The sequence below is a fragment of the Girardinichthys multiradiatus genome, chromosome 14 (assembly GCF_021462225.1).
Source record: "Girardinichthys multiradiatus isolate DD_20200921_A chromosome 14, DD_fGirMul_XY1, whole genome shotgun sequence".
In the NCBI taxonomy this organism is placed as follows: domain Eukaryota; kingdom Metazoa; phylum Chordata; class Actinopteri; order Cyprinodontiformes; family Goodeidae; genus Girardinichthys; species Girardinichthys multiradiatus.
Window position 1 is genome coordinate 4,758,369 of NC_061807.1, and position 72,089 is coordinate 4,830,457.

The following is a 72,089-nucleotide window of genomic DNA, read 5'->3' on the forward strand; positions in this document are numbered from 1 at the left end:
TCAGATTTAATGCATGGAGCCTCTGTATCCTCCTGCATCCTGAAGGCCATATGTTGGATTACAAACCAGTTGACCTTCTGTCTTCAAGACGTGTCTGGTCACAGGATACAGATGTCTAAGAGCAGTGAGGCCTTCAAGCTAAGAAGCTTTTTAATTAGATGTGAAACTATCCCATGATGCACAGAAGAAAACAAGGAGCAGAAATGAGGCTGCAGTGACTGACAGATACATAATGGGCTTTAATGGTTCAAATGATAAATGTTTAAATAAGGGGCTGTACGGTGGCGCAGTTGGTAGCACTGTTGCCTTGCAGCAAGAAGGTCCTGGGTTCGATTCCCAACCTGGGGTCTTTCTGCATGGAGTTTGCATGTTCTCCCCGTGCATGCGTGGGTTCTCACCGGGTACTCCGGCTTCTTCCCACAGTCCAAAGACATGCCTGTTAGGTTAATTGGTAACTCTAAATTGCCCTTAGGTGTGTGAATGAGTGTGTGCATGGTTGTTTGTGTGTTGCCCTGCGATGGACTGGCGACCTGTCCAGGGTGTACCCTGCCTCTCGCCCATAGACTGCTGGAGATAGGCACCAGCTCCCCCGCGACCCACTATGGAATAGGCGGTAGAAAATGACTGACTGACATGACTGTTTAAATAAGTTGAATAATCAGGGCTAGAAATTTGTTTTAATCTGTATTTCAAACAATAATAAGTAGATTTTTCAGGGATTTGTAGCTTTTACAAGAAATCATCAGTAATCTAAACATAAATAAATTACATGAAGCGGATGTTTTCAGCATCTTTGAAGATCAAATGTGGATCAAAGTTCAGCAGGTTAATAACAAGCTTATAAAACTGAGACGATGATGAAAAAGCCTAGATGCAGCCGGTTTGAGAGAAACTTCAGTTTTGGAGGAAGAACCACCACAGGAGGGCAGTAGAGCAGGCTGATGGTGAAAAGGTCATATTTACCAGCAGAAAGTCTGCAGACATCCATATTTTCTTGATGCTCTTTAAAGCACAAAAATCACATGTGGCGTTCCCCAAGGGTCCATCTTAGGGCCCCTCCTATTCAATATCTACATGCTCCCCCTAACTCAGATTTTAATAAACAACAACGTAAGTTATCATAACTATGCACACAGCTATATGTTACAATGTCACCAGGTGACCATGAACCCATTCAAGCGCTGGGTTAATTCTTAGAAGAAATCAATGCATGGATGGGCCTAAATTTTCTTCAGCTGAATCAAAACAAAACAGAAGTAATAATCTTCAGACCAAAGGAAGAGCATTTAAAAGTTAGCACACAGCTTCAGTTAATACAGCTAGAAACCACCAGTCAGGCTCGAAACCTGGGTGTAGTGATGGACTCAGACCTGAACCTTCAGAGGCACATAAAGGTAGTAACTAGGTTGGCCTTCTATCACCTAAAGAACATCTCCAGGATTAAAGGACTAATGTCTCAGCAGGACCTTGAAAATCTAATTCATGCGTTCGTCTTTAGTAGAATTGATTACTGCAACGCCGTCTTCACAGGCCCGCCTAAACAGTCGATCAGCTGCAGTTGATCCAGAACGCTGCTGCCCGCGTCCTCACTAGAACTAAGAAAATGGAGCACATCACCCCGGTTCTAAAGTCCCTACACTGGCTCCCTGTAGCTCAGAAAATAGAGTTTAAAATACTTTTGTTAGTCTATAAATCACTGAACGGCTTAGCACCAAAATACATTACAGACTTGTTGTCAGTGTATCAACCACCCAGACCTCTCAGGTCATCTCACTCAAATCTACTCTGCGTACCCAAAACCAGAACCAAACATGGAGAAGCAGCTTTTAGTTCTTATGCTCCACTAATCTGGAATAAACTGCCTGAAAACTGTAAAAGCGCCGAAACCCTAAGTTGCTTTAAATCAAAAGTAAAAACTTATTTGTTCAGAGTGGCCTTTTACTGTGCCATCTAGGCATGATTAGTTGCGTTTTCAGTTCAATTTTCCTTTCATTTTCTTGTCCATCATTCTATTCTCTTTATTTTATTTTACTTTTTTAAATTACCTCTGTTGTTTAATTTTATTATTTGATTTGTTTTTCTGTGTCTGTATCTGTGTTTATTTGCTTTGTGATTGTATTGTAATTGTATCAAAAATCCTCATTTATAGTTAGTTAGTTAGTTATTAATCAGTGGTTGACATAATTACTGTTAACTGTCAGTATATTGAGTTTCAAACTCACAAAGTTTGAATAAAGATTTTTAAGATATAATAGTGGAGCACTTCCCTCTACATTGGTATTAGACACAACTTTTAAGATTCTGTATTATTTTGCTGGTGTTTTTTTTTTATTTTCTTAAGCTAAGACAGTAGAAAAGTCATTTGGATGAGGGTAGATAAATGTTCATTTTGCTCTTCTCTTTCAGGCCTTCTGTAGTTTTCATTCAGTCTTTGAATGAAATATTTGTGTTTTTTCATGTTGGACATTTGCATAACTGGTGAGGGGGATTTAAAAGATAAGCTCTTATGATCAGCTCTTTTAATTTCTAATCAGTATAATATTAAAGTTATTAATGGTGATTTGGAAGCAAATCAAGTTTTTATTTAATATATTATTGACAATGGATACTCTAGTAAGCTTCTCTGTAGGGATGAAGATTATTAAAATTGTAATTCATGTTTTAATTAGCGGGAGCACTGGGTCGCCTGGGGGCCCAGATCCTGGGCGTGGCCTGTGCAGCAGGAGATAGCGGTGTTGCTGGGTTTTAGGGGTTTGGTGCCCTACATCTCATCCTGTGCCTCTTTGCCCTGGGTGCTGCTGCTCCTGTGCTTCGCTGATGACCTACGTCTGTGCAGCATATGGCTGTTTTGAGGCGGTGCCTTGTGCGGCCTTCTGGAGCTGAGTCCACCTGTCCATTGCTGCTCTTGGAGACTCTGTGTTGCAGGCTTTCTGCCATTCTCACCACTGTAACAACTGCCACCTCCAGGTGACAAACTCACTAACATACTCCCACTTAAACCAAAAACACTTATTTCTGCATGCACACACACACACACACACACACACATATACTTGGTGCAGATGTGTTCATTTGCTGCCACCTGCTGGCTACATCCTGTAACTGCTCCACACACCAGAAATGTCAGTTCTGTGTAATTTGGTATAATTTGATAATAAAGTAAAACAAAAATGTAACTTCAGTAAGCTCATTTTTGTAATCTTCTGTACTCTAACTACTCTACCTGTACTGTAATCTACTTTCAGAATTGGGAGATGAACTGAGGACCCCGGTCCAAGACCATGTCAGAGGGTAATCCATAGAGACGCAAGACCTCCTGGACCAGAACTTCTTCCAGTTCCTTAGCGGAAGGTCCCCCTCAAGAAGCCGAAGCTTCTTGATTGACCATCTTGGAGAATCTATCAAAGATGGTCAGGATGACTGAGTAACCATTCGACAAGGGCAACGTCAGTGATGAAATCCATGGAGAGGTGGGACCAAAGATGTGAATGGGACAGGAAGTGGCCAAAACAACTCTGAGGGAGGACACCAGGAGGGCTTAGGCTGGTTGCTCTGGAGGCACAAGGCAACAAACTCCTTGACATCTGGGGTCAGAGTAGGCCACCAGAACTGAGGCTGAATAACCTCCATTGTCTTCTTGAGACCTGGATGATAGAAAAGGCAAGACTTATGACAGATCGTGAGTACCTTGGGAACCAAGCGGTCCAGGATGAATAGACATGAAGACACGAGGTTGGTGATTTGTAATTCTGGTGGGTGGCCTTGATCTCCCACTCCAGTTCCAACATAGTAACAAATGCCCACCTGGCCTGTCTGGGGTTGAGCCTCCTAGCCAGACTGAGGTATTCCAGGTTCTTGTGGTCGGTCCAGACTTAAAAAGATTTCCTTGTCTCCCTTCAGCCAATGTCTCCACTTCTCTAGGCCCATCTTGACAGCCACCAGTCAATCTCCCATATCAAAGTTGCGTTCGGAGAGAGAAAGAGTCCTGGAGAAAATGGCACACGGGTGAATCTTGTCATCAGACACTCAGTGTCATCAGTTGTCTGACTGACAACTTGTCCTTAATCTGGACAAGTTGGTAAAAATCTGGATGAGATCAAGTAGAGTCCATTAAAGGTAACTATTCTCAATGGCGATCTGGTTGAGCCCCCAATGATCCATACATGGGGGATTAAACCATCCTTCTCCACCACTAAGTCGAATCCAGCAATCACTGGAGAAGAGGGCGGCCTGATGATTCTTGCATAAAAGAATCATAAACACACTCTAATATTACTTAGGCAGTGAGCTTAAACCCCATCTGACATGGCTTCTCACAGTTTTGGCTTAATCTGCTGCTTTTAGATCTATCAATCATTTCTAACAGCAAATATTTAAGACCACATAAAATCTAAACAGTAGCAGTAATTTGCATTTATTGTAAGGTGATCATCAACGGATAAGAGGAAGGATAGAGGTTACAGAACATGTTATCTTACATCTTACATGCCTTGATAAACATAAATCAAGCAGTAATTTACACCCCTTGTGGCATTTAGATTGTTTGAAACTTCCTGACATCACAAACGAAATGAATGTCCAACAAGTTTCTGGCAGATGTATTGATCACTGGGAGAATAAGATTTACACGACTAGTAATCCGTTCAAATTATGCAAACGACCACTCTCTTTATGAAGGTTCAGAGATTTCTCGCTGTTCTGCTAAATATGCAGTGAATAAACATTCATCACACAATGATTCACTTTCTGTCTCTGAAGGAGCTATTGAAACCCTTTTGGGTTGATTTTATTTGCACTCAATGGTTGACTTTCACCTGCAGACTCCCGGGACAAGCTCTGTCCAAATTCAGGGGCTGCATCCTTCGAAGGACAGGTCTACGTGGGCCAGGTCTTTTGATGGCCGCAAAGGCCCATAGTGATCGGCTGCGAATTTGGATGGTGTAGCCTACAGCAGCAGTTCCCGTCCTTACCTCAGCGTAACTTCTGTTGCCTAGCAACCATGACAGCGTGAAGCATGGAGCTGTGAAGCCATAAAGATGGAGCCTGTCTTAATCCTGCTGTTTCCACTGTAAATTACGGCAGATGGTTTTTATTTTTTTTCCCCTTTACATATTCCTGATGGCCTATATTCCTTTCTTTAAATTTTTCTTGTTTTATTATCTTCATTCATTCATTTTCTACATCCCTTATTCCATAGTAGGTCACGGGGGAGCTGGTGTCTATCTCCAGCAGTCTATGGGCGAGAGGCAGGGTACATCCTGGACAGGTTGCCAGTCCATCGCCGGGCAACACAGAGACAAACGACCATGCACACACTTATTCACACCTAAGGGGAATTTAGAGAGACCACTTAACCTAACAATTAACCTGTTTTTGGACTGTGGGAGGAAGCTGGAGAACCCAAGCATAAATAGGGAGAACATGCAAACTCCATGCAGAAAGACGCCCGGCCGGGAGTCGAACCCAGGATCCTTCTTGCTTTAAGGCAACAGCAATCATAGATATAAAAATATAACATTGTACATAAAATACATTGACGACAAATACCATTTGTTTGATTTATTTTTTAACAACCACTAACATGAATTTTCTGACCAAAGTTTAAATAACTTTTTTGTAGCGAATAATAATAATGAATAAGACTTATTGTAAAAGTTAGTTTTTATATTCCAGAAAGCCTATTATATACAAATGTATTACAGATGTATTACAGCTTCAATCACAATGAATCATATCATCGGCCTACAAATGCAGCCTGTAAAGGATGCAGCCTGCAGCCCTTGAGTCTCCTTTGTCATCAACATGGCAGTGTGTGTATTTCCGGTTGGCGCATACCTACTGAGTCTGGAGGAAGAGCGCCCCCTGGTGTACGGCCATACAAATTACCTTCACGTCACAGATTGTTTTGCGCCACCGTCAGCGGTACGATTGGTGAAAGCGCACCAAAAAATAAGTGTAACTTTTAAAGCAGCATTTGTGACTCACAGCAGCAGATTCATGCAGTTGTATTCACTGATTTATATTTGTGTTAAAGGAAAAAAAAAGATTAAAAAACTGTCTGTGTTAATACAGGTGTGAGAATTTATTTTGCACCATTTGTTTTGGATCAATTGGTGCAACACGCTGAAAGAGGTTTTAGATACAATTACAAAACTTCTATAGCATTTGTCACAGTGCCTTCAAACTCACAGTTACAATACACAAATAGTTTTGCCCCAAAATGACCTTCATAGGTATTTGTGGTATTTACTCTGAAAGCCCTACAAAAAAATGTTTTTATGATAGATTTAGGTCCATGAGGAATTATGGGGTTACCCTGAAAATAATCTAACCTATAAAAGATCTAGACTCCTATTCTGAATAATATTCATGTACTTTACTTTAAAAGCCAAACATAAACACTCTGTTATTTGTGCTTCAAGCCTTTTAACTTTAACTTCAAGCCTGTTACCCATCTAACCTATGAACATTTCAGACTTTTGTTTTGAGTAGTCTCTGTTAGGATTTATTTGGAAAGTCCAATTTATGTCCTTGTTTTATGATGATTTAGGCCCATAAGGTAAATGAGTCATTCTCTTGTAAAGATGTAACAAATATTAGTGAATTTATATACGAGAGTTAAATGAATGTATAGTATAATTGTAGATTCAAATCCGGTTTTCCCAAATATCTTCAGATTTTCTTTGTCATTGGTATGCTCATATTCATTTATTGTTAATAATCTTAAATCTTTGTTTGTTTTGTTATCACCTAAAAACACTTAACTAAATTTTACAGTCAGTTCTTTTACTTTTTTGTCTTTTTCTATAATCCTGAAGAAGAAATCCTCTTATAATGTTCTATTCAGAATAAAACCTTATTTAGAAAGAAATTGTTGAATTAAAATTAAAATAAATTAAAATGTACTTTTGGTTTTACGACACACAAGATGTCACGTTCATAAAACAACCAATTCAAAGTAAAAAATTTTATTTGTATAGTTAAAACTTCTTGATTTTGCTCTTAAACTGAATAGAAACCAAGAGAGGACATGTTACAAAACCTGTCTTATGGCATTTTCTGATAGTAGGTTGTCATTATCCGCACTGAACAATGGTTGCTTTTGAGTGAAAAATGGTTGAATTGTGTCACTATCCTGAAATTACAGAACCTTGTTCTTAAAATAATGGGCATCTCACCGGAAACTTTATTATGTACACATTTCAAGAAACTGCTAATATTCCATTTTTCTTTCAGAACTGCCTTAATTCTTCTTGGCATGAATCAACCAATGTGTTAGAAATATTCCTCTGAGATTTAGATGGATAGAATCTGCTAATTTGTTGAATCAACCACATGCTCTACAATACCACTTGAATCAATATGTCAAATAAAGAAGCTGGTGTGTATGTTTCAATTATATGAGTCTGATAAATTTGTGAAATGAACATTAAGTGTTAATTATTGTGCTGGGCAACAAGCATCAAAACATAATAAGGAAACTAGCAGTAACAAAATAAAGTACTTTTATATTAATTTGTCTTCTTTTAATAGGAGAAAATCCTACATGTTTGTTTTTGCAATGACATTCTGTCATGTGTTGGGACCCCTGTCATTGGTCACACCATTAAAGGCCAGTAAGAACTTTTCTGGAACTTTAAAAAAAAATCGCATTAACCTACTTCCAGCACAGCTAGGAACAGGAACAAGAAGGGAGTAACAACGGACTTCCCGTGACGTCACTGTCTGAATAAAAACCCCGGACTCCAACAAACGACCTCTTCCCACGCAGGTACCCAGCGAAACTGGAAGGAGAGACACACGCCGCATGCTAATGTCTCCTAGCTGGCAAGCAAAAAAAGTGCTAGAAACGGGTGAACGCTGGTGCAACTAGCTGCCGCTGCTTGCTGCTCGTTGCTCACCGATAAATCAAATATATTTTTGACCCCGGTAACCTTCGATTAAACTCAACTTTTTGAAGCTTTAAAGCATTCTTAGACTATGGTCTAAGCAATTGCTTTCATCTGGACAAAGAAATACTTAATCTGTACTGTCAAAACTGGCATGTTAGCCTCATGGATTTCACAGCGTCAACCTCTGCTTACCTGTCCAAACTGCCCTGTGGTTTTTTTTCTACAATGCTCTCCGGAAAGATACATATCTGGTCGGTGTTTCTATGGGCTTCTCTGGCATTCATTCAACAACCTGTGACGGGTCTGCTCCAGTACTCTGCTGCTGAACTCGTTCGGTTGCGTTTCCACCTGTCTCCACCTCCGCCGGCTTCACTACTACATCAATCGGATATAACATTTCTGCTACGCCGGAGATATATTCACCGTGGGTCTCGTCGGAATGTCCAGAAAGACTCCTCGAAGGCAATAAAATCCATCTAGTCCACTTCTCGCCGCCCACAACGTAAGACTGGCCAGATTGCTGACCACAGTGTGCTAGCTGGCTTAACTAGGTCGGCTAACACCTGCGACAACTCCATCGTCAACTTCGGTCTGCTCAACCTCCCTTTCACTCACAAACAAGGGACAAGGATCTCATCACAGACCGTAAGTTTGACTTTTTCTGCTTAACTGAAACCTGGCAACAACCCAATGACTTTTCTCAACTCAATGATTCTACCCCTCCTGGGTTTGTTCTGCCAACCACGGGTTACCAGCCGGGGAGGAGGTCTCGCCATAATTCATAACGAGAAGTGGAAAGTCTCATCGTTGACTGTTCCTACCTTCTCCTCTTTTGAATCGACCGTGTGCAAACTGTCTGGATCTACTACCACCGTCATTACAGTTATCTATCGCCCTCCAAAACCAAACAAAGAATTTCTAAATGATTTTGCTACTCTGCTCACTCACCTGCCCACTCTTTCTTCAAATTACATTGTGCTGGGTGATTTTAATATTCATATGGACAATATTAATAACCCTCTCACCAGAGACCTCGTGTTGTCTTGAAGGCTTTGGACTCCAGCAGTACACTGACATTCCCACTCACTCTAAGGGTCACATTTTGGATTTAATCTGCTGCTCTGGTGTCTCTCCTTTTGATCGTACTGCTAATGAACTACCTACAACAGAACATTTTCTCCTCTCATTTAATGTCAGACTTTCTCTGTCCATCACCAAACTTCCCCGTATCATTTCCTTCTGCAAAATTAAGGACATCAACTTGGATTCCCTCTCCGCTAATATTAACTCCAAAATGGACATTCATAATGTAACCACCCTTGACCAACTGTTATCACACTACAATATTGGTCTTCGTTCTGTACTCGATTCCCTGTCTCCACTAAAAACTAAATCTGTCTCATTCTCCCATTCTGCCCCCTGGTTTATGTCTGAACTTCGACTCATGAAGGCCAAAGGACGGCAACTTGAGCGGCTTCAAAAACAAACTGGACTTTCTGTTCATAAAGACGTACAAAAAACATATGCTGCACTACAAGGACTGTATTACTCAAACAAAATCCAATTACTACACCGATATAATCTGTACTAATGAAGGAAATTCAAAGTCTGTCATTTCCGGTGTGCCCCAAGGCTATATCCTGGGGCCCCTTCTTTTCATAATCTACCTCCTCCCCTTGGCCATATCTTTCGGAAATACTATTTTAGTTTCCACTGCTACGTGGATGATACCCAGCTCTATTTTTCCTGCAAACCCATTCTCGACATTCCGTCTACCTCCCTTACTGACTGTATGGCTGAAATAAAATCATGGTTTTCCACCAATCTACTCAAATTAAACAGTGAAAAAACTGAGGTTCTCCTAATTGGCACAAAAACCACACTATCCAAAACAAACAGTTTTTCCATTGATATTGACAACTGCTCTGTTTCCCCTTTGCCTCAGGTAAAGAGTTTGGGTGTCATCCTCGACAGTACTCTCTCTTTCCAATCTCACATCAATAACATGACCTGGTCCGCCTATTTTCATCTGCGAAATATTAGTCGTCTTCGCCCCTCCCTGACTTCACATAATACTGCCATCCTCGTTCATAGCCTCGTCACTTCCCGTCTTGATTACTGCAATTCCCTCCTTTTCGGTCTTCCACACAAATCACTTTACAAGCTTCAACTAGTTCAAAACTCAGCTGCCCGTATCATCTCTAGATCCCTTCCTTCCTTCCATCACATAACTCCTGTTCTGCCAGAGCTCCACTCGCTCCCCATTAAGTTCCGTATAGACTTTAAAATCATTCTTCTCACTTTCAAGGTTGTCCATAATCTCGTTCCACCTTATCTATCCCATCTTCTCAACGTTGTTACTCCCTCTCGCACTCTCAGATCGTCCTCCTCTATTCACCTGATTGTTCCCTCTACCCGTCTCACCACCATGGGGGGTAGAGCTTTCAGCCACTCTGCTCCTCGGCTCTGGAACTCTCTACCGCCTGATTTAAGGAACATGAATTCACTTTCACAATTCAAATCTTCACTAAAGACTTACTTGTTTAGGACTGCCTTCTGCACTTGATTATTTCGCACTGTTACATTTTAACTGCTTGATCGCTGTGTTTTTATTTTAGTTTTTATTTGTTCTTGTTTTTAATATTTATTTGTATTCATTGTAAGGTGACCTTGAGTGCCAGAAAGGCGCCTATTAAATAAAATGTATTTTTATTATTATTAAGCAGACATAACTCTTCAAATGGGATCCAGAGTGACTACGATCACGTGCAACAAAGTTAAGTTATCCAATTTGAATAAATAACTGAATCTGACTGTCCTGTTCAATGATTAGGATTAATTGGAATGTATGTACCTGACTTTTGTGAAGTGCCTGGAGACAACATTCAAATTTAATTCAATTCAAAGATACTTTATTGATCCCAGAGGGGAAATTAGAATATGAATTTCCCCTCATTAGAATGACGTGTTGTGAATTGGCGCTATATAAATAAACGGAATTGAATTGAAGTAATGATTTGCTGTTTGAGTATCCAGCATTCATTCATACAAAGGGTGTAAAGAGACAAGCTTGACTTGACTTTTCTTCAGAGGCCTCCAGAAGCAGACCTAATTGACGCGGATTTCCCCCACAGCCTTGAAAAGGAGGCTGGGACCGCACCGCACGCCTTCCTGCGTGTATGCCCAGGTAGTGAAAGCTACCCTGCCGCATCGCAGCCAATCAAGGAGCTGAACGTGCCTTTGTCACAGTTCAGCCAGCCCAGCTAAAGCCCTTTCCCACAGCTACAGGAGCTTAGCTGCAAATTAACCCTTTGTTTACCCACATGTGGATGTATTTTCCCCAACGCCCAGGACAACTCTTCTTCAGCACAGTTCATGTAAGAGATAGTGTTTGGGCAGAGAAAATTAGTTTAGAATTAAATAATCAAAATGTTCGTTTTATGACGTTTGTTTTTGTTTGTGTTGAGAAACTCAGCTACAATAAGGGCTAGCCAATTAGCACTCAGCTAAGGATGTGTCCTGTGTAGTGTTTTTTCTTCAAGTTAAGACAAACTTTATTTAAAGGGTGGTTTTTAAACACAGACCAGCCATAACGCGGCGTCCATGCTTATGCATTTCAACCCTTTTATTAGTGGTTTTTTTAAAGGAATGTGTTTGATTCTTGTAACCAGCTATAAACGTCTTTTGTTAGCTCCAACTGCTAATGGCTAAGGACACGTGCCCTTTGAGTCTGCTAAGGATCACTTAAATAATATTTTAATAAATAAAGGCAGCTAATTAAACACCATTAAGACCCATTTATCAAAAAGGCTTGGTTCTTATTCAAAATTATATTCCCTTAAATATTATTTTACTAAATAAAGGCAGCTAATTAAACACCTTTGTGAATTGGTCGTCCAGAAGGTTGATTTTATTCAACAAATCATTCTTTAAAATGTTTTATTAAAATGTTTTATCTGATCTTGCATTGTGAATGGTTGTTTGAAAGTATACCAATTATTGCCCAAGTTAGTTCCAAAACTAACTTAACTTCATTTCCAGATTCTTCAAGATAATCCTTGGTTTTCAAACATAAACATTGCATGGTAATGTTGCATCACTCTTTTGGTCATGGTTTTCAACAATCTTTGATTCACTTGTTCATATTGTACTTAGCCCATTAGTCTTCCTTATTCTTTCATTCTGCTTGGTAGTTTAGTTGGGTTGTTTTAGCATAGTAAAGAGTTTGTTGATTGAAATATGTTTGACTTTGAGTTGACTTATTTTTGTTAGTAAGTCCTTATGTTTTAAAAAATTGTGGGAATTCATTCTGTGTGTGTACAGAGTTTTGCTGTTCAATAATGACAGAGCTTGGCTCATCCCTTTCAATTTTGTCCTAATACCATTGCCTTATTGGGCTGGTATTCACAGGACAAACCTTAATAGACTGAAATATTATTTAATAAAAAATTAAAGTATTCATATTAAATAATATATTCATATTAATAATCACAACATTTTGACATCACTGGGTGGGCATTATTATGAACAGCTTGCACTTTACATATATGAGAATGAATAAACCACAACTGCACATTATTGATGCACCGAGTGATGATCTTAAAATCAGCTGTCACTGGTCACAATAGGACTCAAAACATCTGAGTTCTAACATCAGATGTCACTTATTACATTTAAGAGAGCTTAACTCGTGACATTCCTGGAGTTCACAATTTTAGACATTTGGCGATTGAGTTAATAACTCCAATCATATCTCTGCGCTAGTAACAATCAACTCCGCTACATAGGCAAAATTTTATGTTTTGACTCAGTCTGGTTTCTTCTGTGTAAGCAATAGCTTGAAACTTGGTTTAACTTCAGTTAACCTCACTGTAATAATATATTCATATTAGTAAACACAACACATGATCGGTTTATAGTAGGACCCAAGTGCAGGGCACACAGAGGCAGACGGGTGAAGTGAAACAACCATTTAATAAATAACCAAAAGAACTTACAAATAGAACAAGGAGACCGACAGAACAGTGTAGAACGTGGACCAAGTGGTACAGGAATAGAGCATTGGCATGGAGCAGTGTAACAGAAGAATCCAACGAGGAACAGAGAAAACCAGATGGCTTAAGAACAGAGAAGTGAGAAGACATGACAAGCAGGTGAAGGTAATCAGGAGAGAATGTATAAACAGCGAGGATCAATGAAGGGAGACAGAGCTGGGAGAGGAGAGAAAATGAGCAGAAGAACAGAGAGAGACACATGGAATAATTTAAACAGAATTGATACGAGATTTACATTAACACTAAAACAAACCTGGGGCTCCATTTTAGAAACCAGGGTTAACAAGCTCGGACTAGAAAGCACATACCCTGAGTAGACCTACTCAACTTTATCATACCTTGAGATTTTGGTTTCAGAACAGGTGGTAACACCTAGGTTACTTAACTCTGAGTCAAGTTAACCCGGAGTTAAGCACGAGCACGATTAAATGAGAAGCCCTCATCAGTGGAAAGCATATAACATGATTCGCCATAGCAACAGGAGGAAATAAGAAGCCTCAAAGTGCATATTTCTTGCCAATGGAATTATAAATATTAACGATGGCATATGGACAATATCAGCACATATTTAGGAAGAAAAGCGATATTGTTGCTGCAAAATAGCAAGTTAGTGTGGCAGAGACCAAGTCAATATGTGAGTGTGATTTGATGGAGAATTAAAGATGAATCCTTGATACTACACTTATTCAACGTCCCAAAAAAAATAAAGTGTGTGTGTCAGGAGCAGTCTTTCTGCATCATACACTGGTGGAGGACAAACACGGTGTGTGTACAAACGTATACACATGCACGCCGGCAAACAAAAATTTCAACACTTCATCCAGAGTTTCTTTTTCCTTTTTTATTCTAATTCAGTGCTGAACTCAACTATTTCAAACTGTGACAAAGTGGTTGAGTCTGTATTTATGCACCAGTTGTCCCTTAAGTCATTCATAGTTCATGGCATCTTGTTTTATAGTTATTCAGAATCCTTTAGTTTAACATTACTGTTGCAGCTTTGCAGCACACATTATCCTGGGTTTGTTTGTGGTAGCATTATGTTACAGTTTACACCTAAGCATATATTCATGGTAACCACTATTGAACCATTAGTTGTTTTTTAGTTTCCCTCTGTTAAATGCACATTTGTGGTAAATGATTTCTGTTATTTGTTTCTTTGTATGAACTCACCAATATTTATCCCTTTATTATTCATTTTTTATTCTCTTTAATTATTTAATTACCTTTATGGCACTGCAATGTACTTTTCACTTCCCTGCGCCTGCTTCTGCCTTACAGCAAATATCTTTTAATATAAGTTTCTGGAGAGTTCACATCCAGCCCCGGGCATGTACTCGTGACATACCATACGTTTACAGATGACACGTCTTCCAATCAGGTGACTTCACAATCTACTCCTCTCCTCTCTCCATTGAGGATACACCCAGTGAATTGATCAAATTTTCTCGAGGAGAAGACAGGGTGAAGGAGAGCCCAACTTGTCCGGACTGGACGTTTTTCTCTGGATACACAATGGACTCCTGGCAGAAGTGGAGGATTGTGTGTCTGTCGATAATGTCAGTCGAGGATGTGGAAGATATGTATATAATTGGATGTTTGATATCAGGATTTCTGCTTTTTGGAGTCAGCGGTTACCTGGCATATCGAGAAATTCGGAGAATGTCAGCAGCTGTTCTGGCCATTGTAAGGCTGCCTGGCATGTGTGATGGGATCTTCAGAGCGATCAACACTCAGACTGAGATGTTACGTGAGCTGAATCGCAGACTGGATGTGATCCTTACACAGGATCGCAGGCAGGTTGCGGTTCCTGGACTCAGGAGTGAAATGGGATAAATCTTGGAGAAAGTTGTTCGCTCGGATCTGGCAGAAGGACCAGGAATTTGGCTGTTTGGATTCGCCTTTGAGAAGCACCAGCGAGACTCTCAAGGCTGACGGAAAATTAAGAGTCAGCCTAACCCAAATAATTATTGTTTTTCTGAATCTGGCTCCCCTGCACGGCCTTGATGGCTGGCTATCTTCAACTTCTCCTGGAAGTTATGTAAACATGACGCTCTGCTCCCTCTGCCCCCCTCCCTTCCCTGAGGACATCTGTGGACCTGCTCAGAACTTTGTGGCCGGTTGATGAACATTCCAACGAACCATCAAGGACAATGGCCTCTGTGACAGTGCTTCATGGACTTACTTGCACACACTCACTTGCACACACACACATGCTCAAGATAAACATATGCACCCCCTCACACCACCTTCACCGTTCCCGGCATGATGTTGTTTTGTCAACTGTTGCTTCTTTGTGCTGAGGTTTTTTGCCATCTCAAACTGTATCCTGCAAAGGATAAAGTGTGAAATATTTTTGTTTCCCTCTACTTTCCTAATGTGGCCTCTTTTCTCATCTAGCAAGGGCAGCGCCTGTGAGTGGGCAGCAAAGCCTCGGTGACCCGTCTCCCCTTGTCTTGTGTCATGATGTATGTTTGGATGGGTTGTACTGGAATTCTAATTTCCCCTCGGGGATCAATAAAGTATCTTTGAATTGAATTGAATTGAATTGAAGCCGAGGTTCGACTATCGGCCAGACTCTCCTCTCCAATACCCTCCAATAGGCCTTACCAGGGAGGCTGAGGAGTGTGATCCCCCTGTAGTTGGAACACACCCTCCGGTCACCCTTCTTATGTAGGGGGACCACCACCCCAGTGTGCCAATCCAGAGAAACTGTCCCCGTCCGCCACGCAATGTTGAAGAGGCGTTTCAACCATGACAGCCCCACAACATCCAAAGACTTGAGGTACTCAGGGCGGATCTCATCCACCCCCGAAGCCCTGCCACCGTGGAGCTTTTTAACCACCTCGGTGACTTCAGCCTGGGTGATGAAAGAGTCCAATCCCGAGTCCCCAGCCTCTGTTTCCACCAGGGAATGCGTGATGGCAGGATTGAGGAGATCCTCGAAGTACTCCTTCCACCGCCCGATAATGTCCCCAGTCGAGGTCAGCAGCTCCCCACCCCTGCTGTAAACAGTGTTGGCGAGGCACTGCTTCCCCCTCCTGAGGCGCCGGACGGTTTGCTAGAATCGCTTCGGGGCCAACCGGTAGACCTTCTCCATGGCCTCACCGAACTTCTCCAAGGTCCAAGTTTTTGCCTCTGCCACAGCCCGGGCCGCGGCCCGCTTGGCCCCACAGTACCCGTCAGCCACCTCAGGAGATCAAATACTGTTCTGCATATATTTATAAAAGTCAGTCAGTCAAATCAGTCATTTTCTACCGCTACCAGTTTACATAAAATTCTGAAACACCAACTTCATGACTGAAGAACCTATTATCTTCATGCTTTCCGTCCCACCTTGCAACTGCCTAAAGTAAGAAAAAAGAGGGAAACTGAATGAGAGGCCAACTGAACAAACCTGTGCTGACTGCCCTTCACCTTTAGAGTCATGAGAGAGCCTCCTGGACAGTAGCCTTCATCTTCCTCATCCTCTTGCAGAGGGTGAGACAATTATGGTGCTTGACATGGTTCAAATTAAAGGGAAGCAGATGGCAAAGACTGGAATTCCAAACCCTTGGAAAATGGAAAGGCACAAACATTTTATTTAGAAAATGGATTACTAATGATAAAGTGGGTTTCATGCCCTGCTCTCAGAAACACTCAAAGGAACACTGGAGTGTTGTAAATCAGGTTGTTGTTCCAAAGGGATACCCTGAAGGAGCGTTGGAGATAGCGCACGAACACATATCACAGGCATTTTTATGAACTGTGGGAGCAAACTGAAATACTCCGCAAGCATGCGGTGAGAACAATGCAAACTCCATGCAGAAAGGGCTTCATTTTTGTAAGTATATTTTAAATTAATCTTTTTTTGTAAAAAAAAACTTTTCTGTTCAACATTTGAATACAAAAAATAGGAGAATCTCTCAAATAAGGGACAAAGTTAAACAGAATATGAAAACCCAGAACCATTGTGACACTCAGGTCACAGACATTAAACTGCACTGTAGATTAAACAAGAAACATCTTTCTGACCAACAAAAACAGCTTCCAGTCAGGAAGTTTGAATCAAAACAAACAAGCATGCATTAAAAAGGAATTTCTTTGTAAATTCAGATATAATAAACGTAACATTTGCATTTATCAACTTTTAAAACATACCTCTAAACAGTTTAGTGCATTTATTATTTACTATATCTTGAATGTTTATGATATACAACTTGCTGACCAATACTGACCGATCCCTCCAGCAGCCACTTTGCGAAACTGACTGCTGCAGCTTCATTCTAAGTGTTATTGTTTCATCTACATTTCCCTGCACCTGCTTCTGCCTACAGCAAATACCTTTAAATTATACATCATTTGGGGAGAGTTCACATCCAGCCTGGGGCATGTACCTGTGACATACTGCACCTTTCCAGATGTCACATCTTCCAATCAGGTGATTTTACCATCCTCTCCCCTCCTCTCTCCAGTGTAGGTACACCCAGCAACAAAAAACATATTAACATTTTAATGCATTTATTATTTTCTATATTTTGGATGTTTATGATATACATGATATACAGCATTTTTAATTCCAAGCATTTGTCCATCCATCCATCCATCCATCCATCCATCCATCCATCCATCCATCCACCCATTATCTATACCCGCTTGTCCCTTTTGGGTCACAGCGGGGCTGGTGTCTATCTCAAGCAATCTTGTATTTTCAAAGTGAATAAATTCTCTTTGCCACTGAATTATTCTGAGACAGAAACATATCCCATCATTGAAGATTTTGTAATGTGACTGGGTGTGTGTGAGTTTGTCAACTGGAAGTGTTCATTTGTGAGTGTGGTGAGAACGTTACAAGGCCTGCAATCTACAGAACCTAAGAGGGTAATCTCCAGGATGAAGCTGTCTGCTTTCTTTAACAATTATTTCTACATTTTCTGATTCATACTGATTCACACACACATACACCAACATACAATCACTCAAATGGTTGAAGGTCATACAAACACAGGCTACTATCACATCAGTGTGGCCTGCCTACTTAAATGCTGGATTAAATCCGGAATTAATCGAGTTAATCACGCAATTAGGACACTGTCTTGATATATCCTTTCTGTGGAGCATACCTGCCCTGGCACATGTAGGCAGCTATCTGCTCCATATGGTTTGCCTAAAACGCCACGACAGGACACATTAAGAAAACTCCATGAGGGCCTGCTGAGTCTTTGCCCACTTCTGCCAAAGGGTTTCGAACCCCTGCGCTTCAGTTTTTGCCCATAACGAGGTTCTTAACAGGAAACTTCCTTTAGAAGGCTGTGTCTCTTTCCACAAGTTCACAAGACATTACATTTTCAGATTTGTGAAGGCTCTTTCACTTACTAAATAAACAGGTGCATTTCTTTGAGATACAATTTTACCACACTGTAGTTATAGTGTCCGTTTGCTGGCACATTGTGTATGAAATGGTGTTTTAGCAAGTGGAGATCTATGGACTACACAAAGTGATAACCTGGACAGTTTAAACCCCTTAAAAAAGGGTTGAAAAGCTGCTGCAACTTATTAAGAATGTGAATAGTCAGTGCAGTGAATTCATGAGATCATTAAGGTTTCAAAGGGCTCTTTATTATGTATGACAGAACATGTTTTTATCATGATGGCAGCACAGCTCGGGTAAGAATGGATTGCTGTGGCTTTAGAGGCAATATAACCATTCTGTTTAGCTGTGTGTTCTTATAATGCTGCTGATAAGAGAATTTAAAGCAGAACTAGCCACAACAGCCCAATTTAAAGGAATCCTCTTCAGAAATTTGATCGACCATTAAATGCAAGGAACTAATTGTTCTCATAAAAGGTGTTTGAAGCAAGATAAAATTTTCCTCGTCGTACTCGTCGTCTTCCGCTTATCCGGGACCGGGTCCCGGGGGCAGCAGACTCAACAGAGATGCCCAGACGTCCCTCTCTCCAGACACCTCCTCCAGTTCCTCCAGGGGGAGCCCAAGGCGTTCCCAGGCCAGCCGAGAGACATAGTCCCTCCAGCGTGTCCTGGGCCTCCTCCCGTTGGGACGTGCCTGGAACACCTCCCGAGGAAGGCGTCCAGGAGGCATCCGGTATACAGGTCCTTCTCAAAAAATTAGCATATTGTGATAAAGTTCATTATTTTCCATAATGTCATGATGAAAATTTAACATTCATATATTTTAGATTCATTGCACACTAACTGAAATATTTCAGGTCTTTTATTGTCTTAATACGGATGATTTTGGCATACAGCTCATGAAAACCCAAAATTCCTATCTCACAAAATTAGCATATCATTAAAAGGGTCTCTAAACGAGCTATGAACCTAATCATCTGAATCAACGAGTTAACTCTAAACACCTGCAAAAGATTCCTGAGGCCTTTAAAACTCCCAGCCTGGTTCATCACTCAAAACTTCAATCATGGGTAAGACTGCCGACCTGACTGCTGTCCAGAAGGCCACTATTGACACCCTCAAGCAAGAGGGTAAGACACAGAAAGAAATTTCTGAACGAATAGGCTGTTCCCAGAGTGCTGTATCAAGGCACCTCAGTGGGAAGTCTGTGGGAAGGAAAAAGTGTGGCAGAAAACGCTGCACAAAGAGAAGAGGTGACCGGACCCTGAGGAAGATTGTGGAGAAGGGCTGATTCCAGACCTTGGGGGACCTGCGGAACCAGTGGACTGAGTCTGGAGTAGAAACACCCAGAGCCACCGTGCACAGGCGTGTGCAGGAAATGGGCTACAGGTGCCGCATTCCCCAGTCCTGGGCTACAGAGAAGCAGCACTGGACTGTTGCTCAGTGTTCCAAAGTACTTTTTTCGGATGAAAGCAAATTCTGCATGTCATTCGGAAATCAAGGTGCCAGAGTCTGGAGGAAGACTGGGGAGAAGGAAATGCCAAAATGCCAGAAGTCCAGTGTCAAGTACCCACAGTCAGTGATGGTCTGGGGTGCCGTGTCAGCTGCTGGTGTTGGTCCACTGTGTTTTATCAAGGGCAGGGTCAATGCAGCTAGCTATCAGGAGATTTTGGAGCACTTTATGCTTCCATCTGCTGAAAAGCTTTATGAAGATGAAGATTTCATTTCTCAGCACAACCTGGCACCTGCTCACAGTGCCAAAACCACTGGTAAATGGTTTACTGACCATGGTATCACTGTGCTCAATTGGCCTGCCAACTCTCCTGACCTGAACCCCATAGAGAATCTGTGGGATATTGTGAAGAGAACGTTGAGAGACTCAAGACCCAACACTCTGGATGAGCTAAAGGCTGCTATCGAAGCATCCTGGGCCTCCATAAGACCTCAGCAGTGCCACAGGCTGATTGCCTCCATGCCACGCCGCACTGAAGCAGTCATTTCTGCCAAAGGATTCCCGACCAAGTATTGAGTGCATAACAGTACATGATTATTTGAAGGTTGACGTTTTTTGTATTAAAAACACTTTTCTTTTATTGATCGGATGAAATATGCTAATTTTGTGAGATAGGAATTTTGGGTTTTCATGAGCTGTATGCCACAATCATCCGTATTAAGACAATAAAAGACCTGAAATATTTCAGTTAGTGTGCAATGAATCTAAAATATATGAATGTTAAATTTTCATCATTACATTATAGAAAATAATGAACTTTATCACAATATGCTAATTTTTTGAGAAGGACCTGTAGATGCCCGAGCCACCTCAACTGGCTCCTCTCGATGTGGAGGAGCAGCGGCTCTACTCCGAGCCCCTCCCGGATGGCCGAGCTCCTCACCCTATCTCTAAGGGAGTGCCCGGCCACCCTACGGAGGAAGCTCATTTCAGCCGCTTGTATCCAGGATCTCGTTCTTTCGGTCATGACCCAAAGTTCATGGCCATAGGTGAGGGTAGGAACGTAGACCGACCAGTAAATTGAGAGCTTTGCTTTTCGGCTCAGCTCTCTCTTCACCACAATGGACCGGCACAGTGCCCCCATTACTGGGGCAGCCGCACCGATCCGTCTGTCGATCTCCCGCTCCATTCTTCCCTCACTCGTGAACAAGACCCCGAGATACTTAAACTCCTCCACTTGAAGCAGGAACTCCCCTCCAACTTGAAGAGGACAAGCCACCCTTTTCTGGTCGAGTACCATGGCCTCGGACTTGGAGGAGCTGATCCTCATCCCAGCCGCTTCACACTCGGCTGCGAACCGCCACAGCGCATGCTGTAGGTCTTGGCTAGAGGGGGCCAGCAGGACCACGTCATCTGCAAAAAGAAGAGACGAAATCCACTGGTCCCCAAACCAGACCCCCTCCAGCCCTTGGCTGCGTCTAGAAATCCTGTCCATAAAAGTTATGAACAGGACCGGTGACAAAGGGCAGCCCTGCCGGAGTCCAACATGCACTGGGAACAGGTCCGACTTAGTGCCGGCAATGCGGACCAAACTCCTGCTCCGCTCGTACAGGGACCGGATGGCCCCTAGTAAAGGGCCCCCGATTCCATACTCCTGGAGCACCCCCCACAGGGCATCACGAGGGACACAGTCGAATGCCTTCTCCAGGTCCACAAAACACATGTGAACCGGTTGGGCAGACTCCCATGAACCCTTGAGCACCCTGTAGAGGGTATAGAGCTGGTCCAGTGTTCCACGGCTGAGACGAAAACCACACTGCTCCTCCTGAAGCCGAGGTTCGACTATCGGTCGGACTCTCCTCTCCAATACTCTGGCGTAGGCCTTACCAGGGAGGCTGAGGAGTGTGACCCTCCTGTAGTTGGTCACCCTTCTTATGAAGGGGGACCACCACCCCAGTCTGCCAGTCCAGAGGCACTGTCCCCGACCGCCACGCAATGTTGAAGAGACGTGTCAACCATGACAGCCCTACAACATCCAGAGACTTGAGGTACTCAGGACGGATCTCATCCACCCCTGAAGCCTTGCCACCGCGGAGCTTTTTAACCACCTCTGTGACTTCAGCCTGGGTGATGAAAGAGTCCAACCCCGAGTCCCCAGCCTCTGTTTCCACCACGGAATGCGTGATGGCAGGATTGAGGAGATCCTCGAAGTACTCCTTCCACCGCCTGATAATGTCCTCAGTCGAGGTCAGCAGTCTCCCGCCCCCACTATAAACAGTGTTGGCAAAGCACTGCTTCCCCCTCCTGAGGCGACGGACGGTTTGCCAGAATTGCTTCGAGGCCAACCGGTAGTCCTTCTCCATGGCCTCACCGAACTCCTCCCAGGCCCGAGTTTTTGCCTCTGCCACAGAATAACAGGATAACAGAATGTAGTACATCATTTTAAAAGAAGGTAAATAATATTTTTATTTAACTGTGACATGTTTTTTCCATTAGTTTTAAATTTTATCCTCATCTTTATCATGGAAGCCTCAGCCAGTTATTAAGCCAAGATGTCCACCAGGAGGTGCTACAAACAGCAATCTTATTTCTCATTGATGGGTTTACTGTGCTGTAAGAAACTTCACTCATTAGGTGTTGTAATACTTTTGATACACCTTGACTGACTCTGAACATTGGTTCTGATTCTGTCCAGGATGTCTCTAAGGTTCAACCATCTCGTAGCTGGAGTTCCTGGGTGTTGGCATGTTTTAACGGTGACACCCTGGTCAGTGACGAGTACTCAGCATAAACAAGTCATGAATACCAGATTAATATCAGCTTTGTGTTGATGGGGAACTTGTTATAAAGCATGGTGTGAATCATATACATACCAGGACATAGATACACGGTATTCAACATTGGGTTTAAGGAAGTTCAGTTAAAACATAAAGATACAAACAAGAGAATCTCCCTCAGGCTCAGAAGAGCAAATTATGTGACCCACAGTTTGTTGTTCAGTAGCATTTCAGTCCTACCCTGAACTGCTTGAACCTCAGAATGGTATTTAAATAATATCTCCATGACAGTCCAGATGAACCTGTTTTGTAAACTCAGACACCTGCTGAGCTGATCACATCTACAGAATTAAACAATGTTTGATTACAGCTTGAAGGAGAGCTCAGTGAGCTTTGGACAGATGCTAACTAACATTCAGGACAACTAAAACAGAGAAATTATAGATATTTCTTTGTTCTGCACCAATCACAGCTTTACTTCTGTTCATTAATGTCATCATCAACATCATCCACTGGCAGCCAAACAAGACTACCTGTAATCTGGAATTTATAGTCAGATTATCTGTTTTTAGTGATAAATGTTGTGACTCATCATTTCAGGCCAGATGCTCAGAGATCCGGCCGTGGAGGTTGGAAGAACAGAAAGGTTCTAGATTTAGATTTCACTCATTTCATTTGAATAATTTTTAGTTCATAGAAATGTTGGTAAATCATTGGAGCCTCTCCCAGTCGTTAGGTGGAAAAGTTCAACATCTAAATTCTTGTTTGGAGCATTTAGGGTTCTGTTGGTTTCTGAACCAACCCACAGAAACACAGGTACCAGACGTGCAGAACAAAGGGATCTTCAGTGTAAACTCACTATTATTTGATATTGTATCTTAATATTTACACATTGGAAAATATACACATTAATGTCCATTTGCTTGCATTTGTTATTTATTCTATTTTTGATGTTAATGTTAAATAGTTCTGCTCAACTAAATCCATCCAAGCCCTCCAAGACCGTCTCTGGTTTACTCACATTCCTCTGCAGATGCTTTTGCCAACAGCAGATATTTTACAAACATACCTATGAACTTAGGACGTTTTCAGCCTGGGGCATGTACCTGTGACATACCGAACCTGTCCCAGGTGTCCTTTCTTCCAATCAGGAGGCGCGACCATCAACTCCTCCTCTTCCATGAGGAGAGGATAAACTGAGATAACGAACAGATCAGAGTCCACCAGACTGAGACGTCAACTTCAGAGTCATCAGAGAGCCTCCTGGACAGCAGCCTTCATCCTCCTCATCCTCCTGCAGAGGGTAAGACCAGCTGATCATTCTTCTTCTGCTCTCCTGTATTGTTGCTGTTCATTCTCAGGATCAGTCAATGACTTTGACTCCAACACAATAAGAGACGTTGGGATTTTATGACACATTTCTACATATTTCTGTGTCTGTGAGCTCTTTAATGTTTTCATCCTGTTCCTTTAAGAGTTCATCTGCCTGAGAGAAATTAAACTCTGCCTCATAGGAATTCATAAACACTTGAAATAATAAAAATATTCAGGATTAAACTATAAACTCTGCAAAAATGACTGATTTGTTTTTGCTGGGATGTTCTGATCCACTTGTCTGTCTTCCAGCTCTCTGTCAGCTGATTGGTCACCTCCAACATGCTCCGCCTCCTCCTTCTCCTCTCTGTTGCCATAGCCCTGTCAGGTGAGCTCCTTCAGTAGATAACCTGAGCTTCAGCTGAGTCTGTAGACCAGCAGGATGTGATGATGCAGGAACGGAGCTTTCAGTGTCAGACAGGAGGAGGTTTTGCTGCCATCTTTGTATCTAAACAGACCCTCTGATGCTGTCCTGGAACCAGAGGACAGCTGCTGTTTTATTCCTCAACACGTGCAGATTGTCTTGTTGCTGACACACTCTAGTTCACACCTCTCATGTGTCTCCATGTTCTCAGGTGCTGATGAACAGGTGATAACTAGTAACTCAGATTTCGACATCAGCTCGTGTCCCATCACATATTTTGGACAGAAGTATGAACGAGTCTATGTGAGTAGATGAGGCCAGATGAATCTCTTCTTCTCTGTCTGTTGTCTTCATTATTGCTGAGTCAGCATGTTTGTTAGAGCTGCTGTTTGCAGTCTGAAGACACATCAGCGGCTAATAAGACTGAGACTACCTGCAGTCTACAGTCTGAGGTTCATCGTGCAGCAGAAACCCTCAGATCACTGGTTCATGCTGGACTCCAGACTGTCAGAGTCACTTTATCACATCAAGACTGAAGGAAACATTTAAACTTGTTTATCTGTATTTAGACAAACTAAAGGTTTTAAAACAACCAAGTTAAGAAATAAATAGCAAACTGACATCACTTCAGGTCTGATTCTTGTGTTTAAATGTTGGTTTCCTCTGCAGCTCCAGAGCTCTGAGTCAAACTTCTGCAGCTCTGCCAACATCAGCGAAGGAGTCTGTTGGTCTGCTTTTATTTTGAAGCAAACAGTGAACTAGGATTTAGTTTAACAGAAGCAAACAACAGGTGAACGAAGGATTTCTGCTCACCTGTGACTTTAAGAAGATTAAGACCTGGCAGCAAGATTCAAATAGAAACTGATGTGTGGAGAAGAGTTTTAAATCATAACTTATTTGTTCATTTAATAGAAATATTTGACTTTCAGACACATTTTTCTCTCAGACTTCCTGCTCTGTTAGATCTTTGTAGGACAGTTTTTCGTTGACTTGTCGTGTTTCTGTGTTTTTCAGGTGAACGTCACCAGTGAGAACGTTGTGATCTGTTTCAACGGCTATTATGACCCTCAGAACAAAGGAGACTGTTTGGTGCGACCTGGAGCAGTTCGGATTGAATTTCACATTTTTGGCAAATATCCTTATATTGAAAATCTTTTCAGACAGGACCTGCCATCCATTTCCAACGCTTTAGAATGTTTCTTGGGGTTTTCCGATTACTTAGTGAGTTCAGTTCAGTGTGGAGCAACATCTTAAATTTAAAGAAATGCATAAGTGTCTCAGAAGTGTTTACCTTACATTTTTATTAATTATTTATGTTTCATCATAATGTGTAATTTCACATAAAGAAATAAAGAGTTAACCATGCTGACTGTGTTGTTTTCACAGGTACTTTTTTGGGTAGCAAACTTCGGGTCACAAGCAGCTTTACTTGAATCATTCGGTAGTGAGGGTACAGCGGTGAGTCAGCCTGTTTTCTGTAAATATAAAATCAGTCACAGCTGATAATGCATCACATTTTGTAAAACCATAAAGTGTTACTGAAAAAGTTTCTCCAACTGATTTTTGTGTTGATCAGGACCTTTTTATGAAAAACAGTTTCCATCATATTCTGTCCTTGTTCCGTCTCTGTGGTTCTAACTGCTCGTTGGTTTGTAGCTCACAGATGTTCTGGTGGATGGTAACAAGGTCAACACGGTGAATGTTACAAACGCTGCAGATAACTTCACATTTCATGGATTTGCAGACCTGAGCGGTTGCAGACATTCAGGTTGGTGAGCCTCTGAATCCAAACATGAACTTTTTAAATCTGTGAAACTGTCAAATAAAAAAATTCTGTTTCTATTCAGAGAAACTAAATAATTCAGAAATCTGTGAGATTTTCAGCTCTGGATCTTCCTTCATTTATCAGGGGTTCTGCTCAGGCCTGGTGAGGTGAGTTCTGATCCTGAAACCTGTTTCAGTCTCAACTGTTCTCAGACTGCAGTCCTCCAGACCTCCACCTGTGGGCCTCTGGAGCGTTGTCAAGGCAACGGCATGTAAATATGTTCACTTTAAATTTGAACTAGAGCAGTTGTCAAAATGAGAAATAGAAATAAATTTTAAAACTTTATTAATAAACGATTGTTTTACTGGAGATGTTATTTTTAATATAGAGCTTTTATTGTGAAGGAACTGCAGGAAGTGTTACAAAAAACTTTGATTTTGAAGGACGAACAGGACGTTTTACAGAAAGCTTTTATTGTGAAGGAGCAGTGGAGTGTTTAATAGAGAGCATTTATTTTGATAAAGCAAAAAGAAGTGTTACAGAAAGCTTTTATTGTGAAGGAGCAGTTGAATGTTTTATAGAGAGCATTTATTTTGATAAACCAAAAAAAAGTGTTACAGGGAGCTTTTATTGTGAAGCAGCAGCAGGAAGTGGACCCAGCTCAGATGCAGCAGTGATGGAGCACAGAGATCAGTAAACATCAGGCTGATATCAGTCAGATGGTTTACAGCTAAGTTCTTCACATCAACCAGACATCAGTAACATACTGACTACTTCCTGCTGCCACACCAGGTTCACATCATGAAGCTGCTGGCTGTGTGGTCAGTGGGGCTTCCTCTAGCGCCACCATCAGGTCCACAGTTTAGGTTTTCAGTCAGGAACCTGGAACCGTAGAGCGCCCCCTGGTGGCTGTGGACCTCAGCAGCAGCTCAGGATGTTTGTTTCTGTCTCCATCAGCTGCTCCTCTGACTCCTTGTTGGACACCATCTGCACTGTGACGGGTCCCGCTGTCATCGACTTCCACGGCCAGCAGAACTCTGTGAAGGATCGGTGTTCGTACTCTCTGCTGAGGATCCCATCAGTCCCAGACTTCCAGGTTCTGGCCAACTTCCAGGAGCGGCACCGTAAAGATGTGAGCTTTCTGGACAGCGTGATGCTGCGACTGAACGGGTCGGGCATTCACATTTACCTGAAACAAGGAGGCAGAGTTCTGGTGAGTCGCCTGCAAACACAGTCCATGAGATCCAGCAGGGCCGTAATCAGGATCCTGAGATATTGGGGGGTTCAGCCCAGAAATCTTTGGATTTTATGAAACAGCTGCATCTTGTTGTGCTGTTATAATAAATACGATCAATCGGATACATTTAATTGAAATAAAATGGTAAAACTAATTGTTCACAACAGCAATAAAACATTAGCAATGAATTTATGTTTAGACTCTGAGGTTTAAATCACATTATTTTAAATTTCTCGATAAAAATTCAAATTTTTCCTTTTTCTGTCTCAGAGTTTCTGTTCCTTCTGGTTTCTTATCTCCTAAACCCAAACGAACAGAAACAGTTTTAGGTTTTAATCTGGTCTGAGTATCTGGTTTGGTCCTAAATACACTTTATAACTGAAATTGTTTTCTACAGGTCCTTCTCAAAAAATTAGCATATTGTGATAAAGTTCATTATTTTCCATAATGTCATGATGAAAATTTAACATTCATATATTTTAGATTCATTGCACACTAACTGAAATATTTCAGGTCTTTTATTGTCTTAATACGGATGATTTTGGCATACAGCTCATGAAAACCCAAAATTCCTATCTCACAAAATTAGCATATCATTAAAAGGGTCTCTAAACGAGCTATGAACCTAATCATCTGAATCAACGAGTTAACTCTAAACACCTGCAAAAGATTCCTGAGGCCTTTAAAACTCTCAGCCTGGTTCATCACTCAAAACCCCAATCATGGGTAAGACTGCCGACCTGACTGCTGTCCAGAAGGCCACTATTGACACCCTCAAGCAAGAGGGTAAGACACAGAAAGACATTTCTGAAGGAATAGGCTGTTCCCAGAGTGCTGTATCAAGGCACCTCAGTGGGAAGTCTGTGGGAAGGAAAAAGTGTGGCAGAAAACGCTGCACAACGAGAAGAGGTGACCGGACCCTGAGGAAGATTGTGGAGAAGGGCCGATTCCAGACCTTGGGGGACCTGCGGAACCAGTGGACTGAGTCTGGAGTAGAAACATCCAGAGCCACCGTGCACAGGCGTGTGCAGGAAATGGGCTACAGGTGCCGCATTCCCCAGACCTGGGCTACAGAGAAGCAGCACTGGACTGTTGCTCAGTGGTCCAAAGTACTTTTTTCGGATGAAAGCAAATTCTGCATGTCATTCGGAAATCAAGGTGCCAGAGTCTGGAGGAAGACTGGGGAGAAGGAAATGCCAAAATGCCAGAAGTCCAGTGTCAAGTACCCACAGTCAGTGATGGTCTGGGGTGCCGTGTCAGCTGCTGGTGTTGGTCCACTGTGTTTTATCAAGGGCAGGGTCAATGCAGCTAGCTATCAGGAGATTTTGGAGCACTTCATGCTTCCATCTGCTGAAAAGCTTTATGGAGATGAAGATTTCATTTTTCAGCATGACCTGGCACCTGCTCACAGTGCCAAAACCACTGGTAAATGGTTTACTGACCATGGTATCACTGTGCTCAATTGGCCTGCCAACTCTCCTGACCTGAACCCCATAGAGAATCTGTGCGATATTGTGAAGAGAACGTTGAGAGACTGAAGACCCAACACTCTGGATGAGCTAAAGGCCGCTATCGAAGCATCCTGGGCCTCCATAAGACCTCAGCAGTGCCACAGGCTGATTGCCTCCATGCCACGCCGCATTGAAGCAGTCATTTCTGCAAAAGGATTCCCGACCAAGTATTGAGTGCATAACTGTACATGATTATTTGAAGGTTGACGTTTTTTGTATTAAAAACACTTTTTTTTTATTGGTCGGATGAAATATGCTAATTTTGTGAGATAGGAATTTTGGGTTTTCATGAGCTGTATGCCACAATCATCCGTATTAAGACAATAAAAGACCTGAAATATTTCAGTTAGTGTGCAATGAATCTAAAATATATGAATGTTAAATTTTCATCATTACATTATAGAAAATAATGAACTTTATCACAATATGCAAATTTTTTGAGAAGGACCTGTATGTGTTTCTTTAGCTGAAAACAAGAAATTTAAGATAACATTTTTGTTAAACTGCTTGAGTTTGTTCAGCTTTGGACCCGGTGTACAGCTGCAAGTCAGTAAATCAGAATATTATGAAAAAGTGAATATTTTTCAATCATTCTGTTCTTCTAACAGCTTTTAGATGAACCTGGATGACATGATCTTGGGTTTTCCTGTTTTTAAATTAATATTTTCTGTTAGATAGTTTAAGATTAATTTATTTAAGGTTTTTACTACAACAAAAACATATTTTTCTTGAGTTTTTAAAGCTTTCTTTATTGTACAGAACCACTTCAGAACCACTGAGTCACAGGGTAACTGTAGTTTGAATCTAATCTCTTCACCGCTGCACCAGCAGGGGGCAACACCTTCTCACCAGCAGCTCCTTTTCTCAGATGGATCAGCTGCCTCTGAGTTCTAACAGTCCACTCTGTCTCTCTGTGACCCAGCTGGACGACTCGGCGCTGACCCTCAACAGCTCGGTTCAGACGGTTCGTGGTGTGAAGCTCTCTAAGGACCAAACTGGAGTCACTGCTAAGGTGTCGCTGTCCAACTTCAAGGCTTCTGTCTTCTTTGACGGCTCCACCGCACAGATCCACCTGGAAGGTAGAGAACATCGGATGAGTTTGGGTCATGATGAATGTAAACTCTGCTGTCCTTCATCAGCAGCTGTGTTCATCCAGTTTGAACGTTGACCCTGATTTGTCTCTCATTGTGTCCTGAACCTGTCCAGGACCTGCAGGACAGTCTCTGCAGGGTCTGTGTGGAAACTCCAGCAGGTCTCTGAGTAAAGAGAGGGTCTCTGAGGACAGCTCCACCAGGTAAGACCTCCTCACTGACAGCTGCTGCTGGATGAATGGACTCCAGGTCTACTCAGGAACCAGTCCTGACCTTGTTGTGTGTCGCCCCCTAGCTGTGAGATGCAGTACAAGGACAGTAATGAAACTACGATCAACTGCACCAAGATGACTGAACGGTGAGCAGAATGATCCAGAAACATCTGAGTGTTTCACTCTGATCTCTGTGGGAAACTACGTTACATCACATGTTTAATGACTTCAGGTCTAAGAGATAAATCAATTTATGGATCATTTATCATCTCCATGTTGTTTCTTTCTGCATGTGGAGCAGCTGTAACCTCCTGAAGGAGGCGCCCTTCTCCTCCTGTGACATCGACCCAGAGCCCTACATCAGCGCCTGCATAGACACCTTGTGCAGCTACTCTGATCTGGACCACCTCAGGTGTCAGTTCCTGGAGGCCTACGCCAGAGCCTGCAGCCTGAAGAGCAACACCACACTGGAGGACTGGAGGTCCAAGGCTGATTGCTGTAAGATCTGCTCCTCCATCAGTTCTAAAGAAATCTGCTGCTGGTTTTCAGAATAATATATCAGTGTTGCTCTGCAGCGCCCCCTGGGGCCTTCTGCCAGGACAGGACCTGCAGCGATCATGAGTTCTGTGGAGAGAAGACTGCTGGTGGAGAAACTCGCTGCTTCTGTCGGGCCATTTTTGCCTCCAAGTACAGAAAGATCAACTCTTTGGGTACGACAGCTGTGACAACATGAGAGCAGGTCTGAATGGTTGGAGGAAACCTTCTAACTGTGATTTTCCTCACCAACACTGTAACCTTCAGGTGATCCACCAGTCTGCAGTGAGAACTCTGCTTCTCTCAGTCTGGTCGGGTGTCTCCTGGAGGACAAAGGCATCGACCACTCTGTCTTACAGCTCAAAGAACCGACCTGCAGAGGTCAGATTGACAAGCAGACCCACATGGTGACTTTCAGCTTCAACAGCGCCAACCTCTGTGGGATGGAGATCACGGTGGGTTTTGTTGTGGAATTTTCTTCTCAAAGTAGGAGAGAAATTAACTCATTAAAAGAGCAAAACAGGACTTTCTCTTTATAAGTTTATTCAAAGGCATTCAGCGTTTGAAGACCCTGTCACTGAGGTTAGTCAGTGAAGCAGAGCCCCGATCAACATTTACACACAGTATTTAAAGAGTATGTGGTGTTACCTAAACTTCAAAGAGTCTGTGTTTTATGATCCTAGACCCTCCTCGGATCAGAGGTAACAAAGTTATCTGAAAAGACTATCTGCTCTTCCTGAGACATCACCCTAAAGCATGGGTTTTAACCATTAAATGTCTGATACTGGCTTTTACAGCTTCCTCCTCTAACACAGATGTTTCTGAGGAGAGAGGTAACCTAAAGGTCATACACTTTGGAACACCTTAGAGCACTTAATACAAGGATTTACATTACAACTCCTTTCTTCGGATTACAAGATAATCACAACTAAAGGAAAATTCTTCAAAACCATCACCCCTCTCAGCTAACACATAATCCAAAGTCATTCTATTTTGCAAACTCATCGTTCTAAGAGCTTGCTGCTCCTTGGTCAGAACAGTGAAACCTTCCTCTGTGAAAGCAGTTAGATATTCTAATTCAACTGACAACTCATTAATCTTTAGCAGCACCATAACTAGGAATAAGTGTACCCAAAATCCCTTTCCAATATGGAATCCTAGCTCTCTTTTACCAGTTGAGCATTGTCTTCCTCTCTAATAATGGGCTGATTGAATTATAAGCTGTGACTGTAGGTAGTAAATGAGCTAGATAACATACTCCAGACCACTTAGCAGGCAGATACAGATATGATCTATTTCCACACATCCAAACCATGTTCTTAGAACATGAGTACCCATCTCTACTAGGAAAAGTAACAAGAACCCTGGTTAATTTACCTGCCTGGCCATACAATTTACTTCCATTCGGTACGGCTGTCAGATTAAGAGTTAACACAAAGGGATCTGGGACCAAATATCCTGAAATGGTATAAGCAGCAGTTCTAATAGGACATGCCTCAAATTTATTTCTTGATTAAAGCACATGAAACAAATATAATAGTTTTGCAACCTTCTGTCTTCCCAAGAAAATAAGGTGTGTTTTCCTCCTGTGCAATACAAATATCTGTACCTATATCTGGATATCTTATTGATTCCTATTACTCCAAAATTCATAAAGAATTCCTGTGGTAGCACATATTAAATTAGGCTCACTAGAAAATCTACTAACATTTCTGCTTTGCCTTACAATATAATTCCTCAACCAAGGAAAAATAACCTCCACCAGCTGGTTATGTTGCCTATCTGGAAAGAAAGTAGTATCAATAGGAACAGGTACTAAAAATGGTTGATAATTACCGTATTTTCCGCACTATAAGGTGCACCGGATTATAAGGCGCACCTTCAATGAATGGCCTATTTTAGAACTTTTTTCATATATAGGGCGCACCGGATTATATGGCGCATAGAATAGAAGCTACTGCAGTCAAACGTTTGACTGGAGTTGCGTTATGCATCCACTAGATGGAGCTGTGCCAAAGAGAATGTCAACAAAACAGTCAGATAAGTCAGTCAGTCAAACTTTATTAATACACTACAAACCAGCGTTCTGATAACTCCATTCACTCTCATGGTAAGGTCTCCTTTACATAGAATTCTATTGAATAGAGCCAACCGCACGTTAGGAATGCATTGGAGTCTATGAAGTTGAAGTTGAAATCAAACGTTAGTTAAAACCAATATTTTATCAGCTCTAGTGTTGGGGTTTATCCCAGTGGATGAGAGGGTCGCATCCCTGTGCGTTCGGGTTGGGGAGACGTCTCTGACTATCATTTTAGCCTACGGGCCGAGTGGTAGTGCGGAGTACCCGGCCTTCTTGGCGTCCCTGTCGGGGGTGCTGGATAGTGCCCCTCCTGGGGACTCCATTATTCTGCTAGGGGACTTCAACGCCCACGTGGGAAATGACAGTGACACCTGGAGAGGCGTGATCGGGAGGAATGGCCTCCCCGATCTGAATCCAAGTGGTGTTTTGTTATTGGACTTCTGTGCTAGTCACAGATTGTCCGTGATGAACAACATGTTCAAACATAAGGGTGTCCATCAGTGCACTTGGCACCAGGATACCCTAGGCAGGAGGTCAATGATCGACTTTTTTGTCATATCATCAGACCTTCGGCCGCATGTTTTGGACACTCGGGTGAAGAGAGGGGCTGAGCTGTCCACTGATCACCACCTGGTGGTGAGTTGGATCCGCTGGAGGATGAGAAAGCTGGACAGACTTGGCAGGCCCAAGCGCATAGTGAGGGTCTGCTGGGAATGCCTGGCGGAGCCCTCGGCCAGGGATGTATTCAACTCCCAGCTTTGACCAGATGCCGAGGGATGTTGGAGACATAGAATACGAGTGGACCATGTTCTCCGCATCTATTGTCGATGCTGCTGCCTGTAGCTGCGGCTATAAGGTCTGCGGTGCCTGTCGCGGCGGCAATCCTCGAACCCGGTGGTGGACACCGGCAGTAAGGGACGCTGTCAAGCTGAGGAAGGAGTCCTATCGGCTGTGGTTGGCTTGTGGGACTCCTGAGGCGGCTGACAGGTACCGTGGGGCCAAGGGTGCTGTGGCCCTGACGGTGGCAGAGGCAAAAACCCGGACCTGGGAGGAGTTCGGTGAGGCCATGGAGAAGAACTACCGGTTGGCCGCAAAGCGATTCTGGCAAACCGTTCGGCGCCTCAGGAGGGGGAAGCAGTGCTTCGCCAACACTGTTTATAGTGGGGGTGGGAGACTGCTGACCTCGACTGAGGACATTATCGGGCGGTGGAAGGAGTACTTCGAGGATCTCCTCAATCCTGCCATCACGCATTCCCAGGTGGAAACAGAGGCTGGGGACTCGGGGTTGGACTTTTTCATCACCCAGGCTGAAGTCACCGAGGTGGTTAAAAAGCTCCACGGTGGCAGGGCTTCGGGGTTGGATGAGATCCGCCCTGAGTACCTCAAGTCTTTGGATGTTGTGGGGCTGTCATGGTTGACACGCCTCTTCAACATTGCGTGGTGGACGGAGACAGTGCCTTTGGATTGGCAGACTGGGGTGGTGGTCCCCCTGCATAAGAAGGGTGACCGGAGGATGTGTTCCAACTACAGGGGGATCACACTCCTCAGCCTCCCTGGTAAGGCCTACGCCTGGGTACTGGAGAGGAGAGTCCGGCCGATAGTCGAACCCCGGCTTCAGGAAGAGCAGTGTGGTTTTCGTCCCGGCCGTGGAACACTGGAGTCCTATTTTTTATTTTATTTTATTTATTTATTTTTTTAAATAATTTTTTTTAATCAAAAATATATTTCTTACTTTTGGCATATGTTGAACTGTCAGCTAGCGTAATGGCACCAGGGAAAACTTTCAATCCAATAAATCACCAATGATTCTGCAAGCAAAACTAGTTCTTTAAAAAAGGTTTTAACTATTTCATTAACCTTTTAATAGTAAAACACATAAATCTAAATGTCATGCTACATCCTTAATTATTATACAAAAAAAACATGTTTTAAAGGCAACAATCACTACAATTATTTTGATTCTGTCTCTTAAACAGTGATAAAACCTTCCTGAGTTTTATCACTGTTTAAGAGACAGGAGGTACCGAGCATTAAAATGAAAACAAAGGCATGAACCAACCTGGTTGGTGGGAAGAGTCAGGCAGAACTAACCTCTTTTGGCAGCCTATGGACACAGTTTCTTCATTCAAACCCATCTTAGTGAACCTTAAACTGCAAAACTGTTAACATGCACCTACCTCAGAAACAAGCTGCTTCTTAACTCTCCTGAAAACTCAAAGTTTTAATCAATCTGGGATTTAGAAAAATTATTCTAAACATGGATTATTGTTTCTTGCAACATATAAACAAACATTCATTCCATCAAAACAAAGACAAAACATCAAAGACAGACAAATGGTCAAATTTGAATCTCTCTCCGTAAGGGCCCTTATGTAAATTTTCTATTCTTCATGTAATTTTCTTTCATTGTGTTATTTTGTATATTCATTTTGCATTAGAAATCATTGGACTTATTATCTTCCAAATTAAACTTGCGTTAATCTTAATTTTCTGCTCTTCATCTGTTCTTTCTCACGACATCCGGACTTGGAGAGGTTGAGGCCGCAAGGATAACAGTGATAGCATTATTTTACCTCAACAGTGGCTTTGAAATTCAATAATACTCAAAACTTCTACTCTGGGGAACACAGATTGGGGTTGAAGAGTTTTGTTTTGGAACCAAGGTTAGGATTTATATAACGGAATAAAGACAAGTAAAATCCTTTATTTTAGAAAAAAAAAAGACAAAAGAAATAATGGTCCTTTTAACAGTAAGAGGATGGTCGGCTCCAACTCCAGTCTCATTTGATTTCTTAGGGTTTAAAAATTAAAAGAATACATAGGAGTAGAAAGGTACACAGAGTAATTTCAGATTACTAAATCATAAAATATTGGAATATTTATCAGCAATTGGATTGTAAAAGAGGGGTTCTAGTAATAAGTTTCTCCCCAACTCTCAAAATTTAAATAGCCAAATTAAGGAAACTTATGTGTGTCCTCCCTTTGAAACACTGCTGTACTCTCTCCTCAAGGCTCACTCATGTTAAATCTCAGTTTAATGTTCTCACATGCAAACTAAACTAATAACATGAAATTACATGATTTTAATTCTCAACAATTCCCCCTTTTGACCTCTGCAAAAGAGGTCAATATTCAAAAATGTAGGAATTATAGTAACAAATGCACACCAAAAGATTAGTACTCTGCGAAGTGACAAAGGAAAACCATGAATTACAACTGGGCCATTAATTCCCAACCTTCAGCAACAACATTTTGCATCATATTATATGGAGGTGGCTGATGAGTGAGTGCCCCTTTTTCAATAGTTGACGTTATGAGTCTTACTGTAAGAGAGCGAATACATGGCACACAAAAACATCCACACGTTACTAGAATACCAAAAATACAGACAATGAATTCAGCAATGAGATACTTACCAAAGGTGTTGGTGAACCACCTCTCCAGTCCCCCGCCAATTCCTGAATATTCATGCATTTTCTTAGTATGTAAGCCTTCTAATGCTCGAGTCCCTGAACCATCAGGAGCAGAATTGGAGCACATGTCACCAAATATTGTACACACACCCCCTTTTCAGCCAACAACATGTCCAGAGCCAATCTATTCTGTTCAGGCAGGCCAGGAACAAACTAACAAAGCAGCCAAGAGAAGCTACAGTGAGAAGCTGAAGCTTAAGAACAGCTATCTACTGGTGACACTTCAGCTGTATGGACTGGTCTGAAAAACCTGACTGCCTACAAGAGCCCCTCCACCCATCCTGAACAGAGTCGTCTCCTGGCCAACCGTCTGAATGGCTTCTACTGCAGACATGACAAGAAGCCATTCACACCTCAAATCATCTCCTCTACATACCATTCAGGAACAAATTCCTCCCATAAAGCAACCAACACCCCACCATCAGATCCTCTGCCAGCACTAAAGATCTCCGAGGAACAGGTAAACAGGCTCTTTCAGCGCATGAAAACAAAGAAAGCTGGAGGACCTGATAACGTCTCCCCATCATGTCTGAAAGCCTGCGCACATCAACTTGCTCCGATCTTCACAAGGATCTTCAACAAGTCACTGGAGAAATGTGAGGTCCCCTCCTGCCTCAAACGATCCACCATCATCCCGGTTCCCAAGAAACCCACCATCGTAGGATTAAATGACTACAGGCCTGTAGCCCTGACGTCTGTGGTCATGAAATCCTTTGAGCGGCTGGTGTTGAAGCACCTGAAAGACATCACAGGCCCCCTGCTGGATCCCCTGCAATTTGCTTACCAAGCAAACAGGTCGGCAGATGATGCTGTCAACTTAGGTCTACACTTCATCCTGCAACACCTCGACCACCCAGGGACGTACGCCAGGATCCTGTTTGTAGACTTGAGCTCGGCCTTCAACACTATCATACCAGACATCCTCCACCAGAAGCTCACCCAGCTCAACGTCCCAGCCTCCACCTGTCAGTGGATCAACAGCTTCCTGACAGACCGACAGCAGCAGGTGAGACTGGGTAGCATCTTCTCCCGATCCAGATCAATAAGTACTGGTGCCCCCCAGGGGTGTGTTCTATCCCCACTCCTCTTCTCTCTGTACACAAATGACTGCACCTCATCGGACTCGTCCGTGAAACTCCTTAAGTTTGCAGACGACACCACTGTCATTGGACTGATCCAGGACGGTGATGAGTCTGCATACAGACAGCAGGTGGATCGGCTGGTACACTGGTGCGGTCAGAACTACCTTGAACTCAACCCACTCAAGACTGTGGAAATGGTGGTGGACTTTCGGAGAACACCACCCCCATACAGCCCCCTCACCATCCTCAACAACACTGTATCGGCCGTGGACCACTTCAGGTTCTTAGGAACCACCATCGCTAAGGACCTGAGATGGTCTTCACACATAGACACTGTTCGAAAGAAGGCCCAGCAGAGACTGTACTTCCTGAGGCAACTTAAGAAGTTCAACCTTCCACAGGAGCTGTTGGTCATCTTCTACACTGCCATCATTCAGTCTGTCCTGTCTTCATCCATCTCAGTGTGGTTTGGCTTATCCACCAAACAGGACAGGTTCAGACTGCAATGAATAATCAGGACTGCAGAGAGAATAATCAGAGCTGACCTTCCCTCCATCCAGGACTTATACAGGTCTAGGGTCAAGAAAAGAGCTGCCAAAATCTCTGCCGACCCCCTACACCCTGCACATAAACTGTTGAGAGTTTTACCTTCAGGCCGTCGCTACAGAGCACTGTTTACTAAAACCGAATACAGAGACAGTTTCTTCCCCCAGGCTGTTTCTCTGTTGAACATTTAATAGAGTACAAAACAACAGCATACAGATGTTGCAAATGCACCTTTTCTATTAGATATGTGCATATTGTACATTGTAAATTGTAAATTTGTATATTCTGTAATGCAAAAACAGAACAAAAGAGCAAAGTGTACCGGAGTCAAATTCCTTGTTTGTATGTACGAACTTGGCAATAAAGCTGATTCTGATTCTGATTCTGTAAAATTGAAACAGGGATGATCATATCCCTCACTCTGAGGAGAAAAAGGGCCTACCAGTGAGCTATTACTAATAACCGGAAACACCTTTGCTAAGGTATGACATGCAGGGTTTTCTTTACCATGAGTTAACAGAATCATGCATTTAAATCTTAGTGGATCCGCGTTCTCATATATGGGAGCAGGTACAGTGACCAGAGTGGGTCTAGCAGCCGCACATGCTATACAATTGCTCATGGCCGACTCACGTGCTGTCTGAGCCATCCACGTCAACCACAAATTGGACTCTGTATATCCCAGAGCCCCTTGGATAACATCTTCCGGGGTTAAGGTGTTATAGTCTATCTGAACCACAGGAGTTTTCTCTTTACCACCTTTGGCCATAACAGAAACAAGATTAATTCTAACAATTCTACCCTGATCTCATGCGATCCATCCTGGCAAATCTGCTCCTAAATACATATAAAATCCGGAACTCATATTTCCACATCTAAGAGTAGGTGGCCTTACTGTAATATTAGGGTTGTGGTAGGGGTTGCTCTGTATTCTTCCAATGCTGAGTAATATTGGATTAATACCTCCAGTTGTCAATTTACCCTTCGCTTGTCCTCTAGCCAAGGTCATCAAATGCTGAAATGTTTCTGCATATGGATTATCTGACAGTATTCGTCCCTGTTTAGTGTCCCAAATGACAAAACCCTGGGCTGGCATGCCGATGTTCTCCATACCATCCGCCGCACCTTTCTGATAGATACTCAGATACACATTATATTTAGTCCAGGCTAGCTCACTACCCTCACAGGTAAACACAGAACAGAGACCAAACTGAAACGTGGTGTCCGAGCCAAGTACATAATCTAGTTCAATACCTCCATGTCTTTTAATGCATGTGTCCGATATTTCAGTCATTTTCCAGAGTAGATGACGACAACTGCGGAAATTGGGACTGGAGGGATGCTCACCACTCTGGAAAACATCACACGTCAAGAACACAATTATTCCCACCAGTGTCATTATTAAACCTCCTCCCCCATATTTCCATTTAAAACTAACATCCCAACTATGCATCACCATTTTTAGTTTTGGATCAGATCATTTCCACTTACCCCGGAGCTTATAACCTTCACACACTGTGGGGTTTACTCAAGAAATGTTGATTCAAAGTCATACATTAAGTACATAAAACAACAATAGCATAACCAAAGCTCCAAAGATTAATTGACAGAAAACACACCACATTCAATGATCACACAATCAAAATTAAGAGTCACATATGTTCCAATTTCCAATCCTTAATCTATCTGTTGATTAGTTGAATCGAATGACTCCTTGTAGTGGATAAATCCTCTTGAAAACCAAAAGAAAAAGTATCTGGAGTGGATAAATCCTCTTCTTTTAATCTTGAAAACTAAAAGAAAAAGTCTCTGTAGTGGATACATCCTTTTCAGCTCAGTGCGATTACACCGGTGAGCCTCCAGGGGATTTATTATGCCCCTTTATGACACCTCTGTGTGACTTTGTAGGCTCCTCAGCTGGTGCACACTGGCTCCAATGATACCAGATTTCTCCTTTTCCTCTCAGATGAACCGCATGAGATGTTCTTTCCAGGACTTGTGAATCTGGGTTCCTTGATGATGACTTTGAGCGACACCCAGTTGACTCCTGGTACCACAGGGGAGCCTCTTGTTTCCTCAAATCCTCTGGAAAATTCTGCCGCTAGGGTCTGCAGCTCATTAAAGAACGTGTTAGAAGATAATTGTGCCGATTCACCTGTTTGTCCTGGTATCCGCTGTGCTGGTCCCAGTCTGTAGTTCATGTGGGGTGTAACCTGTGGACTGATTAACAGACATCCTGACAGACATCAAAGCAACTGGCAAATCATCCACTCAAATTAATTTGGTCTGTGCACAGATTTTAGCCAATTTTGTTTTCAATGTTTGGTTCATTCTTTCAACTTTGCCCTGTGATTGAGGATGATATACTGTACCAAAAGCATGTTTCAGTCCCAACATTTGCTCCACCTGTTGCAGATCTTTGCTCCTGAAACGAGTTCCATTATCAGATCTTATCTTTTCTGGGAAGCCATGTCTGGGAATGTAATGATTAATTAAACATTTTACCACAGACTTACTGTCTTCCTTTCTTGTGGGCCATGCCTCAGGCCATCCTGAATATCCATCCACACAGACCAACTTGTATCTCTCGCTGTGGATACCATGATCTCCTTCGGTGTAGTTTTTAAACTTACCTGGAAATGGATGTACAGTAGGTTTTGGATTAAATTGTCTGCAAATAGAACAGTTCCTGATCTTCTCTCTCACCATATCTTTTAAATATGGGTGCCACCATTGTTCTGGATTGATAGGCACCTGCAAAATACCTATATGTGATGTTCCATGTCCCTCTTCCGAAATGTGTTCTCTAATGTTTGGTGGCTTCACAACTTTTATCACCAGGGCCTTTTCTCTTCCACACAGTAAGTTCCTCAAGGGGAGAACCCCTTTTGTGATGTTGTTTGATTTTTTCCAAGTTTAGATGTTCAAAGTTCTCAGCTTCAACACTTACCAAATTGAAGCTGCGTGCATAACCTGCTACTTTTTAGGCAACAACAAGGCTCGAGCCATAAATCTCATTTAATTTTCATGTTTGATTGGCTTCTGTGCTGCAGTCACAAATCCACTTCTCAACCATTGTTTCATATCAACATGTCTTTTTCCATATTATCTAGCATACAGCTAACATACTGAATCACCTCTATATCCCCCTTTTTCTGCAACAACTCTGTTGTTACAGAAACATCTAAATACAAAAGGCAGACAGTAATCCTGAAAGAGCAATTGTGCAGCAAACTACAGCAGCTGTTTAAACTTAATGAACGATTCCTCGCGTCTATGTTCCAATTCAGTGATGCATTAAGATTTTTCCAACTCTGCTTTTTTACCAAAAGACTCAGTGGTGCTGTCAAACCAGTGTACTCAGGGACATAGTTTCAGCTATTGGCAGTCTAACCCAAAAATGACAACAAATCTTTGTTTGGGATGATGTAAAATGGCAGATTTTTGTGCAGAAAAATATGGGTTCCTGTTGTTGAAATAACTATTTCTAAAAAGTAACCTGTATTCTTCAATCTGTTTTTCATTTTACTCACTTAGACAACTTTTTTTGCAAGATGTAGAAGAATAGAGTTGGTAGCTTCAATACATGCGGTTGCTGTTCGGGCTGTAATCAGAAAACCACCTCCGCTGGCAACATGCAGTCCTGGAGCTGAAGTTTGAGAACCTGATTTGACAACCTGACCCGGGGATAAGGCAAAATCTTGAGGCAACCTGGTGTCTCTCAGTTGCTGATTCCTATAAGTGAACGAGAATACATCCCTGTAGTGTTCAGCTAGTCAGCTGTCAGAGCTATTGATTTATCTTAAATCGTGAGCCATTTTGCAGTTACCTATAACTTTTCTTCAGGAGAGTGTGGGTACTGGTTTCGCCAGATGGAGAAGACATGTGGTGGACAACTGGATAAACAGCCTCAGTCAGAGAGTGATCAGTTAATTCTCTCCCATGTTATCTGGATAGCTGATGATGTTCTAAAACGGCAGAGTCAATAACTTCAACACAGTAAATGTTAGTGGAGGCAGAGAAAGAAAGGGCTGGGACAGCAGTAAATTGTGTTTCAACTCCTCCCTGTTCTTTAGTCTGATGACTTGAGTGCAAGGTTAGAGACATTTCATAAATGTTTCAAAGGAAATGGTCCATATTTTCCTTCTAAATAGTCCTCAAACTGTTCCTGAAACCAATCTGTTTGTTTCTCATTTCTGTCATAAAACAAAGTCACACGTGGCAGAGCAGGTATTGGGCCGCAAGGAGCCAGGGCCCGAATCCAGGGTTTCCAGATAAGGAAACTGGACCTCACCCCAGCACTAGAAGTGGTTTCAGGCTCAATGAAGCCCTGATCAATGTCCACACAAGGCTCCTCTACAGAAACACAGCCAGAGTCTGTTTCACCCCATCAGAGAAGACATTTTATTGGATGGAGGAATGTTCAACGTGGAAAAAGTGGCTTCAGTGTTCACAAGAAATAGCAATATGTCCCTTTAATTCCACTGGAACAATGGGTTCTGCCTTTTTCCCATTGTCTGGACCTCTCTGTGGGGTGTGTCAGTGTGATATGATTGATGCATTGTGCGGTGACAAGAGCTTGTTGTGTCAGAGGAGGGTGATACAAGGATGGAGGAGCTCCTTCTGGACGTGCCCCATAGCGCTGTGGGCAGCTGCAGTCCATGATCCTTCTGCCCACATACTAGGTAGGAGGAGGAACCAGCTCCTCCCTGTCCACCCCTTCGTCCGGCCCTCTTTCCAAACGGCCCACCCTTGGCTCGGCCACAAGGACTATATGGGTGTGACTCCCACTGGATAGGTGGAGCCAGTTGATATACATTGGTGATATACATTTAAGCATGCTTAAAAATCTTTTCTATGCAGAGTCTTTTAGGGAACATGAGATTAGTTTAATTTTGTGTGGTACCACTGTCCAATCAGAATCTTTCTTACCTTAAAAAATAACCCAATTTTTCTCATTTACATTTTAAAGGTTTGTTTTACCAAGGAAAATGTGTTCAACAAAACCAATTAATCTCAAAAGTTCTAAAAGTTTAGCTGGTGATATCTTAGAAAACAACAAGTGTTTTAATATTTCTATGCAACACAGAACTGATTAGGTTTCCTTTCCTTCTCCAAAGGGAGAAAAAAGAACCTGCAGAACCAAGCCTTTCATAGTTTTTTTGTCAGGACCTGATATAAGGTACAGTGTAAATCAACACGCTGCATGAATCAGAAGAGGGAAGGAAAAAACCTAATATAACCTCTTCCCAGCAGCTGCTGTGAAAAACAATGAATTTGTACTTTCCACAAGCGTCGGTTAACACTTGCGGACAAAAACTGCACCAAACTGTAAGTACTGTGTCAGAAACTGTATGAAGACCATCTGCAGTAGAACTAAGTGTCAGGTTTAAACAACCTAACAATATGTATAACAACACAAAAAGAAGAGAGAGAGACAAAGTATTAGTTATTTTACTCGCACGAGGAGAACGGTCCGAGATGTGTTCAGTTACAAGTCTCCCAACCGCTCTGAAACCCATCCAACCACTTCCTCTTTTTATTGTCTTTTGGGGGTCCCTAGTTTACAAAAACATTAATCTCTAAAGGATGGGAAAACAACAGCTGCATCGTGAACAGGTCATAAACAGCTTTATCCATTAACAACACATTTCCACAGTCCTCTTTCAGCTTCCAGGGTCAGTTGCCCTTTTGTTCAGTGCAATCAGTCTCTCTTTATGACCTCCTCAACTGGACTGCCTCCTTTCCCGCAAAATCAGCTCCATTTATGATCTTTGCCTGCAGACAACTCATCAGATCATTTACTCACATACATCTTGAATGATTATAAGATCAAATAGTTATGTTAAAAAATAGGAGAAAATATAAGACAAATCTTTATTCAATTATTCCAACACTAAGCCTGTTTTAATGAGGTCTCTACCCATTAGATTTATGGGATACAAACTCTGACAACAGAAAACAATACCTGAAGGAGAAACCCATCAGGTGTTAAGCATGTGCTGGGTTTTGAAAATGCTCCTTCATGATATCTGTCCTGAGAATAACGTAGAAAGACATGGTTACTGCTGAGTTTTGGAGATGTTGTAACTTTCTCTGCTTTTAATAACTTTTAATAACTAGAATAATTGACCCTGAATATTCCACGACAAAAGAGAACTTGTTTCTCTAAAATAATTAACTGGAAAGTATCAAATGAGCTAAGTTATCACCCTTTTGAAGATACTTTTCTAACCCTAAAGTAATATTTTAACCCGCTATATCTGTCAACGTCAGGCAAGCGTCACATGAGCTGCGGTTAATAAGCGTTCTTCGTTGCCGAAAATAGGAAAAGATTTATGCAAATGTGTGTGTGTTTGTACGTTACCCCCATCAGTTTCTTAATCGCTCCAGAGTCAGACTGTCATGGCACACAGTCCTCTATCAGTCCAAAAAACACCCAGGCGTGTTGGTGGGACATTCACTCCTTCCTTGTCCACTTTAACTTTAACTCAAACTGTGATTTGCAGGCTTGCAGGCAGGCAGGCAGGCAGGCAGGCAGGTAGGCTCTCTCTCTTTCAGGTCATGATGAAGAAGCGTCTCTGGTGGAGTAGCCATGGAGAAGGGCAGATTTCTAAAGTCCAGACTCAAAAACGCAGATGTTGAACTCAAATCCCATATATGTGTGTATTTGTGTGTGAGGGAGGCAGAAGAAAAAGTTTAGTATAGCTTCAGATTTTGCACAAAGAAATATTATCAGTCAGTCAGTCAGTTGTCCACCTGCCTGTCACTTCCTTCCAAAACATGCACTATACTCCTTTCTAAAACAACTTTCTTTTCCCATTTCTAATGTCCCTTTTCACTTTTACCTTCTTTTCAGACTGATCGCAAAATTTAAGACAAACGAAACTTCTTGCAGGAAAGTTTTAACTCTTTAACCCCTTAATTGATGCACTCTGTGCTTTTTAATCTTTTTCTTATGTTTTTTTTTTTTCCCATCTCCATCCATCAACTGTTTTACTTTAAACTATTTAAACTATTTTTTTTTTACTATTTAACTTATTTACACTGAAACTTCCACGCTGTGAAAAACCAAACTTATCTTCCCTAATTAAAGCACATTTAACACAATCATCCCCACCTTTTCCTTTCATTATTTTATAAATCAGAGTCTGGAGAAGGAGACCCCTGATGCCTCAACGTTCCGGAACCATTTATTTTTGTTTACCCGTTCAGCGGCACGTCTGCCGTCTGGCTTTTCTCCTTTATGAGGTGTGGAAAATTGCAAAAAACCACCCGCAAAACCCTGTGTTTTGGTTTATCCTTTGTTACCAATAAGAACCTCCCTGTATACCTTTACAGGGTGACCTGGTCCTCAGCTGATGTCCTCCCTCTCGCAACTTCGAAACCTAATTAATCAGTTAGGAGATGATGGTTAATGTGTAATAAAAAATAATATACATTATATCATACAGAGCAACTTCTCACCCAGATATATTTGTAGACAAATAGTTTGGATCCAATCGGCCAGAAGCCGCAGGCGGGCACGAGGACTCCCCTCCGTAAAATGGAGGTGGACTGAGGACAACGTCTCCAGGCTGGCCAGGCGTCCGTGTCCCCTCCTGTGGTTTCCTCTGGCACGTTAGATCCTGTTCGTGACGCTAAAATTGTTGTGGAATTGTCTTATCAAAGTGGGAGAGAAATTAACTCATTAAAAGACGAAGACATTCAGCGTTTGAAGACCCTGTCACTGAGGTTAGTCAGTGAAGCAGATCCCCGATCAACATTTACACACAGTATTTAAAGAGTATGTGGTGTTACCTCAACTTCAAAGAGTATGTGTTTTATGGCCCTAGACCCTCCTCGGGTCAGAAGTAACAATGTTATCTACAAGCAGACCATTTGCTCTTCCTGAGACATCACCCTAAAGCATGGGTTTTAACCATTAAACGTCTGATACTGGCTTTTACAGCTTCCTCCTCTAACACAGATGTTTCTGAGGAGAGAGGTAACCTAAAGGTCATACACTTTGGAACACTTAATAAAATAATTTCCATTACAGTTCTCTCCTCCAGATCATTATATTGTAAAAATCAACCAGATTTCCAACGGTTGGCTGTTGGAGATCTGGACTAACAGATTTTCTGGTTTAGTTTAAAGTCTGAAACATTTAAGTAAAAACTCACCAAGTCCAAACAGGTTCTTGCTTCACTCTGCAGAACAACAACAGCCAAGTCATCTACAAAAACACCATCATGTCCCAGAACCTCTTCTCTGGTGGCATTACCCGCCAAGACCAGGTGTACATTGACTTCTCCTGCATTCAGACTCAGCCGGACATCCAGACCGCAATCTTCAGAAGGTGTGTGTGATGCCTGTTCACATCTCTTTAAGGATTAATTGAGTTTATTTCAATCTATAGAAAACTGAATCATAATTAAGTTCAAGAACCTACTTTGAGTTCACTTTATTAGATCCAGATTCAGAGAGGAAAGCTACACTATCTCCTTCAACAGTACAGCTCAGCATCATCTGCATATAGAGTCATGAGAAAAACTAAGTACACCCTAGCTGCTTTTGTAGAATTTAACAGGCTAAGCAGCAGCCAGTTGCTACTAATAGAGTTTGTTTGGTTAAATAATCATCTTTAGCATAACCGCCTCTTTAAAAGTAAGAATGTTAGCGGTTTTCCACATATAGAGGAGCATACAGACGTGTGTTAACACAATGCTAATCAGGAAAGATCTCAGCAACAATTTAAGAAAATGCTGCTGCCAATTAATCTGGGAAAGACCCAAAATCCAGACTATTTCAAGTTTATCATTGAACAGTAAGAATGTTTTTTCAGAGCTGGAAAATATTTAAATCAGCTTTCAATCTTATCAGGACTCGGCATCCCGGTAAATTCACACTAAAGTCAGAGCGTCCAAAGCTCAGAGAATTGACATAACTTCATCTCCGTATGATTTCCTTCAGGTCTCATTTAACACGTTAAATGTTAAAGTTCATGACAGGATATTTGAAAAATGGATGAAGAAGTCTGGCTTGTTTCGGACGACTGCCAAGAGAGATCTTCTTAGGTTTGCAAAGTTTTGTCTGAAAGAATCACTTTGGGACCAAAGTAGAGATGTTTGGCCATAACGCAGCGGACACCAACTAAAGCATGTCAGCATAGACAGCTCATACCAGCTGTCAAGCATGGAGGTGGAGGGCTGATGGTGAGGGCTTCTTTTGCTGTCAGAGGACCTGGGCACCTTGCAGTCGTCGAGTGGACCTTGAAGTCCTTTCTGTACCAAAGTATTCTAGAGTCAAATGTGAGGCTATATATCAGACAGATGGATCCATATAGAACTGGCTCATCAGCAGGGCAATGATCTCAAAAATTAGTACACCCCATTAAATCTTCACTTCTTTCCAAACAAATATTCACATATTGATGTCTAATCCTTGGTTTATGTATGGAAAACCATTTTTTTTTACTCTTTAAAAACAGAACAAAAGCCATATATAACTCATTAAATAAATTATATCAACAAAAATGTGGTTTTTAGCTGAGAAAAAGTTGGGACACCTTGCCCCCTAATAACTGGTGTTAGCCCACCCCCACCTTTGACTGAAATAACGTCAATGAGAAACTTTTTGTAGCCATTTACCATTTCTTACATCAGTCCTAGAAAACTTTGCTCTCGCCTCACTTTAAGCTGTGAGATTTTTCAGGGGTTTCTTGCATGTTCTGCCCATTTTCAAGTCATTTCACAGCATCTTAAAGATATCAAGATCTGGACATTGACGTTGCACTAGGACTTTCCGTGGTGTGTTTTGGGTCATTGTCATGTTTCAGGATCACAGTTCTGTTTCAGCTTCAGGTTTTTTAACAGATGATCTCATATTTCCATTTGAACTCCTTCTGATACATGGTAGAAGTCATGTTGGATTCTGTTATAGTGAGCTGGCCAGGTCCTGCTGCAGTGCTGCAGAGCATTCCCAAACCATTGGCAGTATAACCTTCCTGTCTTAAAGTCCGTATGAGTTTTTTTTCATACTGATGAGCCTTCCATTAAAGTTTCAGATTCCGACTGCTGATAAAATTAGTAGTTGCCACTACATAACATGCATGTCTGACCATCAAAATGTTGGTTGGAGTGAAACAACAAAAACAACCGAGCTGTGTTGGTCCTCTGCAGCTCCGTGGTTCAGGTCATCTCATCCGGACCTTGGAGGTACTCTCTGACCATGAAGGCCTACACTGACCCCGGCCGAACTCAAGCTGTGTATTCAAACACCGAAGTGCGGCTGAACCAGAAGATCTGGGTGGAGCTGGACACTGATGGCCTGGATGAAAAACTGGTTGCTGTGGTGACCGACTCCTGCTGGGCAACAGACCAAGCCTCCCCCACTGGGGGTCGCAAATATTACCTGATCAAGAATGGGTGAGACTGCTGCCTGAGATTCAGTCATGATAACCTTTCTAACTTCTCTGGTCTGACCATCGAACTAAATTGTCTTCATGTTTGTGAGCAGCTGTCCAAACTCTGAAGACCAGACGGTGACAGTGGAGGGAAATGGAGAGGGAACCTCCAACTACTTCTCCTTCAACATGTTCCAGTTCACTGGGAGCTCTGCTGAACTCTACCTGCACTGTAAACTGCAGCTGTGTGTCAAACAGGAGAACAGTTGTGTCAAGGTGCACCTTCTATAAATCTTACCGGCTTAACCTCAGGATGTTTGATTCTGCTGCATCATTAAAGACAGGGTTTACAGTCATTATGACCATTTCTACTGGTTTTATTTTAGTTCTTTATCAAGGGTATACAGTTACAAACACAAGTCATAAAACTGAAGGCCTCTGACACATCAGCGCACATGTTTGCTTTCAGCAGCTTCATGTCTCTAAAATGTGGACTTCATTGTCTGTCTACCCTTAACTTCTAGAACTGTGATGGAGCTCGGAAGCGCAGATTTGCCAGATCCAATTATGAAGCAGCTGCCTTCATCAGCATGGCTTGGACTACTTAGGTAAGACTCAGCTCTGTTGTGGTAAATTAGCATTATTTTGAAATCGGAAAATCAGGAAAAAACCTTTATTGCCAAATAATGTTTCACATGTATGAGGAATTTGCTTTGGTGGTGAGGAGCTACACATAGACAAACATACAGCTAACATAAATACATTTGGAAATACAGCGGTTGGACAATGAAACTGAAACACCTGTCATTTTAGTGTGGGAGGTTTCATGGCTAAATTGGACCAGCCTGGTAACCAGTCTTCATTGATTGCACATTGCACCAGTAAGAGCAGAGTGTGAAGGTTCAATTAGCAGGGTAAGAGCACAGTTTTGCTGAAAATATTGAAATGCACACAACATTATGGGTGACATACCAGAGTTCAAAAGAGGACAAATTTTTGGTGCACGTCTTGCTGGAGCATCTGTGACCAAGACAGCAAGTCTTTGTGATGTATCAAGAGCCACGGTATCCAGGGTAATGTCAGCATACCACCAAGAAGGATGAACCACATCCAACAGGATTAACTGTGGACGCAAGAGGAAGCTGTCTGAAAGGGATGTTCGGGTGCTAACCCGGATTGTATCCAAAAAACATAAAACCACGGCTGCCCAAATCACGGCAGAATTAAATGTGCACCTCAACTCTCCTGTTTCCACCAGAACTGTCCGTCGGGAGCTCCACAGGGTCAATATACACGGCTGGGCTGCTATTATCACATTCTGTGTTTGGATCGGACCAAAGTGCAGATAAGAGCTTGGCAGCCGCATGATGAGACAAAGGTTTATCTTTAATTAAAGGTCTCCAAAACATAACATAATCCAGCATGAACAAACATGAGTTGAGCCAAAGACTTACATGTGTTCACAGTTCTGTAACGTAGCAAAACTGAGCATAAACAGGGGTAGTGAACGAGGAATAGTGACGGAGGAACCAGCGGGGAACAAAGAACACAAACCAACTAATATACAGGGAGAAAAGAAAGGCAGGTAATCACAGGAACTAAGAACAGGTGTGGCAAGGAGACATGGAGGCATAAGGAACAGGTGGAACTAATTAACAATAAAGGAAAACATAGATCCAAGCACAGTCAACACTAAAACACAAACCAAGTCCAAGGATGTCATACCATGACAGCTATAGCCAAACCTTTGGTCACTCACGCCAATGGCAAACGTCGGTTTCAATGGTGCAAGGAACGCAAATCTTGGGCTGTGGACAATGTGAAACATGTATTGTTCTCTGATGAGTCCACCTTTACTGTTTTCCCCACATCCGGGAGAGTTACGGTGTGGAGAAGCCCCAAAGAAGCGTACCACCCGGACTGTTGCATGCCCAGAGTGAAGCATGGGGGTGGATCAGTGATGGTTTGGGCTGTCATATCATGGCATTCCCTTGGCCCAATACTTGTGCTAGATGGGCGCGTCACTGCCAAGGACTACCGAACCATTCTTGAGGACCATGTGCATCCAATGGTTCAAACATTGTATCCTGAAGGTGGTGCTGTGTATCAGGATGACAATGCACCAATACACACATCAAGACTGGTGAAAGATTGGTTTGATGAACATGAAAGTGAAGTTGAACATCTCCCATGGCCTGCACAGTCACCAGATCTAAATATTATTGAGCCACTTTGGGGTGTTTTGGAGGAGCGAGTCAGGAAACGTTTTCCTCCACCAGTATCACGTAGTGACCTGTCCACTATCCTGTAAGAAGAATGACTTAAAATCCCTCTGACCACTGTGCAGGACTTGTATATGTCATTCCCAAGACGAATTGACGCTGTATTGGCCGCCAAAGGAGGCCCTACACCATACTAATAAATTATTGTGGTCTAAAACCAGGTGTTTCAGTTTCATTGTCCAACCCCTGTATGTACTTAAAAACAAAAACAAGTTGTGTTGGAATGTTATGAGAAATAGATATAATTGCAATATTCGAATATTGTAATTAAATATTCCGATTAATGCTTGCATATTTTTATGCACCCAACTATTCATCTTTTAGCGTTTATCTTAGATGGGACACAGGAGCAATAGCTTTAACAAAAATCTACAGATCTTGTTCCCTCCAGCTACCTCCAGTTCACTAGGCTGGAGCTCCAAGTTGGTCCCATGAGCCCTGGTTCTATCCCATGGCTTCCTCCCATTGGGACCAGTTCACCAGTTCCTCGAACCATTACAGTTGGGCCCATTTAATGTGGATAATTAACGACAGCAAATTTTGGTTTGCTGTTTTATGTTTTAAATTTAATATCCAAAACTACACTCTGATTTGATAATAAGTGAAGGAAATCCTGCTTTTATCTTTATGATACAATGTCACACCTGGTTCCAGGTAGCCAGACAGTCAGAACTTAGCTACACCCTCAATGTCAGATGATGAGCAGATCAGATGAACAGGTTGGAGGTGAAAGAAAGCCAAATGGATTTCACAGAGAAGAAGGAGGAGGACATGAGGAGAAAATGGTCAAAGTCTGGTCCTGTTGTCTTCTCAGGTGGCTTCCACAGTGACTGACTGAAAGGCTGCAAACCTCCATGATGATCCCAGTCTTTGGACCAGTTCTGACCCAGAGCCTGGATGTTATGAGGACATCTCTGACACATAATGGGTCTACAGCTGATACTCTCTTTGATTTTATGTGAATCTGGTGAAGGGAAATGAGTGGGTTACATGTGATGTTTATTATAACCAGATGAAAACGTCTAAGAAACATTCAAATAATCAGATTTTATGCTTAGAGTCTCTGTATCCTCCTGCATCCTGAAGGCCATATGTTGGATTAGAGTTGGTACAAACCAGTTGACCTTCTGTCTTCAAGAAGTGTCTGGTCACAGGATACAGATGTCTAAGAGCAGTGAGGCCTTCAAGCAAAGAAGCTTTTTAATTAGATGTGAAACTATCCCATGATGCACAGAAGAAAACAAGGAGCAGAAATGAGGCTGCAGTGACTGACAGATACAATCTGAAGACATAATGGGCTTTAATGGTTCAAATGATAAATGTTTAAATAAGTTGAATAATCAGAGGGAGGAATTTATTTTAATCTGCATTTTTAACAATAATAAGTAGATTTTTCAGGGATTTGTAGCTTCTACAAGAAATCATCAGTAATCTAAACATAAAGAAATTACATGAAACCGCATGTTTTCAGTGTCTCTGAAGATCAGATTTGGATCAAAGTTCAGCAGGTTAATAACAAGCTTATAAAACTGAGACGATGATGAAAAAGCCTAGATGCAGTCGGTTTGAGAGAAACTTCAGTTTTGGAGGAAGAACCACCACAGGAGGACAGTAGAGCATACTGATGATTTTATTGTAATTTTTAGATCTGTTGTTCTCCCCGTGTTCTGGTTCCCTGGGTGTGTTTTTCAGTTTGTTTCTTCATCTTGCTCCTCCATGTCCTCATTTGTCTCTGTATGCTTCCCCTGCTCCCTCCCTCCCTGCGTCCCTGTCACACCTGTTCCCTTTTTCTGTGATTATCTGCCCTTTGTTTCCCCTCTCACATCTTCCTGTATATTAGTTGGTCTGTGTTCTTTGTTCCCCGCTGGTTCCTCTCGTCTCTTACCCTGTGCACTACCCACATCCTTGCCTTGAATCCCTGCAGTGTTTTTGTACGTTTGGCTCTGACTCTGGTTGACACCTGCAGTGTTTTTGTTACGTTTTTTGTTACTTTTCATTTTATGAATAAAAACCAAGACTGCTTGAAATGCTGCTACCGAGCTCTTGACTGCGCTTTGGTCCAACCCCAAACCCGAATGTGACAGTATCTACAGAAGCTCTAACATTAAAGTCAGACATAAGGTCTGTTGGTGTTTCTTAAATGTCATTAACTTTGAATCTTGTCTTATTGTTGTCCTGATAACAGATGTTCAGTCCTGTTGGGATTCATGTGGATTCATGTGGATGATAAAAATCATCATTTATAGTTACAGTTATTAATCATTGAGTTTTAACTCACAAAGTTGAAATAAAGATTTGAAACACTAAAAGATATAATAGTGGAGCACTTCTCATTCTTGTGGCTAAAATTGGAATTACATAAAATGTATAACGTGTTATTTTTGTGGTGTTTTTTTTTCTTTTTCTTAGCTAAGACAGTAGAAAAGTAATTTGGATGAGGGCAGAGAAATTTGCATTTTCACTCTTCTCTTTCAGGCCTTCTGTAGTTTTCATTCAGTCTTTGAATGAATCTTTTGTGTTTTTTCAAGTTGGACATTCGCATAACTGGTAGGGAGGATTTAAAAGATTAGCTCTTATGATCAATGTCAGGTTTAAACAACCTAAAATACTTATAACATCATAAAAAGAAAAGACAAAGAATTAGTTACTTTACTCGCTGTGAGGAGAACGGACAGAGATGTGCTTCCAGTTACAAATCTCCTACCCCTCTGAAAACCATCTGTCCGATCCTCTCTTTTTATTATAATTGGTGGCTCCCTAGTTACAAAAAACATTCCTCTCTAAGGATGGGAAAAACAGCTGCATCGTAAACAGGTCATCAACACCATTATCTTGTAACAACACACTTCTACAGTCTCCCCCCATCTTAAGATCAGTGTGTCTTCTGTTCAGCACAATCAGCCTTCATCTTTATGACCTCCTCATCTGCAGCTGCTTCCTTCTCAGCTCCACCTTTGATCCTTGCCTGCAGACAAACTCATCACATCCTTACTCACAAATACATCATGAAAGGTTATAAAGATCAAATAGTGAAGTTAAAGAAAAGGAAAAAATATAAGATAAATCTATATTCAATTATTCCAACAAACAGCTCTTTTAATTTCTAATCAGTATCATATTGAAGTTAGTAATGATTAAGAAACAAATCAAGTTTTTCTCTATATTATAGACACTGCATAGTCCAGTGAATGTCTCTGAGAGGATGAAGGTTATTAACATTGTGATTTGTGTTTTAATTAGCAAATTAAAGCGTTAAAAACAAAATACAAACTATTATTTTTGGTCTTTAATTCGTTTAAGTCATATTACTTTATGGTAAAAGTTAAATTATCCGTTGTGATGGTTAATAAGCCCTGCAGTGAGTTTATGACCAGCAGGTGTCACTGCAGTACTTTGTGTCTAATAAGTATTCTGTAAGTGAATTAATATGGTTTCATTTCTGTTGTGATTTAGACCACATCCTTTTGTCCACATCCATCCATCTTCATCATGTCCGTACAGCTGCTCTAACTGCTGATTAAAGATTCAAAGAAAACTCTCCCTCCACTTTATGTCCTGACCGACATCCAGTGACGAGTGTTATTCATCCTCCAGCTTTGCATTATTATGTGGATCCTCATCTACAACACAGTTTCCATCATATTCTGTCCTTGTTCCGTCTCTGTGGTTCTAACTGCTCGTTGGTTTGTAGCTCACAGATGTTCTGGTGGATGGTAACAAGGTCAACACGGTGAATGTTACATACACTGCAGGTATCTTCACATTTCATGGATTTGCAGACCTGAGCGGCTGCAGACATTCAGGTCGGTGAGCCTCTGAATCCAAACATGAACTTTCTAAATCTGCAAAACTGTCAAATAAAAAAATTCTGTTTCTATTCAGAGAAACTAAATAATTCAGAAATCTGTGAGTTTTTCAGCTCTGGATCTTCCTTCATTTCTCAGGGGTTCTGCTCAGGCCTGGTGAGGTGAGTTCTGATCCTGAAACCTGTTTCAGTCTCAACTGTTCTCAGACTGCAGTCCTCCAGACCTCCAGCTGTGGGCCTCTGGAGCGTTGTCAAGGCAACGGCATGTAAATATGTTCACTTTAAATTTGAACTAGAGCAGTTGTCAAAATGAGAAATAGAAATTAATTTTAAAACTTTATTAATAAACGATTGTTTTACTGGAGCTGTTATCTTTAAGATAGAGCTTTTATTGTGAAGGAACAGAAGGAAGTGTTACAAAAAACCTTTATTTTGACGGACAAACAGGACGTTTTAAAGAAAGCTTTTATTGTGAAGGAGCAGTTGAATGTTTTATAGAGAGCATTTATTTTTATAAACCAAAAAGAAGTGTTACAGGGAGCTTTTATTTTGAAGCAGCAGCAGGAAGTGAACCCAGCTCAGATGCAGCAGTGATGGAGCACAGAGATCAGTAAACATCAGGCTGATATCAGTCAGGTGGTTTACAGCTGAGTTCTTCACATCAACCAGACATCAGTAACATACTGACTACTTCCTGCTGCCACACCAGGTTCACATCATGAAGCTGCTGGCTGTGTGGTCAATGTGGCTTCCTCTAGCGCCACCATCAGGTCCACAGTTTAGGTTTTCAGTCAGGAACCCGGAACAGTAGAGCGCCCCCTGGTGGCTGTGGACCTCAGCAGCAGCTCATGATGTTTGTTTCTGTCTCCATCAGCTGCAGCTTGGACACCATCTGCACTGTGACGGGTCCCGCTGTCATCAACTTCCACGGCCAGCAGAACTCTGTGAAGGATCGGTGTTCGTACTCTCTGCTGAGGATCCCATCAGTCCCAGACTTCCAGGTTCTGGCCAACTTCCAGGAGCGGCACCGTAAAGATGTGAGCTTTCTGGACAGCGTGACGCTGCGACTGAACGGGTCGGGCATTCACATTCACCTGAAACAAGGAGGCAGAGTTCTGGTGAGTCGCCTGCAAACACAGTCCATGAGATCCAGCAGGGCCGTAATCAGGATCCTGAGATATTGGGGGGTTCAGCCCAGAAATCTTTGGATTTTATGAAACAGCTGCATCTTGTTGTTGTGCAAGTCAGTAAATCAGAATATTATGAAAAAGTGAATATTTTTCAATCATTCTGTTCTTCTAACGGCTTTTAGATGAACCTGGATGACATGATCTTGGGTTTTCTGTTTTTAAATTAAACATTTCTGTTAGATAGTTTAAGATTAATATAAGGTTTTTACTACAACAAAAACATATTTTTCTTTAGTTTTAAAGCTTTCTTTATTGTACAGAACCACTTCAGAACCATTGAGTCACAGGGTAACTGTAGTTTGAATCGAATCTCTTCACTGCTGCACCAGCAGGGGGCGACACCTTGTCCAGCTCTCCCAGCCTCACCAGCAGCTCCTTTTCTCAGATGGATCAGCTGCCTAAACTAAATGAAACATGCTGAGGTCCGCCATCTTTACTCATACACACTAATAGTAAATCACACTCGCTAATACAGGACACAATAAGTCTCCTTTTCTAATTTAACAACTTATCTTCAGGAATAGAAGTCAGCACATTCGGAACTAAAGGCGTTCTTCAACACTTAGGAGTTATTTGGGACCAACATACCTATGCTACTCACCTGTATTTTGCAGAAAAAAGCACAGACGACACGTTAGATGTGGTCTGTTGGCAGGCAGGCTCTGCTCTGAGCTCCCAGAACCACCACACCCAGCACACACCTCTGGGAGCAACTCCCTCTGCTGGCGAACTATGGGAATTGCAACTACAGCCCAACTAAAATCAGGACCTTCTTCATTAATAAAAGAACATATTAAATTATTCCACAATGTTTCTACCTTGGAGGGTATCACACATGCTGTAGGTCTTGTAGGCTAGTGGGGGCCAGCAGGACCACGTCATCTGCAAAAAGCGGAGACAAAATCCACAGGTCCTTAAACCAGACCCCCTCCGGGCCTTGGCTGCACCTAGAAATCCTGTCCATAAAAGTTATGAACACGACCGGTGACAAAGGGCAGCCCTGCCGAAGTCCGATGTGCACCGGGAACAGGTCCGACCACCAAACACCACTCTGATTCAGTACGTGGATGACATCCTCCTTGCAACGCCCACTGTGGCTGAATGCTTAGAGGCAACAGCAATTGTCCTGTCACATTTGGCTAAAAAAGGCTACAAGGTTAGCAAAGCCAAACTCCAGATCTGCAGATGCCAGGTTGACTTTTTGGGCAGAGTTGTTTCCCAGCCTGGCACTGGGATGTCCCCAGCTCACCAATCTGCAGTTTTGTCCCACCCAAAACCACTCCTGGTTAAGGACATGTTGTCTTTCCTAGGACTCACAGGGTATAGCAGATCTTTTGTGCCCGGCTACACCAACCTCACTGCACCCCTTAGAGAGCTTGTCAAAAAACAGGGCATAAGAAATCTCACTGCCCCGCTTGAATGTACCAGAGAGGCTGAAGAAGCGTTCATTAACTTAAAAACCAGCCTCTCGCAAGCTGCACATTTGGCACATCCAGATTACACGTTGCCCTTCCGCTTGGATGTTTCTGTCACAGCACACACAGCCAATAGTGTGCTGTTCCAGAAAAAAGGGGGGGTTAGGACAGTCCTCTTGTATATAAATGTAATGTTGGACAACATGGAACAAAGGCATCATGAGTGCACCCGACATGCAGCAGGGATGGCTAAAATAATCCAAAAAACAGCTCATGTAGTGATGGGACATCCTCTTAACATATTAACATCACATGGCGTGGTGGCCTTTGTGAACTCTCAGGCTTTCACACTCTCACCACTGAGACAACAGAGGCTGAGTAAGGTGCTGGAGGGCCCAAACATCACATACACACATGAAGGGATAAACATGGCAGATAGAATAACTACCGGTACACCACATGTCTGCGCAGAAAAAGTGGAGTTTAATGAAAAAATCAGACCAGATCTACAAAGTACATCCCTAACAGACGCCCGAAACTTGTACACAGACGGGTGCTGCTTCAGACATGACACAGAAGGACTTAAGGCAGCATACGTGGTTGTGGAAGACACAGGGACAGATTTTATCACAGTACAGGCAGAGGAACTGACAGATGCACAATCAGCGCAGAGAGCAGACGTTTTGGCAGTGATAGCTGCTCTGGAACTAGGAGCAGGACAGAAGGTTAACATTTACACAGATTCTGCATACGCTGCAGGAGCAGTACATGTAGAATTCAAACAGTGGCTGAGGACAGGATTCAGAACTGCAGGACAGAAACCCATTAAACATGAACAGGAAATGAGAAAGTTGGCTGAAGCTTTGTTGCTCCCTCAAGAAGTAGCCGTCATTAAATGCAGAGGACATGACAGCAGTAACACCAGAGTAGCACAAGGTAATCAGGCCGCTGACCGGGCATCTAAACAGTGTGCAGGATATCAGCCCAGGCACATAATGCTGTGTTCAGAAGCAGGGTGGACACCAGAACCCACCCTGGAAGAAGTAATGAAACTACAAAAGTGGGCCTCTCCTGAGGAAAAATCAGTTTGGAAGACACGAGGGGGCTCACAAGATCCGAATGGTCTCTGGAGAAGCCCAGATGGACGTCCCATCTTGCCACCAGGTCTTACCAAAGTAGCTCTAGAAGAAGCACACGGAGTAGGACACGTGGGAACAATGCAAATGTTGAAAAATCTTGAACACTGGTGGCATCCTTTTTTGAAACCAATGGCAGTGCATTGGATTAATTCATGTGAGATGTGCAGGCAGTTCAATGCCAGACCAACCTTGAAGCCAGCACCTGGAAAGTTCCCAGTAGAACCAATAGCAGGAAAAGAGGTTATCATTGATTATACAGGCATGACTGAGAGAGTAAATGGGTTCAGATATCTGTTGGTGTGTGTGGATGCATTTACTGGATGGCCGGAGGCATGGCCTACAAAAAAAGAAGACAGCAAATCTGTGGTGAAGTGTTTGATAAATCATTATATCCCTAGACATGGTTTTCCAGCTAAAATAAGGTCTGACAACGGAACACATTTCAAAAATGAGGAGGTCTAGGGTAACTCCATCCGAGGACGTATGCCTTAAGTGTTATGGGGGATTAGAATTAAATTACACGTTAGGAGCAACTACCACTTTTCGGTTTGGCCTGTGTGATGTTATAAAGTGTGGGAAGAATCCGACTGCCTGTTTGGGGTATAATGTGTATTTGTGTGCCAATGTCGACGTGTCCACCCAATGCGCTGCAGGCAGGACCATGAGTTTATATGGGGGAATCGAGCTTTGCGGAAATTGGGGTCACGCAGTGAGGTACACGGGTAGGTGGACACCCACCCTGGCATATATAAATTTACGGAATAGAGAAAAAGCCAAACAAATCAGCCTGGTACGGATGTTGACGCATAGCACACTTGGGGGTGTCAATACACTATTTTTGTCCATAAAATCATTACAAGAAGGTTTGCATCGCACCTCTCACAAGTGGGATGAGGTGATGTATTTCACTCTACCGGTAGAGGTAACAGGGACTGACCCCCAGGTATTAATCAAAGTCAATTTAAATAAACCAACTCCCCAGGTGCAGGCCACCAGCATTCCTACAGTTCCAGAACCAGAAGACCAACTAGAAGGGTGATGAAAGTAGATTACTCCACCCTGCAGCCTCTAGAAATAATACAGATGGCCACAGGTTATGCAGATGATAATCTTTGGCTGCAATGGATGACGCAAACCGCAAAGGAATAAAGTAGGTCTGACTGCATTGCATGTGCATCTGCAAGGCCACACTTAACCACTGATCCAGCCCCTTTATATCCAGAAGATGCTTGGGGGTACAGTTGCATGTTACAACTAACTAAAGAAGCCATCCAACTGCCAACTGTACCACGCTAGCTAGCATCTTTCCACCCATTCCAAACAATACTAAGACAGGACCATTCACTCCTCAGAGGCTGAATGGGACATATTTTTGTTTTGAGTTCACCTCAAACATCCCAAAGGTGAATGTAGGACAAATTCCCTCAGACTGGTGTAATACCACCACGTCTGGGAAAGTGATTGGACTCTGGGCACGATCAGGATTATATTATTACTGCGGAGGATATAGACTTCTCACTAATATACCAGATAACACCATAGGAGTATGTGCAATGGTCAGGTGGCAGGCCCCGTTGATTTTAATTGGTTTTAATATTACCTCTGTGACATATCAACAAGATAAGGCACTGGCACTCACTCGCAGGAGGAGAAGACATATCATGAAAAGAAGCACTTCAACCACTTTTGACCTGAGTCAGGGTTCCCCCACCTATATAGATGCAATTGGAGTTCCTTGAGGAGTCCCAAATGAGTATAAACTTGCAGATCAAATATCAGCTGGATTTGAAAACATCCCTATTATAGCTGCCTTGTTCCCAGTAACTCCCAATAAAAATGTAGACCGCATTAATTATATTCATTATAATGTTTTGCGTCTGGCAAATCTAACTCGAGACGCTGTAGAAGGTTTATCTGAACAATTGGCCCCAACGTCTCTCATGGCAGTACAAAATAGGATGGCATTGGATATGTTATTAGCTGAAAAAGGTGGCGTGTGTACCATGTTTGAAGATATGTGTTGTACTTGTATTCCCAATAACACTGCACCGGACGATTCAGTGTCAAGGGTCTTAGAGGGACTTAAAACACCTCTCCGCCACCATGCATGAACATTCTGGAATTGATAATCCCCTGGAGGAGTGGATGACAGGGATATTTGGACACTGGAAGGCTTTGATAATGTCTTTGATGATTTCCATTGCAGTATTTGTGGCTATAATGGTGACTTGTGGATGTTGCTGTGTCCCATGCATTAGTTCTCTGATGGTGCGCCTCATCACCTCTGCAATTGAGCAGAAGGATCCAAAGATAACGATGCCACTGTTGCAAATTGACTATAACCAGGACTCAGAGTGTGAATTCATGGACGCATAATATGATGCATGCAAGTTTTTTAATGATTTTTTCTTTTACAGGTGGTACAGTAATATTTTTTACTTATTTCTACTTATTTTTAGAAGGACATTTTAGATTGTGAACTCTTTTATGAGAGTTCGAAAGGTGGATTGAAGAATATAAACTATGTGTGTAATATAAACCATCTATGTGTGTAACTGGAATGTGTGGAAATAGGGGGGTCAAGCTTAGGGAGTGAAGCATAGAAGGGTCCTAGGGGAGTGAAAACATAGGGAGTGAGAAGCACAGAGAGTGCAAGGTCATAAATTGGTGAATGACAGGGGAGTACAGGATGGAGACAGTCCAAGGTCGTAAACAAGTGGAGGACAAGGAAGGCCGAGACAAGACAAAACAAGCTTGCTATAGGAAAACAACTAGAAATACTCCATATTTGGACATAAGGAAATGTTATGTTATACATGTGTGACATGATATGTGTATATGTTGAACACACCCTTGAGACTGAATAAAACGAGCTGGAAGCAGAGAGTTGATCAGAGTTGGGCCTGCAGCTGCATGGGGCCTCCATCTCTCACTCTGCGCTGAAGGTGAACATAAGTAGATTGTACTTGTGTTTATTTCACTCTTTGAAACCCGTACCCAAATCAACGGACCCGGGGAAGCAGACACGGCTTCAACACCTCCCTTGTTCTTAGATCCCCTTTAGTTATTGTTTACGTGGTTATTGGTTTCCCTTAATATTAGTTGTTCTCCCCAGACTTATTTCTAGCATAGTTTTCTCTCGGTTTGTTTTTCATGTTTATTTCTTCCTTCCCTGATTTATTATTCTAGTATAGTTCTCTGTGTTAGTTCCTTCTGTTTCAGTTCTTCTCTGGCAGTTAATAGTATTTTATAATTTGTTCCTGCTAGGTTTAGTTTCCACTTATTGTTTATGTTGAAGTTATTTGTTGTCTTAGGTAGTCGATTTCTCTGCTCCCCCCATTTAGTTCATTATTTGTCTCCTTACCCAGTCTCCAGCTTCCTGGTGTCTAGTTTGTTTATGTTTCCTATCTAGTTCAGTTCCTCGTGTCCCTCCGTTTCCTCAGCATTAATCACCTTAGTAACCACCATTCCCTCAGTCTCCACAGCCGGTTCTCGCACCTGTTTTCTCTAATCATCAGATCACCTTAGCTTTCCTCTCATTGGTCAACTCTCCTCCTCTCTCTGCATTTAAACTGGTCTTTGTTCATTATTCTCCTCCAGTTCCTCATGTAATGTCACGTCTCTCCTCGAGCTCCTTGTGTGTCCCTGTACTGTGCTAACCAGGATATTTCGTCTGTGGTTTCTCCAGTCACCATGTAAGTGCTGAACTACGAGCCTTATTAAAGAAGATATTACTTACAAGATGCCGAACCTTAGTACCTGTTTGCACTTTGGTCCAAAACAACCTCATATCATGACATTGACTGACTCTGAACATTGGTTCTGATTCTGTTCAGGGTGTCTCTAAGGTTCAGCCATCTCGTAGCTGGAGTTCCTGGGTGTTGGCATGTTTTAACGGTGACACCCTGGTCAGTGACGAGTACTCAGCATAAACAAGTCATGAATACCAGATTAATATCAGCTTTGTGTTGATGGGGAACTTGTTATAAAGCATGGTGTGAATCATATACATACCAGGACATAGATACACGGTATTCAACATTGGGTTTAAGGAAGTTCAGTTAAAACATTAAGATATAAACAAGAGAATCTCCCTCAGGCTCAGAAGAGCAAATTATGTGACCCACAGTTTGTTGTTCAGTAGCATTTCAGTCCTACCCTGAACTGCTTGAACCTCAGAATGGTATTTAAATAATATCTCCATGACAGTCCAGATGAACCTGTTTTGTAAACTCAGACACCTGCTGAGCTGATTACATCTACAGAATTAAACAATGTTTGATTACAGCTTGAAGGAGAGCTCAGTGAGCTTTGGACAGATGCTAACTAACATTCAGGACAACTAAAACAGAGAAATTATAGATATTTCTTTGTTCTGCACCAATCACAGCTTTACTTCTGTTCATTAATGTCATCATCAACATCATCCACTGGCAGCCAAACAAGACTACCTGTAATCTGGAATTTATAGTCAGATTATCTGTTTTTAGTGATAAATGTTGTGACTCATCATTTCAGGCCAGATGCTCAGAGATCCGGCCGTGGAGGTTGGAAGAACAGAAAGGTTCTAGATTTAGATTTCACTCATTTCATTTGAATAATTTTTAGTTCATAGAAATGTTGGTAAATCATTGGAGCCTCTCCCAGTCGTTAGGTGGAAAAGTTCAACATCTAAATTCTTGTTTGGAGCATTTAGGGTTCTGTTGGTTACCGAACCAACCCAGAACCTTCCTGCCTCTCATTTGATTGGGCTGACCTCTGCTTCACTGAGACACAGATTAAAAACAGGCTGTAGATAAACAAGACAATATATCTGGAGACAGAAACACAGGTACCAGACATGCAGAACAAAGGGATCTTCAGTGTAAACTCACCATTATTTGATATTGTATCTTAATATTTACACATTGGAAAATATACACATTAATGTCCATTTGCTTGCATTTGTTATTTATTCTATTTTTGATGTTAATGTTAAATAGTTCTGCTCAACTAAATCCATCCAAGCCCTCCAAGACCGTCTCTGGTTTACTCACATTCCTCTGCAGATGCTTTTGCCAACAGCAGATATTTTACATACATACCTTTGAACTTAGGACGTTTTCAGCCTGGGGCATGTACCTGTGACATACCCCAAGCTGAAAACGTCCTAAGTTCAAAGGTATGTGTGAACTTAGGACGTTTTCAGCCTGGGGCATGTACCTGTGACATACCCCAAGCTGAAAACGTCCTAAGTTCAAAGGTATGTATGAACTTAGGACGTTTTCAGCCTGGGGCATGTACCTGTGACATGCCCCAGGCTGAAAACGTTCTAAGTTCAAAGGTATGTATGAACTTAGGACGTTTTCAGCATGGGGCATGTACCTGTGACATGCCGAACCTCTCCCAGGTGTCCTTTCTTCCAATCAGGAGGCTTGACCATCAACTACTCCTCTTCTCTGAGGAGAGGATAAACTGAGGAACACGGTCAGAGCGAACAAACAGATCAGAGTCCACCAGACTGAGACGTCAACTTCAGAGTCATCAGAGAGCCTCCTGGACAGCAGCCTTCATCCTCCTCATCCTCCTGCAGAGGGTAAGACCAGCTGATCATTCTTCTTCTGCCCTCCTGTATTGTTGCTGTTCATTCTCAGGATCAGTCAATGACTTTGACTCCAACACAATAAGAGACGTTGGGATTTTATGACACATTTCTACATATTTCTGTCTGTGAGCTCTTTAATGTTTTCATCCTGTTCCTTTAAGAGTTCATCTGCTTGAGAGAAATTAAACTCTGTCTCATAGAAATTCATAAATGCTTGAAATAATAAAAATATTCAGTTTTAAACTATAAACTCTGCAAAAATGACTGATTTGTTTTTGCTGGGATGTTCTGATCCACTTGTCTGTCTTCCAGCTCTCTGTCAGCTGATTGGTCACCTCCAACATGCTCCGCCTCCTCCTTCTCCTCTCTGCTGCTGCCATGTGTCTCCATGTTTTCAGGTGCTTATATACAGGTGATGACTACTAACTCAGAACTCGACATCAGCTCGTGTCCCATCACATATTTTGGACAGAAGTATGAACGAGTCTATGTGAGTAGATGAGGCCGGATGAATCTCTTCTTCTCTGTCTGTTGTCTTCATTATTGCTGAGTCAGCATGTTTGTTAGAGCTGCTGTTTGCAGTCTGAAGACACATCAGCGGCTAATAAGGCTGAGACTACCTGCAGTCTACAGTCTGAGGTTCATCGTGCAGCAGAAACCCTCAGATCACTGGTTCATGCTGGACTCCAGACTGTCAGAGTCACTTTATCACATCAAGACTGAAGGAAACATTTAAACTTGTTTATCTGTATTTAGACAAACTAAAGGTTTTAAAACAACCAAGTTAAGAAATAAATAGCAAACTGACATCACTTCAGGTCTGATTCTTGTGTTTAAATGTTGGTTTCCTCTGCAGCTCCAGAGCTCTGAGTCAAACTTCTGCAGCTCTGCCAACATCAGCGAAGGAGTCTGTTGGTCTGCTTTTATTTTGAAGCAAACCGTGAACTAGGATTTAGAAGCAAACAACAGGTGAACGAAGGATTTCTGCTCACCTGTGACTTTAAGAAGATTAAGACCTGGCAGCAAGATTCAAATAGAAACTGATGTGTGGAGAAGAGTTTTAAATCATAACTTATTTGTTCATTTAATAGAAATATTTGACTTTCAGACACATTTTTCTCCAGTCGCTCTCAGACTTCCTGCTCTGTTAGATCTTTGTAGGACAGTTTTTCGTTGACTTGTCGTGTTTCTGTGTTTTTCAGGTGAACTTCACCAGTGAGAACGTTGTGATCTGCTTCAACGGCTATTATGACCCTCAGAACAAAGGAGACCTGGAGCAGTTTGGGTTCATTTTTACATTTTTGGCAAATATCCTTATATTGAAAATCTTTTCAGACAGGACCTGCCATCCATTTCCAACTCTCTGGAATGTGACATGGTGTTTTTCGCTTCCTCAGTGAGTTCAGTTCAGTGTGGAGCAACATCTTAAATTTAAAGAAATGCATAAGTGTCTCAGAAGTGTTTACCTTACATTTTTATTAATTATTTATGTTTCATCATAATGTGTAATTTCACATAAAGAAATAAAGAGTTAACCATGCTGATTGTGTTGTTTTCACAGGTAATTTTTTGGGTAGCAAACTTCGGGTCACAAGCAGCTTTACTTGAATCAATCGGTAGTGAGGGTACAGCGGTGAGTCAGCCTGTTTTCTGTAAATATAAAATCAGTCACAGCTGATAATGCATCATATTTTGTAAAACCATAAAGTGTTACTGAAAAAGTTTCTCCAACTGATTTTTGTGTTGATCAGGACCTTTTTATGAAAAACAGTTTCCATCATATTCTGTCCTTGTTCCGTCTCTGTGGTTCTAACTGCTTGTTGGTTTGTAGCTCACAGATGTTCTGGTGGATGGTAACAAGGTCAACACGGTGAATGTTACAAACGCTGCAGATAACTTCACATTTCATGGATTTGCAGGGAGCTTTTATTTTGAAGCACCAGCAGGAAGTGGACCCAGCTCAGATGCAGCAGTGATGGAGCACAGAGATCAGTAAACATCAGGCTGATATCAGTCAGATGGTTTACAGCTGAGTTCTTCACATCAACCAGACATCAGTAACATACTGACTACTTCCTGCTGCCACACCAGGTTCACATCATGAAGCTGCTGGCTGTGTGGTCAGTGGGGCTTCCTCTAGCGCCACCATCAGGTCCACAGTTTAGGTTTTCAGTCAGGAACCTGGAACAGTAGAGCGCCCCCTGGTGGCTGTGGACCTCAGCAGCAGCTCACGATGTTAGTTTCTGTCTCCATCAGCTGCTCCTCTGACTCCTTGTTGGACACCATCTGCACTGTGACGGGTCCCGCTGTCATCGACTTCCACGGCCAGAAGAACTCTGTGAAGGATCGGTGTTCGTACTCTCTGCTGAGGATCCCATCAATCCCAGACTTCCAAGTTCTGGCCAACTTCCAGGAGCGGCACCGTAAAGATGTGAGCTTTCTGGACAGCGTGACGCTGCGACTGAACGGGTCGGGCATTCACATTTACCTGAAACAAGGAGGCAGAGTTCTGGTGAGTCGCCTGCAAACACAGTCCATGAGATCCAGCAGGGCCGTAATCAGGATCCTGAGATATTGGGGGGTTCAGCCCAGAAATCTTTGGATTTTATGAAACAGCTGCATCTTGTTGTGCTGTTATAATAAATACGATCAATCGGATACATTTTGTTGAAATAAAATGGTAAAACTAATTGTTCACAACAGCAATAAAATATTAGCAATGAATTTATGTTTAGACTCTGAGGTTTAAATCACATTATTTTAAATTTCTCGATAAGAATTCTAATTTTTCCTTTTTCTGTCTCAGAGTTTCTGTTCCTTCTGGTTTCTTATCTCCTAAACCCAAACGAACAGAAACAGTTTTAGGTTTTAATCTGGTCTGAGTATCTGGTTTGGTCCTAAATACACTTTATAACTGAAATTGTTTTCTATGTGTTTCTTTAGCTGAAAACAAGAAATTTAAGATACAATTTTTGTTAAACTGCTTGAGTTTGTTCAGCTTTGGACCCGGTGTACAGCTGCAAGTCAGTAAATCAGAATATTATGAAAAAGTGAATATTTTTCAATCATTCTGTTCTTCTAACAGCTTTTAGATTAACCTGGATGACATGATCTTGGGTTTTCTGTTTTTAAATTAAAAATTTCTGTTACATAGTTTAAGATTAATTTAAGGTTTTTACTACAACAAAAACATATTTTTCTTTAGTTTTAAAGCTTTCTTTATTGTACAGAACCACTTCAGAACCACTGAGTCACAGGGTAACTGTAGTTTGAATCTAATCTCTTCACTGCTGCACCAGCAGGGGGCGATACCTTGTCCAGCTCTCCCAGCCTCACCAGCAGCTCCTTTTCTCAGATGGATCAGCTGCCTAAACTAAATGAAACATGCTGAGGTCCGCCATCTTTACTCATACACACTAATAGTAAATCACACTCGCTAATACAGGACACAATAAGTCTCCTTTTCTAATTTAACAACTTATCTTCAGGAAGAGAAGTTAGCACATTCGGAACTAAAGGCGTTCTTCAACACTTAGGAGTTATTTGGGACCAACATACCTATGCTACTCACCTGTATTTTGCAGAAAAAAGCACAGACGACACGTTAGATGTGGTCTGTTGGCAGGCAGGCTCTGCTCTGAGCTCCCAGAACCACCACACCCAGCACACACCTCTGGGAGCAACTCCCTCTGCTGGCGAACTATGGGAATTGCAACTACAGCCCAACTAAAATCAGGACCTTCTTCATTAATAAAAGAACATATTAAATTATTCCACAATGTTTCTACCTTGGAGGGTATCACACATGCTGTAGGTCTTGTAGGCTAGTGGGGGCCAGCAGGACCACGTCATCTGCAAAAAGCGGAGACAAAATCCACAGGTCCCCAAACCAGACCCCCTCCGGGCCTTGGCTGCACCTAGAAATCCTGTCCATAAAAGTTATGAACAGGACCGGTGACAAAGGGCAGCCCTGCCGAAGTCCGATGTGCACCGGGAACAGGTCCGATTTAGTGCCGGCAATGCGGACCAAACTCCTGGTTCGCTTGTACAGAGACCGGATGGCCCCTAATAAAGGACCCCCGATTCCATACTCCTGGAGCACCCCCACAGGGCATCACGAAGGACACAGTCGAATGCTTTCTCCAGGTCCACAAAACACGTGGACTGGTTGGGCAAACTCCCATGAACCCTCGAGTACCCTGTAGAGGGTATAGAGCTGTTCCAGTGTTCCACGGCCGGGACGAAAACCACACTGCTCCTCCTGAAGCCGAGGTTCAAGTATCGGCTGGACTCTCCTCTCCAATACCCTGGCGTAGGCCTTACCAGGGAGGCTGAGGAGTGTGATCCCCTGTAATTGGAATACACCCTCCGGTCCCTCTTCTTATGAAGCGGGACCACCTCCACCACGTTAAGGTGGCGGTTCAAGGAGGGGATATACAGGGTTGGACAATGAAACTGAAACACCTGTCAATTTAATGTCGGAGGTTTCATGGCTAAATTGGACCAGCCTGGTAGCCAGTCTTCATTGATTGCACATTGCACCAGTAAGAGCAGAGTGTGAAGGTTCAATTAGCAGGGTAAGAGCACAGTTTTGCTCAAAATATTGAAATGCACACAACATTATGGGTGACAAACTAGAGTTCAAAAGAGGACAAATTGTTGGTGCACGTCTTGCTGGCGCATCTGTGACCAAGACAGCAAGTCTTTGTGATGTATCAAGAGCCACGGTATCCAGGGTAATGTCAGCATACCACCAAGAAGGACGAACCACATCCAACAGGATTAACTGTGGACGCAAGAGGAAGCTGTCTGAAAGGGATGTTCGGGTGCTAACCCGGATTGTATCCAAAAAACATAAAACCACGCCTGCCCAAATCACAGCAGAATTAAATGTGCACCTCAACTCTCCTGTTTCCACCAGAACTGTCCGTCGGGAACTCCACAGGGTCAATATACACGGCCGGGCTGATATAGCCAAACCTTTGGTCACTCATGCCAATGCCAAATGTCAGTTTAAATGATGCACTGTTCAATTTTTTCCTACTTACAGTCTGATTTACACCTTGCGGAAAATCTACCCATCACCCTCAGAGGCAGGAGAGAGCCTCCTGGACAGAAGCAGCATCTTCCTCATCCTTCTGTGGAGGGTGAGACAACCACTCTCTTTTAATCTACAATGGTGCAGTTAAAGTAACTCTCATGAGGAGCAGATAGCAAAGACTAGAATTCCAGCCCCCTTTTTAACTCAGTGAAGAGACTTCCTGTCAGGCAGGGCCAATTGTACAACATATTGGGATGGTATAAGTAGTAGCACTTCTGCATATATTATGCAGTCATATTCAATAAATTAGAATATGCTTTTCAATGAAGCTCGTTGGTCAGATTAGTAGCACCTTTTGAAAATATCAACCTTTAAGCAAATATTAAACTTTATTGAAAATGTTTTTTTTTATTGATTTGATGTAATATTCTAATCTTAAATTTCGTGTTTACATTAGCCGTTAGCAGACAATCTTTAGAATTAACAGAAATTAAGGCTTTTAAACATCTCTCTGTGCAATTAATCTATATAATGTATTTGAGTTAGTGATGGGGTTGCTAAAATAAATTGACTTTCAAAAATATTCTAATTTTTGATTGGGTCTGTAGGACGTATTATGACAAAGTTGCTATCTGGAGTTTTTAATCTTACTGTGCATCATTTATTTCTTGTACAAGGGATTGGATTTATTATGGGAAATTATGTTGCTGGAAACAAAATTGCCAACCCCTCCAGTGGTGGATTACCCTGATTGTTCTAAGGAAGATGAGATGCTGAAACCCCTTACTGATAGGTTCTGTGGTAGAGTACTGTCCAGGTCACAAAGCTGTAAGCTGGAGGAGGTGAACTTGACTGACTTGGTTCCTTCATGGTTTTCTTTACAGATTTGACCCACATGCAGAATGATACTCAGGAGGCAGGAGAAAAGTGTATTTTGACAGGAAGTGGATATGGACCTGGAGCAGGATGCACCAAAGTCTATGGGGAGGAAGATCAGGTAAGTTACTCTGGTTTGATGTAGATTATTGGAGAATGAATTTAAGTTTTTGCTTACAGATGATGAGAACGTGGTGGGCCGAGGGAGAACGATGCTGAGCCTGGCGGATTAGTTGCTGCTGAGTCAGGGTATCAATCCAAGGTAAGAGGAGAGCTCTCTGTTGAAGATTCAGGTTAGCACTAGGAAGTTGGATTCTCACACAACAGTTCAAAGAAATAATGATCACCTGGAGAAGTTTCTTGAGACTCGATGCAGAGTTAAAGGTGCAGGGTGAGCAGTGTGAGCTTACCTGAGATCTTAGGAGTCAAAGGGCTTGGACTGTCTGCTGGAACTTGATCCAAAACAGTTCTTGAAGGCATGATGTCTTGACTTTGGCAGGAGGCGGACTGAAGCTTGAAGCCAGCACTAAACTGACACACAAGTTTGGAGCCAGGACTAGGAAGTCACCTGAGAAGGAGCACAGTGTTGGGACCATACAGCCATGGATTTCGACACCAAAATTCCGGAACATACTTTTCTGGAACTTTTCAAAATAAAGTGCATTAACCTTCTTCCGGCACAGCCAGAAAAGGGGGATAACTGCGGACTTCCTGCGGCTTCATTACCCAAAAAAAAGTCCCCTCCTTTCCACAAGTCTTTCTCTTCCACGGGGCCTTCCAGAGGTACCGGATAGGAGAGGAAAGCGCGCTGATGTCTTTTGCTGGCAAAAAGACATAAATTCAACTGGATCCAAAGCCATACGATCATCGATCATATGCAAAGTTAAGTAGAATGAAATACTTTCTGTGTATCCGGTATTTTCATTCATGAACGGGGAAATTAAGGTGTAAGAGTTGCTTACATTTTCTCTTCGAGGCCCCACAGAAGCAAAACTGTGTCGCAGAGAGATCCCCGGTGGAGAAGCTGTTTCTACAAGCTGAGTCTGTAGGAAGTTACTACGGCCTGCACAACCGTGTTACGGTACCGAACAGCTGGGCAGCGGACAGACCGAGCCGCCAGCTTTCCGGAGCTAACGCTATCGTTCACAGAGCGAACGCAGAGGTTAGCTGAAAGCCAACCGCTTGTTGACTGTGGACGTTTATCCGAACTTCATCGCCCTTGGACGTTTGCTCACTATGGTCAGAGGTTAGGTTTGGGCAGATGAACAGATAGGTTTAGGATGAAATGACCTAAACGTTTTCATGTTACGAAGTTTTGTTTTGTGGAACCTGGCGATCTTTAGTGCTAGTGGGCTAGCTACGGCACGCGCCGGTTCTGTGTTCTTTGTATGTTTTAAAGCTAAGATAAACTTTACTTGAAGGGTGATTTTAAACAGAAGATCGCTCATAACGCGCCGTCCGCGCTTATGCATTTTAACCCTTTTATTAACCTGGTATTTTAAAAGTATGTGTTGATTCTGGTGCTAAGCTATTAGCTTTTTTGTTAGCCCAACGGCCAGCCGGTAAGAACACGTGTGTGCTAGCATTAAGGCTAGTCAACAGAAAGGTTGTTGGTTTTCAAGCTAGTGAATAATAGTCCCTGAACATCATTTACTAGAGTTGATAACTAAGTAAACACCGTTAAGCCCCATTTCTCCAGAAAGATTTAGCTCTTTTCCAAAATACTCAATAATATTTCTTCAAATATTATTTCAATAAATAAAGGCAGTTAATTAGACACCGTTGAGAATTAGTCATCCAGGAGGTTGGTTTTATTCGGCAGATCATTATTTAAGACATTATTTTTTTTTAAATAATATTTTAAATGATCTGGCATTGTGAAGGGTTGTCTAAACGTTTGCTGATTATTTCCTACGTTAGTTCCAAAACTAACTTAACTTCACTTCCAGATTCTTCAAGATAATCCTTGGTTCTCAAACATAAACATTACATGGTAATGTTGCATCACTCTTTTTGGTCATGATTTCCAATCATCTTTAATCAACTTGTTTATATTGTACATAGCCCATTAGTCTTGATTATTCTTTAATTTTGCTTGGTAGTTTAGTTGAATTGTTTTGGCATAGTAAAGAGTTTGTTGATTGAAATTTGTTTGACTTTGAGTTGACTTATTTTTGTTAATAAATTCTTGTATTTTGGGAAATTGTGTGAATTCATTCCACATATGTGCAGAGTTTATGCTGTTCAATAATGCCAGAGCTCATCTCACACCTTTCTATTCCGTCCTAATACCATCGCCTTAATGGGGCTGGTATTCCCAGGACAATCCTTAACAGACCGAAATATTATTTGATAAAATATTAAGATATTAATATAAAATATTACTATTAAATATTAAATAATATTCTCAGATTCATATTTACAACATAGTGGCGTCCCTGGGTGGGCATTATTATGAACATCTTGCACTGTACATAAATGTGAATGAATAAAACCACAACTGCACATTATTGAGGTACCAAGTGATTAGCTTAAAACCAGCGGTCACTGGTCACAATAGGACTCAAAACATCAGAGT

General features: G+C 42.2%; 1 protein-coding gene across 2 annotated transcripts; it reads left to right on the forward strand.

The window, feature by feature from the left end:
* Positions 1–23,704: 23,704 nt before the first annotated feature.
* LOC124881295 (alpha-tectorin-like) lies at positions 23,705–52,774 on the forward strand. Of its 2 annotated transcripts, none has more exons than XM_047386841.1 (19): positions 23,705–23,826; positions 24,150–24,225; positions 24,473–24,564; positions 25,276–25,482; positions 25,648–25,719; positions 25,918–26,029; positions 26,171–26,297; positions 26,984–27,239; positions 29,697–29,853; positions 29,981–30,068; positions 30,161–30,223; positions 30,379–30,575; positions 30,653–30,787; positions 30,879–31,066; positions 45,991–46,133; positions 47,956–48,201; positions 48,293–48,455; positions 48,704–48,787; positions 51,276–52,774. In XM_047386841.1, exons 2-18 carry the CDS (start codon positions 24,180–24,182, stop codon positions 48,785–48,787), a joined length of 2,376 nt encoding a protein of 791 aa, XP_047242797.1. In that variant the 5' UTR covers positions 23,705–23,826; positions 24,150–24,179; the 3' UTR covers positions 51,276–52,774. The 2 variants fall into 2 exon arrangements, with proteins under 2 accessions (XP_047242797.1, XP_047242798.1); XM_047386842.1 differs by having other exon boundaries at positions 25,276–25,350.
* Positions 52,775–72,089: the final 19,315 nt, after the last annotated feature.

Bases quoted from the DNA above. Each gene is read 5' to 3' on its own strand.
- LOC124881295 (XM_047386841.1), top strand. From the start codon at position 24,180: ATGCTCCGCCTCCTCCTTCTCCTCTCTGTTGCCATAGCCCTGTCAG. The intron at 27,240-29,696 runs GTGAGTCGCCTG...TCTGTGACCCAG, and splicing joins AACAAGGAGGCAGAGTTCTG to CTGGACGACTCGGCGCTGAC. The intron at 31,067-45,990 runs GTGGGTTTTGTT...TTCACTCTGCAG, and splicing joins TCTGTGGGATGGAGATCACG to AACAACAACAGCCAAGTCAT.